This window comes from Bidens hawaiensis, unplaced genomic scaffold (genome assembly GCF_021521415.1).
Source record: "Bidens hawaiensis isolate Kalapana, Puna unplaced genomic scaffold, B.hawaiensis_p1.1 tig00002935_1, whole genome shotgun sequence".
Classification (NCBI taxonomy): Eukaryota; Viridiplantae; Streptophyta; class Magnoliopsida; order Asterales; family Asteraceae; genus Bidens; species Bidens hawaiensis.
Genome location: NW_027491158.1, coordinates 1,073,592 through 1,145,680, shown reverse-complemented (window position 1 = coordinate 1,145,680; position 72,089 = coordinate 1,073,592). Strand labels below are relative to the sequence as shown.

The following is a 72,089-nucleotide window of genomic DNA, read 5'->3' as shown; positions in this document are numbered from 1 at the left end:
CAACTAGGGCTTAGATGTCGTTGATGTCGATTGGCGAGTATCAGTCGGGATTGATCGTGCACATGAAATATAGTTAGTGTAAGGGGTTTTAGACCCTTGACTCATCTATGATTTCGGCTAATAGGGTCCATAACCATAAACAATCGATTATGAAGTTTTTGGTTAATTGGTTTTGAAGACCATAATGTGTCGGTTAACACAATGAATTAGGGGTGTTCTTCGGGTTTCGGGTTTTTCGGGTAGGGTTATTCGGGTTTCAAAGTTTTAAATCTTGACCCGAAACCAGACCCAAATCTCTCACAGGTTTTTCGGGTTCGGGTTTTTTCGGGTTGGGTTAATCGGGTTTCGTGTATCCTAGAAAAAAACACAAAACTAAAATAATTTTAAAAACTATAATGCTAAAATTAAAACAAAATATTCTTCTTTACTTATAACATATATAATCAAATAATAAATTAAATTAACTTGATAAACCAATTCAAAAAGAAGAGTAAAACTAACTCGAACCATAATCTTATTAAATCGGGCGTGATTTGGTTGTTCGATTATGGTTGCTATTAGTAATAAGCGGAATTCATAAATTAATAATAAGCAATCGATCCATAATAGTTAGAATGAAAACAATCGATTAGAGCCATATTCTGATAATTTTAGTGACTAAGACTTAGCCTATTATATATAAAAATATATTTAATTTCAAAACTAATAGTTTATTCGGGTTTTTCGGGTTGACCCAAATCTTATAAATCAAACCCGAGAACCAACCTGAATTACTTCGGTTCGGGTTCGGGTTATTCTTTTCTCAGGTTCGGGTTCTTCGAGTCGGGTTAGTTCGGGTTCGGGTACAGGTTTTTTCGAGTCGGGTTTCGGGTAAAAGTGACAGCCCTACAATGAATTTAGGTCTAGCTAAAAATAATTTAAAACAAATGAACATGCAAAGAAGGTATTCTAACCTCAATTTTGAAAAGGTTTCATATAACTATTTGGCCCTTTTAACTTACTACATCAAACCTTCGAATTTGCCTTGGACCAAAAGCTTAACATACTAATCCGATACAAATGTACTAATTTCATAAAATAATAACATTTTTTTATTATATTCAGCCTAATTATTATAGCTAGATTTTATAAAGTTAGTTATAAAATTTATTCAAAGTAGTAGAAGAAGTTTTTTTTTTATTTTTTATGATGTTAAACTATAACTCAATTTTTGAATTTAGCATATCAATCATTATCTAGTTAATAAAAACGACAATTGTTTAAACATATTATACAAGGAGTTGAGTAATAATAAGAAAATTAGTTTTGAAAGGAAGGATAAAAAATAATCTTGTCTATTCATTTTAAACTTAAATGGTTGAAATTTGATAAAATAGAAAATCAAGGGTGAACACAATGGTAATGACATAATAGGGATAACTTATTTGTTGACTTTCTCTCTCCATATGCAAGACATATGTCAAATTCCTCAATCATTTTAAAACGTCCACAACTTTTTTATATGACATTATTTTTTAAAAACAATTTCACCATAATAACGAGTGTTTTTTTATCTTTTATATGAGTACCATATTACTATATAAAATTAAAAAAAAATTCGTGGGTTTTTTACATATTGCGTTTTACGAAAATTGTGTTTTACAAAATTGTGTTATACAATCGTGTTTTATTTTTTTTTATAGTGTTTTTTGCATTGTGTTTTTTAGTTTGTGTTATTTAGTTGTGTTTTTCATTGTGTTTTTGTCATTGTGTTTTTTATTTTCATATTGTTTTTTCCATTGTCTTTTAATCGTGTTTTCCATTGTTTTTTACCAGTGACTTTCCGGCGAAATTTCCAAAGACTTTTCCGGCAAGGTAGTGGCGGTGGGCGGTGGTGGTTGTAAGAAATGAGTGAAAACTTAAATGGGTTTTTAAGATTAATTAAGTGAGTTTTTTAAATTAAATTAAGTGAATTTTTAATATTAAGATAGTAGACTAAAATATCCTCATCCCTAGTCTTTTTAGAAAAATCAAAACTTTTTATTTAAACATTTCTCATAATATAAGTTTCATGAATATTTTATATCATCAAAATATATCAATCATTTTATGGGTAATATAAAATGGTCGTAAACACATCGTGATTAGTATATAAAATTATGAAATGAGTTTTATAGCTTAGTTTTTTAATAAAGGCTTTCCTTCAAATTCAAATTTGCGGCCATTGTACATTTGTATCTAAGGACCACCAACCAATTTCACCAACGATGGTCAACGTTGGTGAAATTGATTTGTGTCAATGCTTCGTCCCACGTCGGTGTTGATTGATTAATGATGGCACCAACAACGTTGTATTCCCGTGGTAACCGCGAACAAGCTGAAGAACTAGTCGCTCTTCACTTACCGGATGGTCAACGTCACCAAGTTGATTCGCGAAGTCTTTGAGTTGTTGGCAATAGTCTTCTATGGACTTGCAAGCGGTTAATAGGAGATTAGAAAATTTATGTTCTAATGCGGCCGCTCGGGCTCGTTCGTTATTCAAGTAAATTCCTTCAAGCTTTAGCCATGTCGCCCACGCCGTTGTGTTACTGTCGATAATGCGTTCTAAGATGGTATTAGAGACCGTGCTGTATATCCACTGTAAAACGAGCGAATCGAGTTGTGACCACTCCTTGAACTCATCTGAGGTTGGTTCCGGGGTTGCGTCTTCTTCAATATGGTTCAAGACTTTGTAGGCTTTAACGTTTAGTTTATATAACTTTGTCCATGATGAGTAGGTAGTGGTGGTGCCGTCGAGTGTTCTAATCTTTGTTTGGATAATCGTTACGGAATACGCCGGGTGTAGCGATTTGTTCTTGGTAGAATCGGATGATTCAGCATCGTTGGTGTTTGATTTGTCCCCCATCCTGCTCGATCGAAACCGAGAAAAAAAAAGAAAGAAGAAGATGATAACGTAGGAGGACATGAGGTAGGATCGTAAGGTTTTATTAGTATGGCTGTGATACCATATTATTTTGTGAAGAATCAATTGATTTCATTAATAATAGAACCTCCTTAATATATAGGGTGAAGAGTTACAATTCTATACAAATACATATGGCAACTTTTTTTTTTGAACGGTGACTTTCATAGTGGTTGAATAATCAGTCACAGCTCTCGGAGAGAGCCCCAACCGTCCCACTCGGGCCTAGACTATGTTGTCTTAACCGGGCCCACGCTTGGCATCCGAGTTTGGCTAGTCGTTCCACGAGTTAATTTCGAGCCCCCTACCACTTGACAGGAGTTGTCCTGTCACACCCCGGCTTAGGGCCTAGGCGTATGACCATAAGTTGGTACATATTTTGTAAATGTATAAGAGTTTATGGGTTAATTTTAGCGGGAGACTTTAGGTTGAATACAATATTAGTTTACATTGAAAATTTACTTGGGAATTGAATACCCAAGTATCGGTTTACAAAATATAAGTTTCATATGTTTACAAGGATTTTAATTTCTAAAAAACGGAGCTATCTTGTAACGCGCTTCTATCTTCATATAGACTCCAATCCTTGCTATCGCTACTTATGCTTAATTACCTGCAATGGGTTGGAAAAAATACGTCAGCTATATGCTGGTGAACACGTGTGACTCAATAAAACATTTTCAATGACAATTACAATACAATTATAGTTTTCTGTACACTCAGCAGAGGTATTTCTACTTCTGGGCTTTGTACCACTACCCTACACACACACAAATGTTCTCCCGAGCTCTGATGCCCCTGCAAGGAGAGCTAGTCATGACCGTTAGCCCACGGCCACCTGGCCTTTGACAGATTAGTCTGAACAGTTATGTTTGGATCCAGACACATGTGTATTCGGTCTGAGTTGCTTTTATTTTCTATCTTGTATTATAATGTTTTAGAGATTAAATGATCTCATGTAGACATTGATTGACTCGTTAAGATAAACACCCGTTCGTCTCATTGAGTATAAACATATTTTGATCGATTGAAAAGGTTAACGTATTCACCTATATTGTCGGTGTTGAAAACATTGACTGATTGATTGTGAATGATACTTAACCTATACATAAATAGGTTCGTATGAATATTTTGAATGATGTTAAGCTATGATTGTAAACTTAACCTTGAAATCGTTTATCTTTGATTGTGAATGAAAACACTTGATTTTATGTGACGTTTGATATAGCATGCTTTGTCCTAATAGGTTCTAACACGTTGGTAAGTTTCTCCAGGTAAGTAAACGGGTCCCTCGGATGATTGAGATTTATACGAATTACTTTTCCTTAGGCAAGAAACTTACTACTAGTGATATCCCCCTTCCAGTTACTACATGCCTGTCAAAATATATCTTTTGTTTAACATTACTTCATCATGAAGTAACGTTTATGAAAACTTGATTGTGAATGAATGTTTGTAAAATACGATCAAGGTTAAAGGCCATAGCCTCGATTGATAGTCTAAGCAATAATTCAAATAACTTAAATGCAACACCTACCTTAACGCGGATACTTAGATTAATAAGAAAAAGGCAGGATCTTGATCTACTCGCTTATATGATTGCTACTTGGTTATAACTTCGTTCCTTGCACGAAACACGAGAAAATGGCACGTCGGCTTGTTACGGCAACGGGGCACGCCTTTCGAGGTTAAGTGTGTGTAAATGAAGGTGTGTTTGGGATGAATGGAGTTCAACCCCGTCACCCCCCCCCCCCCCCCCTTTATAGGCAATTTTGGACCCCGTCGCGGTACGCGAGGGGGTTCTTATGACCCGTCGCGTACCGCGGCGCCGCAAATTTTACGCCGCCTTATGCGGTGGTGACACGTGGCCTGTAATAACGTGCCACATGTTGACACGTGGTTGGACATGTGTCCGGTGACTCACCAAGTCCATCGCACTACGCTATGGGTTGAGAGTTACAGAAGAGATTTTCAGAATTTGCAAATTTTGGTCCCTATACTTTCTAAGTTAGTGTATTGAGCCTAAATTGAAGAGAGTAAAAGACGCGGTGTTACATCCTCCCCACCTTTTGAATAATCTCGTCCTCGAGATTTAATGGAATAGATAGGGATATTTCTTTTTCATTTCTGAATCGAGCTCCAACGTATACTCAGGTCCTCATCTTGAATCCCACTTGACCTTTACTAGCTTGAGTCGTTTGTGTTTGAGAAACTTGATCATACTATCTTCTATTTGAATCGGTTGTTCCACAAACTTAAGCTTCTCATTGATCTTAACATCTTTTAATGGCATAGCAGGTGTTTCATCAGCTAAACACTTGCGAAGATTGGATACGTGAAACACGTCGTGAATACCATTCATTTCATCAGGTAACTCTAATCGGTAAGCAACTGGTCCGATTTTATCAAGTATTTGAATGGTCCAACAAAACGTGGACTTAACTTCTCTTTCTTTCCAAACCTTACTACACCTTTCCAAGGCGACACTTTCAATAATACTTTATCGCCTTCTTTGAACTCTAAGGGTTTGCGACGAACATCCGCATAGCTTTTCTGTCTGTCTCTTGCTGTTTTCAAGCGTTCTCGGATTTGTAATACTTAATCAGTAGTTCTTTGAACAATTTCGGGTCCTGACAACTGACCATCACCTGTTTCAGACCAACATACAGGTGTTCTACATTTACGCCCATACAAAGCTTCAAATGGTGGCATTTGGATACTCGTGTGATAACTATTATTGTACGAGAATTCCATTAGATCAAGATGGGTATCCCAACTTCCTCCTATATCAATAACACATGCACGAAGCATATCTTCTAAGGTTTGAATCGTACGTTCACTTTGGCCATCAGTTTGGGGATGATAGGCAGTACTTAGGTTTAGTCGAGTCCCCATGGCTTTTTGAAAGCTTGACCAAAAATTTGAAGTAAGACGGCTATCTCTGTCGGATATGATAGATAATGGCACACCGTGTAAAGATACTATGTTTTCGACATATAAGTGTGCTTACTTATCCATGCTGAATGTTTCTTGAATTGGAATGAAATGAGCAGACTTAGTAAGTCTATCTACAATAACCCAGATTGCATCATTTTGGCGAGAAGTTTTAGGTAACTTCATGATGAAATCCATAGTTATCATATCCCATTTCCAGATTGGTATTTCAGGTTGTTGAAGTTGTCCTAACGGCTTTTGGTGTTCGGCTTTTACTTTAGAACAAGTTAGGCATTTGGCAACATATAAGGCAATATCCTTCTTCATACCTATCCACCAATAATCATTCTTTAGATTGTGATACATCTTGTCACTTCCCCGATGCATCATGTATTTTGACTTGTGTGCTTCTTCAAGAATTCTATCTCTTAGATTTCCAATCGTCGGTACCCAAATCCTCGTACCGAGTGTAAGTATTTCATCACTTCCTTTAACCAATTGGTCAATAGTACCTCTCGGCTTTTATGTTTCCTTCCTCTAGTGCTAACTTTTGAGCTTCTTTGATCTGACTTGATAAATCAATATTAAGTTCCAATCTTAGAGCTCAAACTCTCTTTGGCTTCTCATGTTCTTTTCTACTTAAGGCGTCAGCCACAACGTTGGCTTTCCCTTCATGATATACAATCTCACAATCGTAATCGTTAAGCGTTTCCATCCATCGCCTTTGTCTCATATTTAACTCTTTTTGATCAAATATATGCTTTAAACTTTTATGATCAATGTATACTGTGAATTTTACACCATACAAATAGTGCCGCCATAATTTCAATGCGAAAATTATAGCGCCTAATTCAAGGTCGTGCGTGGTGTAATTCTTTTCATGAACTTTCAATTGTCTTGAAGCATATGCAATAACTTTCTTTCCTTGCATCAAAACACATCCCATTCCTGTGTGCGAAGCATCACAGTAAATGGTAAAGTTTTCTAGTCCATCTGGCAAGGCCAAGATTGGTGCATGTGTTAACTTTTGTTTAATTGTTTCGAATGCTTCCTCTTGCTTTGGTCCCCATTCAAAATTAATTGCTTTTCTGGTGAGTGAAGTTAACGGAACAACTATTCGGGAGAAGTCTTGAATGAATCTTCGGTAATATCCGGCTAAGCCTAGAAAACTTCGAACTTGAGTCGGTGTTTTAGGTTTCTCCCACTTGGTAATGGCCTCAATCTTTGCTGGATCTACTTGAATACCCTTTTCATTTATAACATGACCAAGAAATTGAACTTTGGACAACCAAAATTCACACTTAGAAAATTTGGCGTATAATTTCTCGTTTCTTAGGGTTTCTAGTATGGTTTTGAGGTGAACTTTATGATCATTTTTGGATTTCGAGTAAACAAGAATGTCATCTATAAAGACGATAACAAATTTGTCAAGATAAGGCTTGCAAATCCGATTCATCATGTCCATGAAAGCTGCCGGAGCATTAGCGAGTCCGAAAGGCATCACAGTGAACTCATAATGTCCGTTTCGGGTTCTAAAGGTTGTTTTAGGTATGTCTTCTTCTTGTACTTTCAACTGATGGTAACCCGATCTAAGATCAATTTTAGAAAAACAACTTGCTCCTTGGAGCTGATCAAACAAATCACCGATTCTTGGAAGTGGATACTTGTTCTTGATTGTGACTTTATTTAGTTCTCTATAATCTATACACATCCTCATTGATCCATCCTTCTTCTTTACAAAAAAAATTGGAGCTCCCCACGGTGACGAACTTGGTCGTATGAATCCTTTCTCTAATAACTCATCCAACTTCTTCTTTAATTCTTTCATTTCCGTAGGTGCTAGACGATAAGAAGATTTAGCTATTGGTGAAGTTCTTGGTATAAGGTCGATTCTAACCTCTACTTCTCTATTTGGCGGGGCTCCTGGTAACTCTTCGGGGAATACATCTTGAAATTCAGTCACGACTGGCACTTCTTCCATCTTCTTTGGTTCGGATTCTTTAGTTACATAGGCCATGAATGCAAGACATCCCTTACCTAAGCAACTACTTGCTTTAATCTTAGAAATAATTCCTACTTCCCCCCTTCTTTATGTCCGGTTATTCGAATGGTTTTATTGTTAGACGTTCGGATATCAATGTCTCTATCGTTACATAAGATATGGGCTTGGTTAGATGATAACCAATCCATACCTAAAACTATATCAAAACCTGCTAATGTCATGGGTAACAATTGTACAAGTATGACGTGATTGGCTAAAGAAATTATGGCATTATTTAGAGCTTTGGTTATCTACTTATACTTCCATCAGCAGTTTCTACTTCATAATGTTTATCTAGTTTAACTAAGGGCTCATTTAATAGATTACAAAATTTATAATCTATAAAGCTTCGGTTTTCACCCGAGTCAAATAATACCCTAGCATAAACATTATTTATAGGAAACGTACCGGTGATCACGTCCGGTATGTTAGTTGTCTTTTGGGTGTCTAGCATAAAGACACGAGCATTTCCTTTCTTGGCATCGGTCTTCGCACCGCTGCCACTTGCGCCAACTGCCGCTGCCATTGGCTTCTTCTTTGGACATTCTGTACTAAAATGCCCCTTTTCACCACATTCAAAACACACTACTGCTTTCTTTTTACAGTCTGCTTCAACATGACCCGGTCTCTTGCAAAAATTACATATAATGGTACTTAAGGGTTGTTGGCATTTCCCAAAATGTCTTCTGCCACATGTCTTACAAACAGAGCGAGTATACACAAACGCCCCTTCTCTTTTTTTCTCAACTTTCCTAATTTTTCCTCCTGCTGACGTCTTGCCCTCATCTCTTTTCTTCTCATCCCGATTCCTTATCATTCCATCCATCAAATACCCGGCCAACTCCATAGCAGATTCCGTCGAAGACGGCATATGTGAACAAACTAGATCACGGATTTCGATTGGTAACCTGTAAATATATCGTGTCACTTTGTTAATTTCAGGAGTGACCAAGTGAGGTACAATTCTACAATACTCAAGAAACTTGGTGTTATATTCCTTGAGATTCATTCCTACCACCTTATGGTTCCACAACTTAGTTTGTATTTGATCTATTTCGTTTATTGGGAAAAACTTTTTCAATATCATAGCTTTGAACGTTTCCCAATCTAAGTTGTATAAATTATCTCTACCCTTGATTCCATTCAAGGTATTCCACCATTCCAACGCCTCCCCCTTGAACATCTGGGAGGTATATTGAACTTTCTCTTTCTCGGTACACTTGCTTATCAGTACAATGGATTCCATCTCCTCCAACCATCGGAGGGTAACTATTGCTCCTTTATATCCATGGAATTCTTTGGGATTATAAACCTTGAATACTTTGAAATCACAACCTTCGTGTATTTTAAGCTTCTTTGTTTTATCAGATCGCGAATACGAGCACATAATCCTTCGGTATTGCTTGTATGTTTTCTATTACAGTTTTTTCTTGGTTGTTGATTATGTTTTCTTCCATGTTCTTTTATTTATTTAATTGAGCTTTCTGATTACTGTTAGCTTTAGACATGCTGTTACATGAATAAAACAAGATTTAAGGAAAAGATACACTTATATTACGTTATTTATGTTACATGAAGAAACATAACAACAAACAACAACACATAACATGATATCTAATCCTTAATCCACTTTGTAACAAGATTTTTCATCTTGTCACATTTCTTGACAATCTTTCTCCCTATTTTCTTTTTGTTCACTTTCTCGTTCCTTAGCTCGTCCACCACTACATTAGGCGGGTTAGGATATCCCGTTGGTGCGGATGCGGCTGGGAAGAGACCAGCGTTTTCCTTAGGATAGAGATGCGGATTGGCAACATAAGCATGCATTTCTTCATCGGGGATATTGTTAGTATAATACTCCTTGATAAGATTTGCCTCCTCGCGAATCTCCTTAGCTTGTTGTGAGATTGAAGGTCTTGGTCCTAAGTATGGAGGGAAGTAAGGACTTTCATTCTCCTCTTCTTCCTTGGGATCTTCCTCTTCTTCCGATTCATAAGGGTTCTTGATTGGCGATGAGTTAAATCTCTTTTTATAAGGCATAATAACCCTCATTTTTGGTTTATGACTGGGTTCTGCAATTTCTGGTGGGATCTGGTATTGATAGTTCAATGGTGGTGATCCAAATTGCCATCTCCTTTGATCAGAGTGACAATTCATCCAGCTGATGATTCCGATTCAGTTTCCTGTTTGATCTTACTCTGCACCTCTTGTTCCTCGGAAGGATGGTAAGTCGGATCTTCGGATGGATAATACTGGGGAGTGTTGTCGTTGGTATCGTCAGAGATCTCTATTGGCATTTGTTGACTCCCTGGGAGATACACGGGTTGGCTCCCATAAGGTAAGTTCGTAACAATTGGTTGATTGCGATTGAAAAAAGCTAGTGTAATAACTATTGCTACTTTCCATATCGGATGGTTCGTGATTGATTGTCGGTATTGATCGAATGGCTACTCGATGTTTATGGCCAAAGTAGTTAGTATAAGACATCTGCATTTAGTTAGATTAGGGATAGGAGGTTTACCAATCCTATCTTATCCCTACGAATAATAATGATAATAACTTTAAGGTTAAAGCTTAGGTACTAATTTTTAAATACCTAATTCGCTGAAACCTATGGCTCTGATACCAACCTGTCACACCCCGGTTTAGGGCCTAGGCGTATGACCATAAGTTGGTACCTGTTTTGTAAATGTATCAGAGTTTATGGGTTAATTTTAGCGGAAGACTTTAGGTTGAATATAATATTAATTTACATAGAAAATTTACTTGGGAATTGAATACCCAAGTATCGGTTTACAAAATATAAGTTTCATATGTTTACAAGGATTTTAATTTCTAAAAAACGGAGCCATCTTGTAACGCGCTTCTATCTTCATATAGACTCCAATCCTTTCTATCGCTACTTATGCTTAATTACCTGCAATGGGTTGGAAAAATACGTCAGCTATATGCTGGTGAACACGTGTGACTCAATAAAACATTTTCAATGACAATTACAATACAATTATAGTTTTCTGTACACTCAGCAGAGATATTTCTACTTCTGGGCTTTGTACCACTACCCTACACACACACAAATGTTCTCCCGAGCTCTGACGCCCCTACAAGGAGAACTAGTCATGACCGTTAACCCACGGCCACCTGGCCTTTGACTGATTAGTCTGAACAGTTATGTTTGGATCCAGACACATGTGTATTCGGTCTGAGTTGCTTTTATTTTCTATCTTGTATTATAATGTTTTTGAGATTAAATGATCTCATGTAGACATTGATTGACTTGTTAAGACAAACACTCGTTCGTCTCATTGAGTATAAACATATTTTGACTGATTGAAAAGGTTAACGTATTCACCTGTATCGTCGGTGTTGAAAACCTTGACTGATTGATTGATTGTGAATGATACTTAACCTATACATAAATATGTTCGTATGAATATTTTGAATGATGTTAAACTATGATTGTAAGCTTAACCTTGAAATCGTTTATCTTTGATTGTGAATGAAAACACTTGATTTTATGTGACATTTGATATAGCATGCTTTGGCCTAATATGTTCTAACACGTTGGTAAGTTTCTCCAGGTAAGTAAACGGGTCCCTCGGTTGATTGGGATTTATACGAATTACTTTTCCTTAGGCAAGAAACTTACTACTAGTGATATCCCCCTTCCAGTTACTACATGCCCGTCAAAATATATCTTTTGTTTAACATTACTTCATCATGAAGTAACGTTTATGAAAACTTGATTGTGAATGAATGTTTGTAAAATAAGATCAAGGTTAAAGGCCATAGCCTCGATTGATTGTCTAATCTATAATTCAAATAACTAAAACGTAACCCCTACCTTAACGCGGATACTTAGATTAATAAGAAAAAGGCAGGATCTTGATCTACTCGCTTATATGATTGCTACTTGGTTATTACTTGGTTTCTTGCACGAAACACGAGAAAATGGCACGTCGGCTTGTTATGACAACAGGGCACGCCTTTCGAGGTTAAGTGTGTGTAAATGGAGGTGTGTTTGGGATGAATGGAGTTCAACCCCGTCACCCCCCTTTTATAGGCAATTTTGGACCCCGTAGTGGTACGCGAAGGGGTTCTTGTGACCCGTTGCGTACCGCGGCGCCGCAAATTTTATGCCGCCTTATGCGGTGGTGACACGCGGCCTGTCATAACGTGCCACGTGTTAACACGTGGTTGGACACGTGTCCGGTGACTCACCAAGTCCATCGCGCTACGCGATGGGTTGAGAGTTACCCCGTCGCGTACCGCGATGGGAAGAGATTTTCTGTAGGTTCCCTGGACGGATCGCACGAGATATCGCGGTCTACTCAGGTGCGGAATCCCTGCGTAGATCGTTACGAGCGTAGAAAGCAAATCAAACAAACACGATACGATAAACGAACACGTTATATTGATAACCGAACACGTGATACGATATCACTATTACAGACTCACGTTACCGAACAAACTCGTTAACCAAAACTGCTAACAACTATCAACTCGATTCACTATTTCACCAACTCCTAAACCAAGCCGTAAGCTTGTATTTATATACACGACAACTTCGCCTGATATGTTCAGGCGAAGTTGTCCATAACTTCGCTTGTTCAACAAGTTCGCCTAGGCGAACTTGTTAACAACTTCGCTTAAACAAAAACATAAATAACATTACAGACTCGATTACAGACACTAGACTATGAACTACTGACATTTATGCACCAACAGACTCCCCCTTGGCAGTAGCTTCATATCTTGATCTTTAAGCTCTTGTCTTGTAATCCTGTATCTTCACGCATGCACTCCTTCTCTAACACAAACTGACACGACTCTTTGATACTTCCTCGCTTCATCCTTCCAAGCAGGAATATAAAAGATTTTCTTCTCATTAAGCACCTTCAGATCAGCTTGCGATAAGTTTACCAAATGCATCGGATCGTAAACTCTAAGGAGCTCTTGTTCATCCTCGTCTTCCATCACCGCCTCTGCTGTCTCACAATCCACGTACCACCACTTTAGGTCTTTAAGCACATCCTTGGGCATTAGCTTCATCGGTACTTCTTTCAGGCACCGGATCGGTTTATACTTCATTACCATCCAAGGTTTTCCATCAGTTCTTAGACCTCTATCCTTGTCCTCAACAAGTTTTCCCTTTTGAGGCTTCAACAGCTCAAACTTCTTCTCTTTTATACTCTCTCTCCAAACAATTTTCTCAATGACTCTAGCCATATTATCGTCACTTCGATTGATTAACCCCAATCTGGTTAAGTCTTTCACTTCACATTCCGGCAGTGTATTCAACGACCTTAACATTCTTTTAAAATACTGAACGCCGTCATACCGTTTGAACACAAAGAGCTTCAACTGCTCATCATAGATCCAGCAAATAATCCCTTTCTTCGCTTCAGCATAGCCTTTGATATTATAATTCTTCTTGAACATGGTTGGAACAGCAGGCTTTTTAGTCTTAATAAACCAATGAGCATATCCTTCTTTCCACCTAGGCTGCTCCTCCCACTCTGTCTCATCATTCTCCATCTCAGTACCAATATCGGCTTTCTCAACATCTGGGATCTCGTGTTCAACATTTTCTTCTACTATCTCACCCTCTTCAATCTCATCTTCAATCACAATTTGTGCGCCAATCTTCTCAATCTCCTCAATCGGTAGCACATCATCATCAAACATCACATCATCCTCTAGCATATCATCATCCAATTCTTTCAACGCATCGATCACATCGTCATCATCATCAACCATCACCACCTCATCACCACCAACTGCACCCGCAGACTCCCCCTGAGCTGTGGAAGTCCCAAGAGCTTGAGTAGTTCTTGGCAACTCACCACCTGCACCTTTCGATGCATTGGGATCATCGTCTCTGTCATTTCTCTTCTTCGTCCTTAACTCGTCGCCTCTACAGCCTGTCTCCCCCTGAGATGCCAAGAACTCCTTCATAGCATCTATAATTCGCCCATGTTCAACCAGGAGGGACGACTGTAATTGATTCTCTGCTACAAGGCGCTGAATAGCCTGGGTCTGGATAAAGTTTATCCTCGATTGCTCTGCCACGACCCGCTCAAGTGCAGCTATTCTCTCCGAGTCTGAGAGGGTTGCATCGAAATCAAACCTCATGTTAGATGTGTCTTGAGTATACTGAGGAGGGATCTCGAATGTAACCGGGACTTCAGAAGCAGTTGTGGACGTAACCGCAGGTGGTATCGTGACCGACAACCCTGCAGTTGCGACGACGGTAGACTCTACAAATTGTGCCACCACCTCTGAAGGAGTAAGCGTTGGAGGTGGTAACGACACAATCTCCGGAGTCGTCGTCTGTAGTGTGATGGATGGGATGCCGACAGCTGATGTAGCCACCACAGGAACATCTGCGGCGCTTGTAACCTGTACAGAAGTAGGAACAATCGACATACCTGACAGTGCGGATGGAGCAAAACGTATAACTCTTGAAGTCTCTCCAGCTCCCATACCTGCACCTGTCCTTTCACGTCTTGATCGTCTAATCAGCTTGTGGATATCTTCTTCTTCTTCTTCTGACTCACTATCATCCACCATCCTCTTTCTCTTCCCTAACGTTCTCTCTCGTCTCACCATCATCCTTCTCGCCTCATCCATAACCTCGTCAAGATCTGAGTCAGCCACCGTCGTAGCTGCTCTAGTAACAATCACTTCCCGAACCTGTGCAGCAGAAACCTGCACCTCTTCTTGTGGATCAAAACGATCCATGTCGAAGAATCCTTGGCCACCAAATGCAGCATCAAGGTCTACATCCTCCTCAGCCGACACCACAGGCACAGTAGGTACATCTCGAGTTGCTCCTGCCTGTTGTGGTTGAGGGTCTCTGAACTCATCCCCCCGAGCTGGCACATACCCCGGGTTTATTAAGAACCCAAAGAGTGGAGTATGCCGTGGACGACGTTCAGGCTTGCTCCTCGCACTCGAAGTACGGCATTGAGCAAAGATACGTTTGCTCACACTCTCCACGTATCTTATCGGGCGTCGTTGTGGCAAATTTGGAGCCACATGGTTCAAGATCATCTGGATGAATCTTGGATACATTATGAACCGCTCTCGAGCCATCGCCCTCCTCTGTCTATCGATCTCATAAAAGACCATCTGACTAAAGCTATAACGTTTGTTATAAGTCAGAGCAGTCATTGCTGACTGCATGGTCGCACCCATTCCGTCAGTACCCGCCTTCCTCCCAGACATACACACAATCATGACGTGCATGAGGAAGCGCCACTGGTCGAGAAGGAAACCCTTCCTCCTCTGGGTATCACCTAATGGACCAGAGTAGCCCATTCGGAGAAACGCTCCATCACGGAACGGAGCAACAAACTCCGTAGGGTCATCCCTAGTCTCCTCACCGAAACGTAACGCCACCCGTATTTGTTCAGACGAGAACTGAACTTCTTGGTTGTTGATGGTTGCTCGCATAACTGGGGGCTCAACACGACAATCGTACTCCACCGTCTGCTAGAAGTCCTCTATATTGGGTAAGGATATCGGCAGTGTCGTCGTGATTGCGTGGAATATCCTCGAGCGTAGGAGGAATGTGATTATCTCGCGATAATCCTCCACACCACTCGCTTCCGGGTCTAAGGTGATGAACATGTTGTGACCCGGGAAGAATTGCCTCTGATTATCTCCTCCGTCATCTCCTCCAGCACCTTCAGCACCGGCAACAGCAGCCATCTCTGCAACAAACGAACCAAGTTAGATAAATATTAAGACATAACACAAGTTCGCTTGTTACCATGAGCGAAGTTGTGATAAAAACTGTATAGGCGAAGTTAAAGTTGGGGCGAAGTTGGGAACAACTTCGCTTCATCTTTAAGTCCGTCTAATAATTGTTAAGTTAAAAGGATCCAGGCGAAGTTAATGATAACTTCGCCTCACCACAACATCGCCTCAGGCGAATTTAAGCTTCAGGCGAAGTTGAGCATCAGGCGAAGTTACGGATAACTTCGCCTAAACCTTAAGTTCGCCTGAATATGAATCGGCGACAGTGAGTTTGATTCAAACTCGAAAATCTGGTGTTTCGGCCAATTTTGACGATTTAGGAGACTAAAACACATGGTATTAAGGCAGTCCGGACGATCAGTTTGTTCATGAACACGTAAAACAAGTTTGAAATCGGGTATAGGTTTCGAACGTCCGAGGTCGTTAACCGGGTGTCGAAACAACCTAGGATTAACAACATCGAACATCGAGTATAAGATATAGAATCCAAACACACCTTGAACACTAACTGAAATCGAAAAAAGATAAGTGGATGTAATCGGATAAGTTCGCTGAGATTATCGAGAATAAGTTCGCTGAGAATTCAAATAATGAACTGATGACCTTTGAAAATCCTCATATAGGGGCGAAGTTATACAGGCGAAGTTACGGTTAACTTTGCCTAGGCGAAGTTATTTACAAGTTCGCCTGTTTAACAACATCGCCTATATTTACAAAATCAACCCTTATAATTTGAACATTTTGTAATTAACGTTTAAAACTTCCCTTTAAGAATTAACTAACATGATCAAGTCCAAGTAACCTTTTATAAAAACATACAACTACATAAAAAGAAAACTTTTAACAATTAAAGTATAAGGGATCAAATTTCAGTCTCGATAGGGACTGCTACGTTTTAGAAAAGATCCGAACAGGAATCATACTAACAACGTGACTGTCACATAGATCCGTGTTTAGCTGTATTATGACATATAGAGACAGGTTGTAAGCAGGTAAATAACTTAAGATGGTTTTCATCGTTTCTGTGATACGAGTTAGATTCAATTATGCCTCAAAATTTAAGTGGGCAACAACTCAGAGATTATGATGCCTCCTATCTATTCTCAAAGCGTATTTGGCTTTCCCCAAGTCACCCCGAATTGACTTCGACCCTTAGTGTCTGATTAAGTTTGTAATTACTCTTCATCTCCTTCCCGTTCTCTTTCTTACTCTATGATTAAGAAGTCTTGATATGTTGAACTCTAGAATGTTTCAATAACTCATAAGTTTTTTTTTTTTTTTTTTTTTTTTTTTTTTTTATGATAAACATTTACATAGACTTCAGAGTAGTAACCAACTGCAAGTCCCGAATCTGGATCACTGCAGTTTCTTGAAACGCTATCTTCACGGGAATCAGAACACTTACGGGCTCGTGTATGACTCGGTAATCGCTTTTCTGCCTATCATTCGGAAAGATATATATGAAGACATGCAAAACTTGTAAGGAGTTTCCACGTAAAATCAAGTAGATTTAGTTTGTATCACATCTACTTTTACGCACCATAAAAAGTTACCATGACATACAATGACTGTCCTAAAGCCTTTTAAGCCTAATAACTTCACTAGTTAAGCACAGAGAATCAGTATATATATCATTTTCCAAGGTTGGATCAATTTTCTGTTAAACATAGCTAACGAACTTCTTACGAAGTAGTAGACTTGAAAAATAATTTCATTTCCCTCAAAAAAAATTTTAACATTAATCGCCCCGACCAAAACAAAGTCTTCAGGTAAACGGCTATCCCGATGATCCAATGGATCAGCTGGACCGACCACATACTAGTATGTGTCCTTCTAACTAATTAATATGATCGACTAATTTTAAGCGAAAAAATGAAAACTCATCATAAACCGCCCCGGTCACTTTCAGTCATCTGGTTAATGGCTATCCTCAAAATCTACAAGTAGAAAATGAGGACCAAACATATCCTAAGACATGTCCTTCAAACTGTGGTAACCGACATACTTTTAAGCGATAGTGATTTTTTTTTTTTTTTAATATAACTTGAAAAGCATGGTTACTCGGGATTGATCATCCCATTCAACTCAATAAGGTTTTGAAATCTCGTTTTGTCAAACGCTTTAGTATATAAATCAGCGAAATTATCAAGCGTATCCACCTTTTCAAGCACAATCAGTTTCTTCTCAGCACAATCCCGTATAAAATGATGACGTATGTCAGTATGTTTAGTTTTACTGTGCTTCACGGGATTGTTAGTTACTGAGATAGCAGCTGTGTTATCAATGCAAATAGATGTAAGTAAGAAATTCAGACCATAGTCGCGCAACTATTGTTGAATCCAAAGAACCTGGGAGCAGCAGTTGGATGCTGCCATGTATTCTGCTTCACAGGTTGAAATTGCGACTGAAGTCTGCTTCTTGCATTGCCATGACACCAATCTGCCACCAAGAAACTGACATCCTCCAGTTGTTGACTTCCGACTCTGATTGCACCCTCCATAATCAGAATCTGTGTAAGCGACTAGCTCCAAGTCTCCTCCTCTCGGGTACCACAACCCCAGCTTCGGTTTGCCCTTGAGATACCGCAAGATCCTCTTCACACCCTTCATGTGAGATTCCTTTGGGTTTGCCTGAAAACGAGCACAAAGACAAACAGCAAACATTATATCAGGCCTAGAAGCAGTTAAGTACATTAAAGAACCTATAATAGCCCGATACTGAGTTGGGTCCACATCTGCATCACCGTCTGACTCAGCACCCAATTTGTGATTGACGCAGATTGGAGTGTCAAATGGAGTGCTGTCCTCCATCTTGAAGCGTTTGAGCACATCATGGACATACTTGGTCTGATGAATGAACATCCCATCCTTCTTCTGATCAACCTGCAATCCTAAAAAGAAAGTTAGTTCACCCATAGCACTCATTTCAAACCTTTTCTTCATGACGTCCTCAAACTCCTGACACATGGAGACTTTAGATGCAGCAAAGATAATGTCATCCACGTAGACTTGCACCAGCAGGAAGTCGCTTCCATCTCTCTTAACGAACAACGTGCTATCTATTTTCCCTATTTCAAAACCATTTTCAAGCAAGTAATCTGATAAAGTTGAATACCAAGCACGAGGTGCCTGATGTAGTCCATACAATGCCTTGCTTAACTTGTACACGTGATCAGGAAAGTCTGGGTCAGGAAAACCCGGAGGTTGCTCAACATACACTACCTCATCAACTTTCCCATTCAGAAACGCACTCTTCACATCCAACTGAAATACCTTCATCTTCTTATAAGCAACGAACGCCAAAAACAATCTAATGGCTTCCAACCTTGCGACAGGAGTGAACACTTCATTATAATCAATACCCTCTTGTTGATTAAATCCTTTCACAACTAGCCTCGCCTTGTTTCTTATGATAATCCATTTCTCATCTCTCTTGCACTTAAACACCCATTTTGTGCCTATCGCATGCACATTCTTCGGTTTTTCAACCAAAGTCCAAACTTCCATTTTCTTGAATTGAGCCAACTTTTCTTGCATAGCTTCGACCCACGAGCTGTCCTTTAAAGCCATTTGATAATTCTTCGGCTCAATCTGGCTGATAAAGCAGGTGTACAAGCATTCGTTGATTATCCCTGTCTTCTTGATGCTTGTGTAAACACAGGTGTGCTCATTCAAGCTACGTCTTGTTTGTACACCGGAGGACACATCACCAATCACATTCTCCAAAGGATGATCTTTATGAATTCTCGTGGTCGGAACAGAACCGACATGCAAATTGTCTTCCAAGTTAGAAGAGAGCTCGTCAATGGTTGTTTCATGCTGAGAGTGAAATGGATTGAAAAATTCTTCTTCAGTCGAGGCAGTAGGGGTATCGACAGCATTTGATGAGGAAGGTTGACATTTATCGATCAGCTGTCTTTGTAATAGATTTTCTTCCTCATCAAGGATCATCTTCGTAGCAACTCTCTCTTCTTCTTCAGCAATATCCAAATACGGTATGTTAAAAGACTTAAAAAGTTTAACATAGTCGAAAAACTCAGCAGGTCCGTTGCTTGGTTTTGGCGGTTGGTAACTTGTGATATCGGTGTTACACACCACCTCAACCTTGCTGGTCGATGTATTGAAGACACGTCTGTTGGGAGTCCCAACAACATAACCGACTAAGATTCCTTCATCGGCTACTTCACCAAATTTAGAATTTGTCTTCAAAATCGAACAAGGGGACCCGAATGGTTCAAGACCACTCAAGTTGGGATTTCTCCCATGCATAAGCTCATAACACGTTTTACCAAGTCTTTTAACAGTTAAGACTCTATTCAGAACATAACAGGCTGTAGCAACAGCTTCAGCCCAAAACACCACAGGAAGCTTCGAATCAGCCAGCATAGTTATGGCTCCTTCAATTAAGGTTCTATTCTTCCTTTCAGCCACTCCATTCTGTTGCGGTGTATACGGAGCGCTGTATTGGTGTTCAATCCCTCTCTGAAGGCAGAAGATCTCCATTTCAAAATTCTTGAACTCCGTTCCATTGTCACTCCTGATGAACTTAACCCTTTTATCCATATTGTTCTCAACTTTGGTAATCAAATTCTTCACCATCTGAGCCGTTTCGTCTTTTGATTTCAGGAAATACACCCACGAATATCGTGAGTAGTCATCAGTGATCACCAAGCAATAAGAAGTACCTCCTAGACTTTTTGCATTCACGGGACCGAAAAGATCCATGTGAAGCAATTCTAGAGTAATGGAAATTGAATTGACTTCCTTGGTGAGATGGGATTTCTTGTGCTGCTTTCCCTTCTTGCACGCTATACATTTATCTTCAAAATTGAAATTCTTCAAAGGAACGCCCAGCACAAGTCCATTCCTGACAATGTGGTTCATCTTCCGAAGATGAATGTGCCCCATTCTCCTATGCCACAATTCGGACTCTGTTTCACTCGCTTTTGTCATAAGGCATGATTCTGCCGTGGCCATTTCAGTTGATCTCATATCCATAATATATGTATTTCTTTCACGTGGAGCCTTCATCAAAATCCACTCCTCTGGTATCTGAAAACCAGGTTTCAACACGATCGCCTCATTCTTTGTAAAGTGAACGGTGTACTCTTTATCACAGATCTGTGACACGCTCAGCAGATTGTGCTTCAATTCTTCTACAAAGTTAACCTTCTCCAAAGTCATCTTTCCGTTTGACACCATTCTCATTCCAGTAATCTTGCCACCACTTTCACCGGCAAAGCTCACTCTCCCTCCTTGAACAGGTTTCAAATCGTGTAACAAGTATTTGTTACCCGTCATGTGCCGGGAACAGCCGCTATCTACAACCCAAAGATTGTTGGCAGCCCTGTTCAGCTGTTCCTGCACAATAAAGCAAAAGATTAGAATTTAGGGACCCAAGACCAATTGGTCTTGGATCTATACATCCCAAACTTTGGCTTTCCAAAGTTAGTATGTCGATAATTCCTGTAAGTTCCATTAGGATATCTCATTGAAGATTGATTGTGAGGCCTTCCAAACCGTTGTGAATTGAAAGTATTATAGCTTGTGGTTTGGTTATTAGCAGTGTAAAACTGAGATCTGTTTCTATGAAAACCTGAATTATTCACATTTTTGAATTTTAAGTGGTTTTCATTTTTAGTAGCATGATAATAACTATTAGGCTTATTCTCAGTTTTAGTAGGCCTCACACCTCTGAATCGCTGCTTCAGAGGGCAATTTGCAACAAGATGTCCTAATTTATTACATCTAAAACAACACCTATGTTCAACCTTTTTATCAACAGGTGTTTTAGATGTCGAGGCTATATTACCGCCCGTTCGTCTCACATATGGTGGGACGTACGAGTTTAGTGGAGTACTCCTTTTGTTTGTTTTATCTTTTTCTCCACTCTTGGGTAACACAACCTCCTCTTTGGCCTTACCGGACTCGGATGACTTATCCGAATCTGACGAGACTGGACTTTGATCAGAAATTTCAACACTTGAAACAGGCGAACTTGTTTCGCCTCTACTAACATTCGGTTCTTTAACAGTTACTTTAATTGGCACTGTCTGAGCAACCTCAAAATCAACAGATTTCTGAACACTAGGGTTAAATGTGTAATTGTGATTGTACGGTGGTGGAACCTCATGATAACCGATTCCTCCTCTCTTAACAGAGGAACCTTGATCACTAACAAGGTGATCAAGAATAGCAGAAGAATTTCTGAACTGCTCCAGTTTTCGATTCAGTTCCACCACTTTCACCTGGTGGTCAGCAATCTGTTTTTCTCTCTCAGCAATTAGTTTGGTCTTTTCTTCCAAAACTTCATAACTTAAATCAATCACTTCAATTTTTTCAGCAAGTTTTGTTTTTAGACTTTTAACATCTTTTTCACAAGCTTTTATTTTAATTTTATAATTATTTTCTCTTGATTTAATAAAGTGATGATCTTCTTTTAAGGTTTTAAATTCAGCATCCAACCTAACATACTGATCGGTTATGGTTGCTAGTTGCTCAGACAAGTTCTCACATTTTGAACAAGTTGATTTAGAACATACCTCGGAGAGCTGGTCATTAACGTCTGCCATTAGAGCTTTTTCCTCTCCGGTAACCTTCTCACTTTCTTCAGTTTCTACCTTTGCCAAATTTGTCTGCTCAAAAGTATCTTTAGAAAGCAGGTTCCAGTTGTATTCTCCATCTGCTCTAGACATCATGGCACTATAATCTGTTCTACCCTCACTTTGCTGTGGAGACCTACCCTGACTTCGTTCCACACGCTCATTCCTGCATTCTTTTGCAAAGTGACCGTTTTGTTGACAATTGTAGCATCTCACCTTTGCCTTGTCAAACCCCGGCTTTCCACCGACAAACTTCCTTCCCGTCTTTCTCATAAACCTCTTTACTCTTCTCACGATCATGGCCATTTGCCATTGTAAATCCATTTCTTCCATATCGTCAGCATCAATCTGATCGTAATCTTCATCCAACATAGCTGGATCAACAATCTTCCCTTGAATGTAGTTCTCATAGGAAGCAATGAAAGAAGCATAGAGACCAAACTGCTCTTCAGCAGACTTGACACTCATAGGCATCTTGGAGTAGTTGTTGCTGGGAGAACTTGGAGAGAAACTACTCTTGCTTACCTGGGGTTGAGAACCACTCGATCCAGCTGCTACATAGCAAACATCCCCATTTGTGTTAACTGACACATGCCCCTCATGTGACGAGTTGGGGCCCGACTCTCCCTTTGTGTAGTAGGCAGCCGATTCAGTCTTCGATCCTGAGCTAGTGTTGACTTTAGCTCCATACATACCTGGATCTTGAACCTGATCCATAGGTGTCTCTTTTCTGACCATGTTAAGCTCAAAGGTTCTGAGCTTGTTGACTGCCGTTTCTAGATCATATGTGGGAAAGTCTTTGTCTTCCCTCATCAGCACAGTGTACATCTCCCATTTTGGTGGGAGAGCATCTAGAAGCTTCTCAACTATTTCTTCTTCTCGGTAGGAAATGGAATAGTTGCTCAATTCAGTCATCACATGGTAGTATCGAGTGATAATATCATCTAAAGATTCATTCTTCATATACTTGAAGACTGAAAACTGGGTTTTGAGCAATTTTATTTTTGAAGCCCGGATTCCTACATTCCCTTCAAATCTGCTCTCAAGAGCTTCCCAAAGCTCTCTTGCTGATGTGTGCTTTCTAAACGTATGAAGGATCTCTTGTGGAAGAGCCATAGTAATAGCAGCATGAGCCTTGCTCTCAGCCTCATACATCTTTTTCTCTTCTTCTTCCATTTTACTATACTTCTTGATTTGGTCACGACCTTCATACTCCATAATTGGTGGAATATAACCATCCTGGATGCATACCCACATCTTCGCATCCTGGTATTTGACGTACTGTATGAACCGATCCTTCCATGCAACGAAATTGGTTCCCTTCAGCAATCTTGGGGCCTTGGTAGCTGACCTTGCTTCAACTTCCATCTTCACTAACTCAGAGATGTTGATTGACGACATCTTTCCCGAAAAGTAAGAAACCTGAAAAGTTAATTTTTTTTTTTTTTTTTTTAAGTACTGTAGGCGAAGTTACGGATAACTTCGCTTGCAGGCGAAGTTGTAGAGAACTTCGTTGAAGAACTTCGCTGATAACACTGCTGATTAACTTCGCTGATTCTTAACTTCGCTTGAGGTAAGCGAACTTAAGAGGTAGGCGAAGTTGTAGAGAACTTCGCTTGAGAAGGTAGGCGAAGTTGTGGATAACTTCGCTTAACCTTATATCTTCGCCGAAACCCTACGCACAGTGACGGCAACTTCGCCTGATGAACACGAAGTTTCTGCAGATCTATAAATCGGATTTTAACGAGGTTTTTGACGGTGTAAAGGCTTGAACACGATGGTAGGAGGTAAGAATGATCAAAAACACAGAAAACACGTCCCGCGAATAGTCGAAACGGGACGATTTCTACACCCGCGTGAATATCCCGAACCACACAATCGAGCAAATGCTCTGATACCAATTGTAGGTTCCCTGGACGGATCACACGAGATATCGCGGTCTACTCAGGTGCGGAATCCCTGCGTAGATCGTTACGAGCGTAGAAAGCAAATCAAACAAACACGATACGATAAACGAACACGTTATATTGATAACCGAACACGTGATACGATATCACTATTACAGACTCACGTTACCGAACAAACTCGTTAACCAAAACTGCTAACAACTATCAACTCGATTCACTATTTCACCAACTCCTAAACCAAGCCGTAAGCTTGTATTTATATACACGACAACTTCGCCTGATATGTTCAGGCGAAGTTGTCCATAACTTCGCTTGTTCAACAAGTTCGCCTAGGCGAACTTGTTAACAACTTCGCTTAAACAAAAACATAAATAACATTACAGACTCGATTACAGACACTAGACTATGAACTACTGACATTTATGCACCAACATTTTCAGAATTTGTAATTTTGGTTTGTATACTTTCTAAGTTAGCGTGTTGAGCCTAAATTGAAGAGAGTAAAAGACGCGGTGTTAAATGTTCGCTCACAAGAGCAAGCTCTCTGGGAAGGGACACTCTAATAGAAAACTCGTGTCGCCATCAAGATTCGAACTCAAGTTCTTACCCATCATTTGGCTGGCCACTTGAACTAGCCCAAGTGGTTAATACATATGGCAACTAGATAAATACTAATCAAATACAACTCATATTTAATATATATCCTCTAATACCATCCATGTACGTTTTTACGATTTTATCTTTTGGGCCAAGATTATTAGGTGGACCGTGGAGGCGTGGACTATGTTTTTCCCCCCAATATGTTGTTCTAGAGTCTAGAGGAGCAAAACTGTAAGGCCCCGTCGCCAGTGCCTCACATTTGGACGTTGGATTTACTCATCAACTTAGTTCTAATCATCAGAGTTCATAAAAACATACGCGGAATATAAAAACCTTCAATAAAACATGTAGATTTATCCATAACAGGTCTAAACAAACATATTGTCTTAAAAACATAACTAAATAAACGTATTGGGTCTTCCGATGCCAGCCTTTTATTCAATGCCACGCGTCCCCTCAAGCGAGCTGCCTCATCCTACTCACCTGCGTGCATACTAAAAGTCAGCTACGCTGAGTGAGTTCTAGTTAATCTAACATAATTCAATACATACACTTACCTTCAATCATGCATCCGAAGATACGTAATAATTACTTTACTAACTTACTTTCATTACATAATTTCATACGTATGTTCATACTTTATTACTTTCATACTATATAGTTACTGTCCATTCTATCTCAGATATTATTAGGGTCTGGTCCCTCTTTTCTTTGTCTATCTCAGATATTTTTGGGTCTGGTCCCTTCCTTGTCTATCTAAGATATTATTAGGGTCTGGTCCCTTTTTACTTCTTTATCTCAGATATTATAAAGGGTCTGGTCCCTCCTTCTCTATCTCAGATATTATTAGGGTCTGGTCCCTCTTTCTTCATCTTCGTACATACTGTCTTTACATACCCATAACATACATACTTTCTTTAATCATTCATACATATTCATATATTGTACGTATATCTATCATACACATTCATCTATCATAAACATACCTCCCTTGTTGGCACGTGTAATATCCGAAGATCGTTCACGTACCGACAAGCTTTCATTCACATTTAAGATATACATACATAACATATAAACCATATAAGGCATACACTTACCAGTTAAGGTAAGTGTATTAACTATCAAATCGAGTATGCACACAGCCCCGAAAACATAACAAGGAAATGGGGCTAGAAACTCACCTGAATCCTGTTACGCTCTCCGTTAATCGTTATTCCCTTCTTGAGTTGTGCACGGCTAACTGTATAATATTTACATGCATCAATTAACTACTACTACTCATATCGTATTTCTATCTCTATATATCCCACATCGAACGGGGGTCCGGGGGCAGCGCCCCTGGCAGCGGGTTCTAGGGGCGGCAGCCCCTAGCAGGGTCCAAGAGGCAGAGCCCCTGGCTGGGGTTAAGCTGCCAGGTCAGCTTGGAAAAAATTTTATTTTCATTAACTGCTTTAACACATTTTTCATTAACATTTTAAATCATTTTCTAAGTTGGGCTTAGCATCTTTTGGGCTTAATTAAGTCCGTCCAACTGTTCATCTGGGCCAACAGGGTCCAGGCCCAAACCAACTAGAACCTGGGTGGCCAAGAACCTTGTTCTTGACCGAGAACTAATGTTTCTGGCCGAGAACATACTGGCCGAGAACCCTATGGCCGAGAACCTTTGGTGACCGAAAACCTTGGTTGACTGAAAACCCAAGTTTGACCGAAATCCCATATTTGGCTGAAATCTATCCTTGGCCAAAAACACAGGTTGGCCGAGAACCCCTAGTTCTAGCCGAGAACCCTTAGTTCTGCTCATTATTCCATTTTCATGGTTTAAGGTGTAAAATGGATAAGATGGATGGAAATGGAAAGGATTAGGGTTTAAGGGTATTTATACTCCCTTAAGCCCATGAACCTAAGGCCCGTATTTCCTTTTTAGTCCATGATTAATTTATCCAATTAGTTTACTTATCTTACCCTCTTTATTATTATTTTATTATTTGCTAACTCGGGTGAATTCTCTTCCGTTAAAACAAATAATATATTAAAATATTATTATTGAAATTTTGGGATGTTACAAAAACTTGGGTATTTTGAGGAATTGGAACCGGGTAGAAACCGTTATCAGATATGGTCAACAAAAGTTAAGAAGCGGGCTTGGTAGGAACCTGTTCCAGGTATGGTCGAGTTTTTGACCAGGTTTTCCAGGTTTAACAAGTTTTGGTCGGGTCAGGTCCAGGTGTTTCTGAGAAACCAAAGCCAGCCTGATTCGTACCCATGGGTCTAGTAGGACTGGGTCCGATACACTATGTCAGGTCTGGAAGCGGGCTTTTTTTTTACCCACATCTAGGTTGCTCTTTTTAAATTGCAAGTTCAAAATGGTAGTATACTATAGAAATAAATCTTTGTAGAACCAAATATGATATATTTAATAGGTAAACGTTAAAATACAAAGTGAGAAGTGTGAGAAGGATTTGTGATAAAAATAACCTTCAAAAAGAAAAAAATCAAAAATGTAATAATAAAAAAATCATAATTCAAAATATATATAAAAAACGTAAAACAAAAACAAAAATGCTTCCCCCATTATTCCCCTTCCAATAAAAACATTGAAAAGACACAATGCTGAGAGAAAAGCACAATGGCGGAAATAAACAAATTGCACAATGATAAATAAAAAAAGAAATAATAGATCGTAAGATATAACACAATGCCGAACAAAATATAACGCAATATTGAGTAATATAACACAATATCAAGAAAAAAAAACAAAATGTTAAGAAAAATAAAACACAATCAATGACGAAAATAAACACAGGACCCAATGCTAAATAAAAAGACTCATTGATCTATTTTCTCAACAATGTTTTTTTAGAACGAGCAAGACGGTGGAAACATTTTTTTGTTTTTGTTTTTATTTTTTGTTAAATTTTGAGTTATGATTTTTTATGAGGTTCTTTTTGTTGCTAAAATTTCCTTTGCATTCTTGTTCCCATTTATAGAATAACCTTATCCATATTTAATAATAAAATAATTATAATTAAACAATAATATAATTTTTTAGAGGTGCAAGTAGGCAACATTATAGTGTCCTTTTTAATGAAACTTTAATATCATTTACTTATTTACTTATTTATAAATTTCAGAACCATCAACACTAACCTAATCCATTTACTTATTTACTTATTTATAAATCATATACTGTAGTAGTATACGAACATGACTCTTTAAAACCACCTATTCAAAGTTCAAACAATTCAAAGGTTGATGGACGGGTTGTATATGATTTATGTTGTCAACGGGTAAAACTAGAGGTAATTTTAGTCAAAGTCAATCAAACTTGAAATGTTAGACTATTGAAAGTCAAACTAATTATAATGTATAAAACTGGTAAGTTTTTCAAGCTAGGTAAACAACTTGGGGAGTTGCTAGATGAAGATCCATCCTTGATGCCAAAGAGACAAGAAATAGTCAAAAGACTTGAACTATAATACTAGGCATGTAAACGAATCGAACGTTCAGTGAGCTGTTCGGCCGGAAGTTTGTTTATGTTCGTTTATTTAATAAATGAATAAACATGAACAAGATATTTGTGTTCGTTTAATTAAACAAACGAATATGAACGTTCAGTTATGTCTGTTTATTTATGTTCGTTTATGTATTACTAAAAAATAATTAAATATTATCTGGATAGGTCATTTGCTTAAAAGTTTTATATTTGTTAATTTGTGTTCATTTAAGTTCATTTATGTTTATCTGGGTTCATACATTTGTTCATATATGTTCATTTTTGTTCGTTTATTTTTGTTCAGTTATGTTCGTTTAGATTTTATACAAATGAACATACACAAATGTCCCTTTTAAAATAAACGAACATGAACATAAATATTTGTTCGAGTAAGTGTCCGTGTTCTTTTAAAGTTAAATGAACGAACACGAACATGCCCTTATACGTGTTCATTCAATTCGTTTACATGCTTTTATTATTCACATTGATGAATACGTCGGTCTCAATCTCTAGGCTCTGACGATTTTATTTGTGCTCATTTGTTTTCGTGAACTGTTCGTGAACAGTGAACACATTAATTTCCTAATGAATGAACACAAACATAAAATCTCGTTCGGTAAGTGTTCGTGAACCTTTCGTGGACACATTATTTTCTTATCGAATGAACATGAACAAGGCCTTGTTCGTGTTTGTTCGGTTCGTTTACAACCCTATATACGAGGCAGTATGGGATGAGATCAATGCAGTAGCATGAGTTTGATATTGTGTCGAGTATCAAGTTTTCTGGTAATATGCTTTCATGTTTAGTTTATGTTTTGGTTTCAAAACATTCTGGTTTTAAATATTATCTATATCTATATCTATATCTATATCTAAGGGTGAGCAAGATAAGGGTCGGACCCTTGAAACCCGGTTACCCGACTCTTAAAACCCTTAATTAGACCCGAATAAATAATATGGGTAGGGTAAAGGGTATTTAAATTTCACCTTAAAGTGTAAAAGGGTTTCAAATGTCTGATCCTTTTTCAAACCCTTGACCCTTTTACTAGATAGATATACATCAGATTCACGATTAATATAAAATTTATGAGAGGTTTGTATTTCTTCATCAGAAATTTCCAACTACTAAGAAAAATAAAAATAAAGGGTCATACTACTGAATGGAAGCATATAATGGATTCACTGAATTGTTCTCTACGAGTAATTTGTGAATGTGAATATTGCTTGAATCAGTCCAAATGATTGATAAACTTTCGAAGTTAAACTTTACTATGTTATTAAATGAAAGCATAATTGTTTTATGATTCATATATTAAAGTCATTTATGAGATATGCAACTTGTAAATGCAGAAAAAGGAGATGTGATTACTGTCTTAAAGGGTTGGACCCTCGACCCTTTTATTGGTTAGAGAGTAGGGTCTCGGGTCCAAGTTTCTTCCTAAAAGGGTAAAAGGATCCAGGTAGGGTATTAGGTAAAAGGGTCGGGTGTTACCCTTTGAACAATCCTATCTATATCTATATCTATATTACATATAAAACATTTAAAATGGACAAAATGGTAATTACACTGTTTTAAGACACCACTAACAATGAATTAAATTTAGGTCACCGGCAAGACATCCTCATGCTACGTTGCAATTGAATCCGGCGATGCCTTCAATTTCAATCAACACGAAATCCCATCCATTAGAATCCAGACTGTTCCATTCATTCAAATTTCGTTATTTTGATTGTTCTTATCGCTCTTCAATTCACCCACAAACTGTTGGCGTGTTAATCAGTGCATTAGAGGTCCGTTTAAACCTTTGTGAAGCGACGGTGGTGTGGGCCGATCGTACTCAATCGCTCTCAAATAAGGTACCATTGATGCTATATTTCCTTTTTTTCTTCTGTATGTCATGTTGATATGCTTTATTAAATTCTGATTTTGGATGATAATTTTTGGGTTTCGGTTATGGGCATATGCTGATTTGAGAATAACTAAACAAAAAATTGATATAGTTGTCAATACTGAAGCAGGTGAAGGTGAAGATGGGTGTATAAAATCTGCAATTGGCATTCGGATACTTCTTCAGGTCATAATATTGTTCATGCTACTTTTTATTATTTTATAAATTCATAATGTTTGTTCATATAATAATAATAATAATAATATGCTTAAAGTTGTATGGTATACAAGATGGTCTTGATAACACTATTAGGGTTTCACTTACTGAACCACCCGAAGAAGAAATTGACCCATGTAGGAAATTGGCTAATCTTGGTATGAAAGCATCCCAAATCCAACAACGGGTGGTACGTTTTCTACTTTTTGCATAAATTTACCAACTTAATATGTATTCGAAGTCGTCCTGTATACGAATCGAGTTCGTTTAACTTTAAATGAACAAATGATTGAACAAACACAGTTTTCTTGTTTGTGTTCATTCATTAATAGTATAAATGAGTTATCCACGAACATTAATGAAACATTGATGTATGAATATAAATTTACATAACTGGCAGGCACCAATTGAAAGTAAACATGATCATCAATCCTTTAGACCTAAAAAAGTAATAAAACTAACCTAAATTGTAACGGGTCATATTTTAATTTTTTAAAACAAGACTAAATTGTAGCGGGCCTAACACTTTTAAGGGGAACTTAAACGAACAAACTCAACCAGAAGTAAACTAACGAACACTTATGAACAGAATGAGACATTTGTTCATGTTCGTTAATTTGCTAAATAAACTAACTTCTCCCTAAGCGTTCAGTTTGTTTACAAGCCTAATTCTAATTCTTATATTATTATTATTATTCTATTTACCCCATCATCATTGGTGTTTTTAGGTCTTAATTTTTCTTTGTCTAATTAAACACAAAACTCTATGGTCTTGGTTAATCTGACTGAGTTATCAGCTGGAGTTTATAAGCTTTTACTAGAAGGTAAAATCACTTGTTACCACTCAATTCGAATGTAACATATTAAATTATATTACTTCCAAGAAAAAGTTGTGTCGTGTCTGTACGTGGAGATGAGATGAGCCTTATGAGGAGCTGGAAATTTTAAAAAATGTTGATGCTACAATGATTCTTCATGACATGCCATATTCAGATGAGAAAACTGGCAGAGTATGCCAGGAGGTATTAAGTTTCACTATTAAGAACAATAATAATCCATTTATGGGTCCAGAAAAATTGTGATGTCTTCGTCTTCATTTGACAGGCTATTTGAGTCTCTCTCAGAAAACTCATTAAATTTCCCGGATCTTCACCACCTACACTTTACAAAGGGAATTCCTAGGTAAAACTTTACACACATACACACATCGTTTTTTATTTTAATAATTGTTTGTTAATTTCAAACTATTTTATATGATGGCAGGGATGATTTGGTAATTAGCGCGTGTGCAAATGCGGGTTCACTTTTAGTTGATGGACTTGGAGATGGTATTTTATTAGAAGCACTGGATTAAGATTTTGAATTTCTCAGGAAAACATATTTTTATTTTGCTACAAGGATGCAGGATGCGAAACAATGCAGGATGCGAAACACTAAGACGATATGGAATTTAAATCTTTTGTTTTATATATATATTTGTTGCTTATTATTTAATTTAAATACAGGAATATGTCTCATCATGTGGTAGAACACTCTTTGATCTTCAAGTGATAAGTGCATAAATTAGAGAAAAACCTTCACATTTGCCTGGTGTTTTGGTAATCATCAAACTAATGTTGATTAAATAAAATTGAGTGCTTAGATTCATATATTCGAACAAATAAATGTCACTTATTTTTTGTCACAGATTGCAATTATGGGCTGCATAGTTAACGGGCCCGAGGAGATGGTCGATGCAGATTTTGGATATGTTAGTGATGCTTCTGGAAAGATTGATCTTTGTGTTGGAAAGTTACGCAATTATTGTATTGTATTCTAACAAATGTAATTGTTTTATGATGATGAAACTAAAAAGATGAAACTGAAACCGAAACCAACCCGACAACAAAAACATCGAACTGAAAGTAAACCAAAAACCAAAACAACCAAAATCAAAATTGAAACCGATAGAAACAACAAACCGGAAAAATCAAAACTTGAATTGGAACAAAACCGAATAAGTTGAAACCAAACTTAAATGAAACTAAAAGACTGAAAGCAAACCCAACCAAAAACCGAATAAACTGAAACTGGATAAAACGAAACAAAAAACATGAATCCAAAAACCAAAAACACTGAAACAAAATATGGTATGTTGATATTATATTACTAGCGGGATTCGGTTGTATGGAAGGAAAGTGGTTAGTTGTAATTCATATTGGTTTTATATTAATATTAGTACTAAAAAAAATTCTAAATGAATATTTTAATTAACACAAAAGAACTGTATATAAACGAGTATTGATGGAACTAACAATATCTTGTGGGAAAATTAAATTGACCTCAAAAGTGAAAGTGATAATATTTTGTGGGAAAGAGGTTGCTTTAGTACTGTAACCTAATTCTTTTTGCCATCACTATTCAATCTTATATGTGGTGTAATCTTAAACATGTTAGTTTCTTTTAATATGCAAATTATGTTAAATTTCAAAAGTGAAAATAATAGCCAACAAACCCGTTTTTTTTCTTTCTTAGTAGGCGTGAAACAAATGCTTTCAAACTTCTATCAAAGCTTACAAAATGGAGGCTTAGATTACCGCATTTGGTGACGATGCCGAGAAAATAATAGGTTGATTATGCCGGTGAATCTAAGTTTTTGCTGGACAAAATTTCTATAATGACATCTTGAATAATCATCCATGTATCATGGTTTTAAATACACTACTCTTAATTCTCAAGTACAATTCATTTACTTTGAACATGCATGACATTTAGTTGCCTTGTTTGTGTCAACCTTTGTGCATTTGCATTTTATATATATGACACATCCTTTGTAGAAGCTTAATTGTTTTTGTTTGTATTGGATCTTGCGTTAGGTTACAAAGTTGCAAAGACCTTTTTTTTGTCACAATTTATGCAACCTTTTATTTTTTTGGATAACTTGATTTCATGGCATATTCGTTAACTACAGTTGCAGCACCACACAATTTTATGTGCCACCTTTGTATTTCTGTTATTTATTATTATTTTTTTTTTGGGGGGGGGGGGGGGGGGATGAGACACTTTTCGATAAATGATTAACCAACATAAAGTTTTGGGAAAAGTTCGTTATTTTCGGACAAGTATATGGTTAAATTATCATGTGGCATTGCATATTAAAGGGTGCACAAACCGGTTTAAAACTTAAACCCGGTTCGGGTTGAAACATGTACGGGTTGGTCAATAAAAGTCAAAAACGGTTTATGACTGGTTTCGGTTCGGGTTAAAACCAGTTTCATGAACAGTGACGATCGGCTACGGTTCGGTTTTTAATCAGTTTCGGATAGGATTTTGGCCGGTTTTGACCGGTTTCGGTTCGGTTAACCGGTTTGGAACCGGTTTTCGTGTAGAAAATCACAAACCGAATCCAAACCTTCAAGTTATTACATTTTTTTAGTTCAACTATAGCCGCCAACATGTTCGTCAACAAGTGTTTAATTAAAAATACAACATTTGACTTATTGAAACACAATCAAAAAATTAATAATGACAATACGTGTATTATGCTTTTTATATTTTTTTTTATCTTTCGCTAATATTGTTGTCTAAAATTCTTGGTATCATAAACTATACGAAAACCAAATTTTACTATCGTAAACTATACGGAAACCAAATTTTACTATCGAAGACGTCGGTAACACAAGGAGCCGGTACTAACTGAATCAAAAATGTGTCCCCGCCGCAACGCGCGAGCACTCTTACTAGTTTCTCATAATATGTATTCTATCTAAGTTGTGTTTTTTTGTATGTGCATGTATAACTGTATATGTATACGCATATATAATGAAGGTTGTTTATTCATCCAAAACATACATCAATTTACAAGAAGATTCAATGATACTAATGTTCAACCAAAAAATTATACAACAGATTAGTTTTGAAAGCCGCGGACCTATTGTCTCTTAGCATACGAGCAAGTACCTTCTTTATTTCCGTGGATCGTCCACTGTTTCTTGGCACTGGTGTATATAATAGATCCTAGAACTGAAAAGAAAACCATCGACGGTTAAAATCAGTGATTATAGCAAAGAAATTCGAGGGTTAAGATTATCTTGTCAAGTCATTTAAGTTATTCATACAGTTTTTCTTTTAGTTTAGTTAGAATAAGAGAAACAAATATCTTCCAGGAATGTTTAAACATGCACAAGCTAGAAATAAGTATAATATAATGTTTGTAAGTAGATTAAATTCAAAGAAAATCACAGCAGTTTGACTTTCCATAATGGTCAAACTGTGCTCACAAGTTTATGTAGAACAGAAATTTTATGCATAAAAGGAGGTGATTGATATGAAAGTTTTAGAGTATACGGACAACAAACAAGCTTTGAAAACACGCAGGGATGGATTAATTTTAAGATTTACATGTTCATGAATTAACTGTTGACTTTTGAATTCTTGAACACAGAAGCAGGTGGTGATTTGTGATTAATATACCCAAACTAGATCAGAGTACATATATGTGAGCTAATTAGAAACATTATGAGATGAGCAACACCAGAAGCACAAGTTACATGTTACACATTCAGATCGATTGCATAAATATTTACAAGCCTACCCCTTACACCAGTTAAAATATGAAAATAACCGAAAACACTAAACCGAAATAACTGAACCGAAGCAAAACCAAAAAAATCGATCAAAAAGCGAAATAACCGAAAAGACCAAACCGAAGCAAACCAAAAAAAAATTGTTCAAAAAGCGAAATAACCGGAAAGACCAAACCCAAATAACCAAACCGAAGCAAAAACCGACAGTTTGGTCTCAATTATGTTTCGGTTTGCGTGCAACTAAAACCAAAAAATCGAAACTAACCAATGAATTTTTAACTTTTATTTTAAAATTTAGGTAATTTAAAATAGTTTAATATTTAGCTAAGCCATATATTAAGCCCAAATGTATAATAATCAATTTATTATTAACTAACAATAGAACTTAGGCCCAAATTCATTATTTTTTGCTAACAAAAAAAAACTAAAACCAAACCGAACCCCAACAAATAACTGAAAAACCGAAACTGACCTGCTCTCAAAAACCGACATTTCGATTTTTGGTTGGGTTTTAGTTAAAATTCAAACCGAATCGACCTATGCACACCCTAGTATCCAATGTGCTAACTAATAATTAGTATACAAGATAGCTGTCAAAGTCAAATTTCCTGTTAAATAATGTTTACACTAGCCTTATTTGTATCTATCCAAATATATTTACATAAAAGTTATCCATAATCATATCAATTTCAAACACCAAACACAAAGTTAGGCAACTAAAAGTTAGTTAAGGGAGAGAGAGAGTGAGAGTACCTTCTAATGGCTCTTTTGCTACAAGTATATATCCCAAATAGTTAACTCTTGCAAAGCATTCTCATTTCATACTTGATAGATCTATTCAGATTTGTTGATTTTCAGACCTTTCATCAAAGAAATGCCATGTGGAAGATGAGTTATGCCGGCATCCTCAATATATAATAACTGTAAACATCCTAAATTACCCAGTTGCTCAGGAAATTTCTCTCAATATTCTTACATGATCGAAGCTTCAACTCTTTAAGATGTTTCAACTTACCGATGTTGCTTGGAATTTCTCTTAAATTATTGCAACCTCTTAGATTTAATTCCTCCAAAGATTCTAATTCACCAACATCCTCTGGTAATTTCTCAAGAAGCATACACCGATAAAGAATTAGGGTTTTTAGACGTTTCGACATACAAATGCTATTAGGGAGATGTTTAACTTTTGTTATGGTTAAATCCAGGTATTCTAAACATTCCACCCAGGCAATTCCTCTATGCCACTGTAAGAAAGTTTAAGAGTTGTCAAATGTTGTAGACTCCAAATGCTTCCTGGAACACTCTTAAGACCAAAGCAATGAGAGAGAGCTAGAGAGACAAGGTTATGAAGATTATCAATTGATGAGGGTATTTTTGATATATCGTCATTTAATGAAAGATGAAGCTCTAGCAAACTATTGTTGGAGGGCCTTGTGATTATATAATCATGCAATTCCCTCAACTTTAACTTACTTATATAAAGAACCTCAAGTGATTCCAACTGCTCCATAAAAGATATAGATTTCAAACTGTTGCACCATTCTAAGTTTAAGTAGACAAGGCTTTTAAGGCATCCACCGCGCACATCAACTTATACCAAATCAGGAACAACATCAAAGATTTAACCTCTCGAGTTTGGGAGTCAGCCCAAGGTCAAGGCTCCTCAACTTTGATTCACTCAAGTCAAGGAATTTGAGCTTCTTCATAACCTATCGCAAGATGAAAAGAGAACAAAAAAGGTAAATGTTAGTTGTTGTGATACCCAGCTAATAGATATACATATATCAGTATAACGTTAAAGAACAACCAACCATATTACCTTCCCCCCTTCCCAAAGCTTTTCGATTTTGCTGAGAGGCATATTAAGTGCAACAAGATTATTGGCTTCAAACCTTTTGGGTAAACACCAATGGGGGTAGTTGTACCAATACATATATCATAACGAATTTGGAAACTGTAGGCGAGCTTCATCAATCTTCTCACGGTAATCATAATAATTCCCGAATCATTTGTCGGTCACAATAAAGCATCTATGTTTCTTCATGTTTCCAAGACCTTCTAAAAATTACCAGGAGTACTGATTTTTAGAGCTATACATTTTGTTGCTTCATTGACCTGTAATTCAAGAACAATGATCATATAAGTTGTGTTATGACAAATGAAAAAATTATGTGGTTCAACTCTACCTTTTAGATAAAATGGATTCTTAGGGAGTTATCAGCCATGACTTGTTGGATTTCCTCATGAACCCATAAGCGGCTATGTTTGTTGGGCTCTTCCGTATGCTCACGACGCACAATATTCTTGGCCATTTCTTGCTAGATGATCATGCATGCCAATAGTTACAACGTAAGTGCCTTTTGAAGCTATTAGTAGCAATTTTTGCTCAAGAACTATTAAACCATTTCTAGCATGATATCCACAACTTTCAAGCATTCTTATTGCTTTCTCTTTCTCCCAATATCTAAGGAAGCATGCCACATCTAGGAAAATTTTCTTGTAATCATCCTCTAGGCTGTCATAGCTCAGTTCCAACTTTTTGATAGTTTCTTATAAAGGAATTGTTTTGAGTCTTGCTAGTGCATCTATCCATTCAAGCTTGCCTTTTCCACAAAGAAATGAACCCAAAAATTTGATTGTTAAGGGGAGACCAGCAGCATAACGTACAACTTGATCAAGTGATTGCATTTCATACTCTTGAGGTGGAATATTGTCTCCAAATGCATGCTTACAGAATAGACGAATCACTTCCTTATCTGATAACAAATCAACTTCTTGGATCATTTTTATCTTCTGTGCTTTAAGAACCTGCTCATCTCTTGTTGTGATAATAATTCTACCTCCCAGCTTAAACCAATTAGGTTCACCCGCTAACGCCTCAAGTTGGTTTTCATGATCAACGTCACCAAGAACGACAAGAACTTTTTTTCCCACATAACATTGTTTTGATTAAGTTTGTCCCCTTCATGAACACTACTTACACTAATGCCTTTATCTTTTAATACATCTTCAAGGACTTGTTCTTGCAGTTTTTTCAAACCATACATACGGGCTTTTGAGTTTTCCCTCACATCCTCAACAAAGCTTTTACCTTCAAAATTAATGGATATTTGATCAAAAGTAGGCTGAGCCAATGTTGTCTTTCCAGCACCTCCCATGCCCCAGATTCCTATCATGTCCACATCATCCATTCCAATCTCTAAATAAGAATCAAGAGCTTACATCCTTTGTTCAGTTGTTCCATGCCTATCAAATTCTCATCAGCACCCATATTAATGGATCGTAACTCAAGTGAAACCAGCTCAACAATTAATTTGATAACTTTTGCTTCATGTCTGCATATTAAAGAAGAATACTTTGTTAGCTTGCTGATCAAGAACCTTATATGTAACTAATTTCCAGGTCCACAACACACACTCACACAAAGGGTTTGAATTAGCTTGCTAAAAAACCAATACAAACAGTTACTTTCCACATGTTAGAATTAACAGGAAAATAACAAAAGAATATGAGAGAGAGATGATACCCATTAACAGAGTTCTTCAACTCCCACCCAGACAAATTGGCTGCATCTTTCAAAGCCTTTCTCCATTTCCCTAACTTTTTCTTGGTATGTCTAGCATGGGCATTTTTAATGACGGTTCTAGTAAGGGTTTTCCCGACGACCACCTTTTTGGTATGTAATTTGTCAAGGCTTCTCCAACTGAGCCACTTTGTTTGCGGACTTCTGTGGGTTCTACATCATAGAACACCGGGAACGCAGTTTGATCGCTCGTCTAGTGGCACTCCATAATCTTAACAAGCTCATCCAAACACCAAGAAGAAGATGCATACTTCTTAGAGAAAACAATAATACTGAACCTGGAGTCATCAATGGACTTTAAGAGCTCCTCTTTGATCTCTTTCCCTTTTTGGAGTCTCTCGTCGTATTTGAAAGTGCGAATATCGTGACCTTGAAGAGCTTCGTTTAGATGATCCACAAAGCTCCTGCGGGTGTCTTCACCACTAAAGTTAAATAATACATCGTACTGATACCTCTTGTTAATGTGACCGCATGAAGTTGAAGAAGAAGAATCAACCATTATTGAAGGGATGCTTGACAGATCTGATGAAATATATATATATATATATATATATATATATATATATATATATTGAAGAGTGTTTGATCAAATGGTTGCAAAAAGAGTTGTGGAAATGAAATGAATGTCTAGACAGAAGAATGAAAAGATGCGAACCACACACCAAGGATAAGGAGACCTGTTAAAAGTAAGCTCGTTTAACAAACGATCCGAGCCCAAGCTTTACTTGTCGAGCTCGAGCCATTTCGCAAGCTTTAACAAGCTTATCATTTCTATATAAATAATTATAAAAATATAAGTTTTTCTAATAAATAGTAACTGAGCCGAGACCGAGTCAAGATCGAGCTTGAAAAACTACTCACGAGCTGAGCTTGAGCTTTAGAAATAAAGATCGAAACGAGCCGAGCTCAAGCTCGAGCTTTGTGTAAGTTAAACGAGCCGGAATCGCGCTCGGGCTAGGGTCATCTCATTTGCACCCCTAACTAGGATTGTGCAAATGGACTCTAGTCCTGGACCGGAACTGCTTTGCAAGATATATCAAACCCGAAACTAGATGTTTTACAAATGGGTCGGTTCGGTCTTTAAACCAGTTATGCGGGAACGATCCCAAGTCTTTGTGGCAAAAACTGTTTGCATTTTTTCAGCACTACTACCTGCTTGTTGCACAGTACTACTAGGATCACAATAAGCTCTTATTAATTTTCATATACTTGTTTATTTATCCATGAGATCAGCAGACAATATCAAAATACACATTATTATCTAAATTTTAAAATAACATGTTATATTGGTAATATTACTCTGACACAAAAACTTAAAATTTGCATATCTTCACAAACATTTTTAAAGTCGTACTAAGAATAACTTAAATCAATTAGGTATGTTCAGGCTCAAGACTGCACATTCCAACAACCATAACCTGTTGCTGAACATTCCAAAACCATAATATGCTAAATCTTAACTTAAAATAAATCATAACCTTTGCTGCACACTATAGTTCATGTAGTTTGAAAAATGATCAGTGGACGATCAATCTTCACAAGTTCACGGTTCCAACAATGTTCGGGCAGATACATATGTGGACCAGACCGTTTCCCTTTTAATGATTAAAAGCATTAATTACTAAAACTGTATTTCAATACCACATAATATAAATATGATCAAACATTTTTCAATACCAAATAAATTGCGAATAACATTAATCCTTGTAACCAACAACTATTTTCATAATACATAACCAAAAACTACCAACAAAAAAAGATAATACCATCTTTGTCCGAATTACCATAACATTCTATTTTGACATATCTATTTCATTGTTCGGATACATCAAAAAGTTAGTCCACATTACATTTGCAGTTGAATTCCTTAGTTGGTCTACTCGGATACTACCCTCATGCGTGTCTCTTGTATTATGATGCACCTCTTCTTTTGGCCCATTTAACACCTCTTGTATAACCTCCTCTTCAAGATCTTTATTACGATCTTCCTCTAGTAAAAAGTTGTGTAAAATACAACATACCAAAAAGATTGCAGATTGTCTTTCACAAGAGTAAAATGGTTATGTTTTACTCCTAATAATAGGAAACTTCTTTTTAGGACACCAAATGCTCGTTCAATGGCGTTACGTAATGATGCATGACGAAGATTAAACAATTCCTTTGAATTCTTGGGGGGCATGAGTGGAGTACTCAAATGATGCAAACCTGCATCTACTAAACAATATCTACCTGCAAATAAGTTGTTATTAGTATTATTATGAAATACTACACAATTAAGTAAGTTTGGTTTAAGATTACCTGTTGGAATTACCAGCAGCTTATCTTCTCTTGTTAGTGCATTATTTATTATTCTTGAGTCTAATGCAGTACCCTCCCAACTAGTTAAAACACATGTAAACTTTAAATCAAACGTACAAGCAGCCAAGACATTTATTTTCGGGTATCCCTTACGACCACGATATCGAGAAGCATTTTTATTAGGTACCCTGACACGAACATGTGTTCCATCAATTGCCCCTATACAATCCTTAAAAAAAGATAAAACCTCTTCTTTTCTTGAATTCTTTTGGGGCAATATCTCCTTTAGGTAGTTGAAGATACCGACTTTCTAACAATAAAATCGCTCGCAAAACTTTATGGAGGCATCGACTGGTTGTTGATCCAGAACCACGATATATCCAAGAGGCAAACCGATTTCTCAAATCATTACCTACAACATGTAAAAAGCTTGCAACTTGTTCTTCAACAGAATTGCGTTGAGTAGCTCGAAGACCGCTGTCACGCTTTAAGATATTTCACAATGCCATAAAAGCTTTCTCACTCATACGGATAAGTTCCCGACATTTACCACTTTTAAAAGGTCATTTAATATCTCTTCTCATACATATCTTCTCTGTAAAATTTCATCTCTAGTCGGTAAATTAGCTTGTATCATGGAAGGCCTATGTCGTGTGATGAAAGCCACCACTAAGCAAATCAAGTTAATTTTGCAGTTGTCTTGCTTGCACAACATGAACTATCTTAAGTAATTGATTATCCGTTGTAACTTTATGAACTGTTGAATTGATTAGGATAGGATACATATAAGAATGTTTATGTAACTTCATAACTTTGCAATTATGATTTAAATCACCATTAAAGAATTATAAAACAAAATTTGAGAGAATATTTGTATCTTATGAACTAAGAAGTTGTACATAAACCTTTGAACATTAACAAATAACAAACTATTTAACAATTAACAGAGAACATTCATAGCGATTACCTCTAACTTTCTTTTACTACATAATTAATTCAAGTGCTATAAAAGAATTCCTTGGATGGTTATTAAACCCCAAATATGCAAAATGAAAACATGCAAAATGAAAACAAAGTGTTAGAATAAATTATGAATACCTGATAAAGATGGTTTGAAACGAGTGTTTAGAAGCAGGTGTGGACTGTGCTTGGGGCATTGAAGTACTGTGTTGTTCAATGGCATGTTAGGTTTGATTAGTGGAAAATGGAAAGAAGCTTATGACATGAGATACAGATAAGATAAGGTGGGAGCTTTTTAGTAATAATTATGTTAAGTTTGATCAATTTTCCTTTCTCATATTCATTTTGATTAGAAAGGAATCAAATTACCATAAAATTTCACTCTTTTTCTTTTCCTTTCTCTGTTTTCCTCCCACAAAAACTTTGAAACACTTTTCCCACTTTCTTTTTTCTTCAAAATAGACTCTAGAACACAGTGGATCCATTTTGTCTATAGAAATTTCATAACATGTACTTCTAAAATTCAACAACTACCAAAGTGCATATTGGTTTTCAAAAAGTCAACGCCTCACCTCTAAACAATCCATTCATGTAACATTGTTTTTATAAAACCACACATATTATACACAAATCAATCTTTCTATACCTTAAATTGTAAAGCAAATCAAAGTATCAAACTGAATACACTTCAAGGGGATCTATTATTTTTAAAAAAGTGTTTTGAAATTTCATATTTTGATAACATAAAGCCAATAACTCCATGTGATAACAAACATGTACTTTTTCAAGATTGGCTACCAAAGAGCATATTAGTTTTTAAAAAGTCAATGCCCTCACCTTGACTACCAAAGTGCATCAGTGTTCAAAAAGTCATGCCTTACCGGTTACCACTACTACAACAAATAGCATAAACAGCCTACATGTTTAATAACAAGACATCAAAGAGGATAATAAGCTTCAACTTTTTCAAACGCAGCCTTATGAGCTTTGTAGCATCCTTCCAGATCAGTCTTGAACGAAGGAGATAACGTCTCATTATCATACTCGAGTAGCGAGCTAACATTCTTGTCAAAACAGCCAACCTTCACACCCATGACATAAGCATTAACAGCAGATAGGAAATCATTTCCAACAGTGTGAAAATGACCTATCACAAACTCTTCAAAGCCCTGTACAACATCATTTTCAGTTTATAAAGCTACAACACTAAAAACAAAAAATAATAACCTCAAGAATCATACCTTAGGTGGCTTGTTCATCAAAGCAAACAATGTTTTGGCAGACTTCACAAATACAATCTCGTTATAGAATGGAACATGATGTCCCCCAAATATAATAAAATCTAATGGTTTGAGATTGTTGTTAAACGGTGCTGCATTAAAAAACTTCTTTAACAATGCCAACAAATGAACAACATTTGAAGACTTGGGCACCCAAACGTCATCGTCTATCAAGAACTGAACTTCACCGGTTATCTTCAAACATGGATTTATAGAAAGCCCATGAGAGTTATAGTGCACCAACTTTAAAAAAAAACAAAAGTTATTAGACAGTTGCTATTTTAAAAATAATGAGTAGTAAATTACACAATTCTAAGAGAGATCATAATAACAGCGATCACTAAAAAGCCAAACTGCAGCAAACTATTATAAATACGTAAGACCAAGTAATGCAACCAACTGTAACATTGTAAGTTATAGCAAACCGTAAAGAGAAAAACAGTTTCTGTTATGCAGCAAATTATTAAAAAACCGTTATGCAGCCAATTATTAAAAGCTTTCTATGCAGCCAATTATTAAAAACTGTTAGGCAGCCAAGTAATCAAGTATTCAAAGCTGTTAAGCAGCCAACTATTAAATAAATTAAGATTTTCATTCAACATCTTGATAAATGTTATATACCACGAACCAAACTTTAAATAGACTATGAACCAAACTCAAACGAAACAAACTGTGATGTAAACACCAAATAAAAAACAGAAAGAACTCGATAGTGATTTTAAACTCTTACCTACCGTTAAATCGTTTTAAAACTACCAAGGGAAAATTCTTGGAGAAACCAGTTTTAAAAATTAACTCGAAACAATTAACCAGATAAAAGTAAGAAAGAGTTATGGCATACAGGCACGACGTCAGGGTAGTTGCTCGGGAACTGCACGTAAAAAAAAAGAGACCATCATGGTAAGGAGTTGCAGCCGGTCCAATTATCACAGCTCTCAAAAGATCTGTCCTACCCTCGTAAACCCTCACGTATACGTTCTCTGTAGCAACATTAAATATAAATATTAGTATAAATAGAGCATGGAAAACAAAAGAGAGAAGAAAAGGAAAATATAATCATTCCATACCAGGCATCCGTTCGTCAAGATCCTTCAAATCTTTCTCAATCCTTGCCTCCCATACTTGAGATGGCTGAAACAATCAACTATTACGAGGTCATAAATGTTTATGATAGTAGATTATTATTTGGTAAATACGATGTCTCACCTGCTCATTCAATGACACATTCGAGTAAAAATGGTCTGAAAAGTCGGAAACTTTTTCAAACTTTTTGAACTTTTCGAAACGTTTCATTATACTTTGTGAATCAGGGAGTTCTGCCACAGGTCTCGAGTAAGCATCAAACACGGTGACATCAGCCATCGAAAAAGGAGTTTTTAGAGAATTCTTGCACTTTTCAAGCATTTGTATATAGTAAGGTTTCATCTAAAGTGGGTAAAACAACACAAAGTTAAAAGGGAGAATTCTCACTAAATACACAAGATTCAACGTAAAAGGTTAGATACATTACCCGCTTCTCCTTATCAACAACTCGATCAAGCTTCGATGGAATCCAGTCGGGGTCATAGGGCTACAAAACACATATAAACCCTTTATATAAATTTAAAAACTAAATAAACATGTTAGAAAGATGAAAGATTACATTTATAACCGTCTTGTCCTCAACAGGATCCATGTCAATGTCGGTGTTATGGGGCTGCATAACAGATAAAACTTTTTTTACTATATCTTTAAAAAAGTAAATAAATAAACATGTTAGAAAGATAAAAGGTTAGATTTATAACCGCTTCTTCCTTTGGAGATTGACTACCAATGTCAGCACCATCAAACTGCAAAACAGATTGTATATCTTTTAATAATAATAATAATAATAATAATAATAATAATAATAATAATAATAATAATAATACCTCCGTCTTGTTGTCATCCTTCGTCTGAAAATCCACAATCTGAAAATGAAAATGATAAAGAACAAACATGCTTAGATATAATACAAAACTGAATATATATCTTTTAAAGCTAAAAAAAAGGTAATAATAATATATACCTTCCTCTTTTTGGTTTTGGCATCCATAATCTGAAAATGAAAATGAATAAGAACAAACATGCTTAGATATAATACAAAACTGATTATATATCTTTTAAAACTGAAAAAAAATAAAAAATAAAAAAAAAGGTAACAATAATACCTTCGACTCGTTGGTTTTGGCATCCATAATCTGGAAATGAAAATGAATAAGATATAATACCAAAATCAAAACTATATGAACAAAAGCCCTAACTGAATGTTTAGAAATAATATGAATGAACAAATAAAACATGAAATTTACACCAAAACCATACAAATGTTTAGATATAATGCAAAATCAAAGACATGTGAAGCCATCAAAGCGCCACATTGCGCCCATCGCACTTCGCCCGTGCGTGTGCGCGTTCGGGTGCTTACGCACCCTCCGCTATGACCGCTTGAGAGTGACCTATGATATAAGAATATTATTATGGAAACTCATTTCCTTATAAAGAGCTTTCATTTCTTTTCAAGTTTCCATGTGGGATCAAATTCCCTTCCATATTTATACCCATGTGGGGAATTCCATATTTCTCCATCTTTCCATGTGGGATGAACCCATCTATTTATTCAAAGTGGGGTATTCAAAGTGGTGAACCAATTTGGCTTCATAACGGGGCGTTCCACCACAGAGGCAATACACCTTTTAAGAAGATCAATGGAAAAGTTTAGGGAGAAGAAGCGTGACCTGCATATGGTGTTTATTGACCTAGAAAAGGCCTATGACAGTGTGCCACGACAGGTGCTTTGGGAGTGCTTGGAGGGTAGAGGAGTACCAAGGAAATACATAGAGATAATTATGGATATGTATACAAGGAGTGCAACAAGTGTCCGTGCGCCAGTAGGGGATACTGATTTCTTCCCAGTAGAGGTAGGTCTTCACCAGGGGTCAGCGCTGAGTCCGTTTCTTTTTACAGTAGTCTTGGATGAGTTGTCAAAGTCGATTCAGGGGACGCTTCCGTGGTGCATGATGTTCGCATACGATATTGTGTTACTTGCTGAGAGAAAACAAGATCTAAACATGAGGCTTGAGGAGTAGCGAACAACCTTAGAGACAAAAGGTTTAAGGATTAGTCGCTCTAAGACGGAGTACCTCCACTGTGATTTCAGCGGGGGAATGACAACGAGGATGTACAGATCACCATTGAAGGGCAGGTGGTTCCGCAGGTAACGAAGTTCAAGTATCTAGGATCATTTATTCAGAGCGATGGGGAATTAGACAGTGATGTGACCCATCGAGTTCGGGTAGGATGGTGTAAATGGAAAGCAGCCACAGGTATACTGTGCGACAATAGTTTCCCATCTAAACTAAAGGGAAATTTTATAGGGTTGCGGTTAGACCTGCAATGTTATATGGATCGGATTGCTGGGCTATCAAGAAGGCACAAGTGCGGAAGATGGAGGTAGCAGAAATGAGAATGCTACGTTGGATGTGTGGGCACACAAGGTTAGACCGAATAAGAAACGTTGTGTTTCGAGAGAGATTAGGGGTGGCGAACATAGCAGAAAATATAAGAGAGGGGAGATTGAGATGGTTTGGACATGTGAAGAGAAGACAGCCGACGAATCCTGTTAGAACCGTAGAAAACTTTACTATAAAAGGGAAGAGGGGTAGAGGACGACCTAAACTTACGTGGGATGAGAGGATTAAGCATGATTTGATAGACTTAAACCTTTCTGAGGACATGGTTGAGGATAGGAATTCATGGAAAAGTAGAATTAAAGTTAAGGATTTTTAGTGAGAAAGGAATTCCTTAAGGCTTCTATTTACCTTATTTTGGTCACATTTATAGTATTAGTATTAGTATTACTATTAGTATTATTCTTCCCATATACATAGTATTATTATATTCTTTTCATATATATTATTATTGGTATTATGATTATTATTATTATTATTATTATTATTATTACAACTACTATTATTATTATTATTATTATTATCATTAATATTATTATTATTACTGTTAAACTTTGATTTCCTTTGTATTGCTTCATACATATGGACTTTAGAGCTGAGGGTCTCTCTGGAAGCCACCTCTTTATCCTTTTGGATAGAGGTATGGTGTGCCTACATCCCACCCTCCCCAGACCCTACCTATAGCTTTGCTGTTGGTGGGACTTCACTGGGTATGATTGATTGATTGATTGATTGATATTTTTCATCATATGTTTTGGAAAATTTGGAAATGTTACAGTAGAGGATTTGGTTTTTTTATTTATTTATCGCGCTATATGTAAAACACTAGGGGAAAAAAATAGGCCAAAACAGGGGGGTTATCCACCATAAAGCCGTTCATAAAGCCCGACTATGAACGGTCTAACCTTCATTAAAAAAAGTCCATAACGTTTACCCGAAGTTTCTAACGGTCTTTTTAGGCCATGAGGTATACTCTAACTCATCTTAATTCCACATAAGCTCCACATCACTCATTTTTTTCTTTTTCACTCCATGTCATCCAAAAGAAATGGTTTAACTCATTTAACTTCATCTCTCTCCTATTAATATTTAATTTAAAATCAAACATTTAGTTTAATTACCAAAATAAATAATAATAAATCAATTAGTAATTAATACATATTTAATGCATATTGTCCTTTTAACCCGTTAGAAGCATAATCCATGGGTCATTTTAACACACTTAACAAAAGTAGGGAGTGTTTAATCCATCTTTAAAGTGTCATGTCATGTTAACCCATGTAGGGGTTAGAGTATACCCCATGCCTTACTTTCTATTATGTGAAAGGTGCAATCTAGTAAATTCTAGTAGTGACGTAGTGTTCCCCTCATTGTAGTTTTGGATCTAGCTATGGCTCTTTTCCCTCATATATGATATTTTTAGGGATGTGTTATTCATACACCTTTTATAGGGTGTATATATAGATTAAATGTGTGTTAAGAGAGTGTGCGAATAAACAAAAAAATGAATAACCATTGCCTATTTTTAACCGTCTAAATGGTGTTATTTATTTATTAACTAATTTCTGTTTTTGGGGATACTTAAACTCAAAAACTCCTCAATCACATGGTGTTATGGTATATATTTAATTGTCTAAATGCAGTTATTTCTTAAATGACTAATTTTATGTTTTCTGAAAGATTTAAACTCAAAAGCTCCCCAAATAATTTGGGTTTACAAGTTTTGCATTTATCAATAAATGGTGTTATGGTTAGACCACACGCTATGAGTGTCATTGGAGGCTCCTATGAAACTTCAATGCCCCTGCACATGAGAGTAGTCTAGTCATAATTCAGTCAACCAATTAACATAACTTGTTTTGCCAAATGAAAAGTCATTTACATCAAAGTGCAAAACTAATACTCTATGTACATTGCGTATTTTTAGAGCTGTAAGCAAACCGGACGTCCGCTCCGGACGTCCGGTCGTCCGCTCCGGACGTCCGGTCGTCCGTTTGGTAGGAAGTTCCTTTATGTTCGTCCGTTTAATAAACGAACCGAACATGGACAAAATATTTCTTTTGGTAAGCTTAACAGACGAACACGGATAAGGGCCAAGTCCGTTCGATAGTGTTCGTGAACGTCCGGTAACGTTCGTCCGATTACTTATGGTAATGTCCGTCCAGTATTGTTAGTGTTTAGATATATCCAGTATTATAATTTAATTGTGGAATTTCTAGTGTTATTAATAACACTTTTGCATTACTACACATATATGATGTATCTTATATTGTAGTGATGCACTTTATGTTAATATATTAAGTGTTAAGTATTTTTGGATGTTATATAGTGTAATTCCAAATTGTTATGTGAAGTTGTTTAGATTTATTTTTGGTATTAATATGTAACCGTTTATATTTTGTCAATTAGTGTTCGTTGTCCATTAATTCACATGTTCGTTTGTCCATTAATGTCCATTAGTGTCCGTTTGTTCATTATTGTTCGTTAACGTCCGTTTAAAAAATTAATGGACGGACATGGACAAACTCAATTTCTTAATGGACGGACACGAACATGAATTTTCGTTCGGTAGAGTGTTCGTGAACCGTCCGTTTGTCCGTCAAAAGCTTAACGGACGGACACGGAATACTCTTGTCCGGTTCGGTCCGGTCCGTGTACACCCCTACGTATTTTCATATCTACCTATTCTAATAAAGTAAAATAATTATAGACATATGTCAGTTTTTGGTTAATCCTCACAATTTTTTCCCCTCAAAAACTAATATATATCATAGATAAATAATTATTCACTTTCCCTTTACACTCCATTTATATTATATTTACAACATGATTAAATTATTCACTTTTCTTTTAACTCTATTTATATTATATTTATACACTTTTATAAAAATTAATATTTACATATTATACTACTAAACATTGTTAAAATATATTTCGCAACATACTTGATGAAATCAAAAAATCAACAACAAACCATTTTTGTTAAATATTGAAATGGATATAATTTTAAACGTTAGTATTAACATATTATACTATGTATATTGTTGAATATTGCAAATAAAAAAAAAACTCTAATACTTTCAGTTTACGAAGTAATTTTTAATCATTAAACTATATGTTTAAAAGTTGATCCATTTTTTAAAGATAAATTCATTTATCTATTGGTTTTGTTGTACATTGTCATATAAATTTATAAATTATCCATATATGATTTAAGTCTATCTATTTATTTTTTCGGTTAATTTAGTAAACTATACACATATGTGTTAAATTCGAAGGATATTAATCACTTTCAATATAATAAAGTTTATTTTATTTAGTTTATTTGGTTTTTTTTATCAATGTTTTTCTTCGGATTTTTTATGGAACTTAAATTTGATTGTTATGTGTTAAAAGCTGGTTAATATATCGTTTGGTACAAATTAACTACATTTTGCTCAAATTTGTTACGGGTGAAAAATGGGTAATCTGAATATTTTTAAAATTTTGAGAATGCAAATAGATTTATCGTAAAACTTATTACGGGTATAAAGTTTTGACTTGAAAATGTAAAACAAATGTTAGTTAAAATTTTAAAGGTGATCAGGTTTAGAATATTTTAAAGGACTTTTTGAAAATAGTCAAAATATTCGGGATTTTTGCACATTGAGTATTTTTCACATGACTATTAAAATTTAAAAAAAATGACAACACTTCCGGCATGCCATCTCCAGGCCTATCAATGCTTCTAACTTTTATCAAATTAGAAACATTTGTGTAAACATTAACCTTTCCTTGAATAGTGATCAGAATGTTGTATGTGAAGTATGTCGTACAAAATGATGCTCAAGTGAAGCAAAACATTCACAAAACTGAATAGGTTATTTTTTTTGTCAATTAGTAAAGTCGAGAAGCCCCTCAAACTTATCAAAAAAATTTTTATGGTGTAGCTCAAAACTAATATTATATGAGAAGTATTCTTCGAAATTGATTTTATAACTAAATTTCTTTCAATCATGCATTTATGATCTATTAATAAATTTTCAATAGATAAAATGTTCTTCAGTATGTTATTTTTGAACGTGCATAATTATTTTTATTAAGCTTACTTTTTTGGAAAAATCATTTTGTGATAAATCAATTTATGTATAATGATACAAACATAGATGCACTACATTTTTCTATATACATTATGTATTGCCTTATTTGTAACATAATTATTTAGATCATCCAGTGTTATACGGGCTCTAAAGCTAGTATTATTATAAAAGTAAAGAAGTATAACTTATGTATTTAAGTAAATAAATAATCATCAAAAAATGACTATTAATAAAATAAACTAAAATATAAAATTTGCGGATAATTTATTTATTTAATATGAAAATAAAACAGGCCACTTTTTATATTTTAGGAGAATCCAAGTACCTGATTTTCTTTATTGGTGTAAGTGACATAAATTGACATTAATATATTAACATTTTTAGTCGAAAGTAGAAACATGTTAGCTAATAATTTTAGAGTAATTAAATTGCATGAATGGTACCCATATTACAAGTTTGGTAATTTCTTTTCAGAAATTACATATGCGGTGCCTATTGTTCACAACGTGTAGCATGTTTAGTCATTTTCATCGACGTACTAAAGTTAAAGCTCATTTAAAAGGATCGTTTTACCTTTATTTTTAGTAAATTGAAAGATCTTGAACAAGTCTACTTGTTCAATGTATGATATGTATTAATTATGATGGATCAAACTATTTAGGGTGTTTGGGATTATTTAATTTCATTAACTTATAATTTATAAATTTTTTGAAAAGTTAATAAGGTGTTTGATAAACTATAAGGTCTTATGGATTTTAATTTATGGAGAAGGCAAAATAAAAGAGTTTTGGAAAAGTTATGAATATGTAACTTATTAACTTAATAAGTTTGATTTACCTATTACACTGATCTAAACCTCAAAACATATTTCGTCCATTATAAAAAAGAGTGTCATTTTTAGTCATTTTGGTTTTTAATTCCCAACACGTAAGTTATTTCAAACATTTTTTTTAAAACTTCTTTTAAAAAATTCATGGTTAATAAGGTCTTTTTTTTAGCAACAAGTCATTTTTTTTTAACTAAATAAGCAATCTCAAACACACCCTTAATATCTTAAAAATATTATCATCATGTTTTATTTAAGTTAACCAACATAAGTAACATATTAATTTAGAACAAGGAAATGAAAAATAAACTATAAATATCTTCATAGAGTTTTTTCTTAAATAGTGTTGGTGGAAAACTATTTATCAAAATGTGTTTATATATTGAGAAATATTTATTAAAATGGTGTTGTTGACTACCTTTTTGTTTCTCGCTCATACTCTTATTGGATAGTTAAGATGGACTCATATCATGCCTTTAGTTTCTTTTTATTTAAAAAATAAAGTGTTAATATCAATCTGTAATCAATAACATTTTTACAAATTAAAAGTATGTCGCTTCTTCTTTTTTCTTTTTTTTTTATATTCATAGTGCATCTTTATATGTAAAATAAAACCTAATACATTGCACATACAAAGGGTTTTTTTATACGTTCATTCTATAAAACTTCACTCTTTTCTAAAATGTTATAGTTTTTTTTGAATTATGAAACATCATTTTTAAATATACGTATAACTTTTTTTAAAATCAAAAGTACATGTTTAGGTAATAAATTTTTTTAACTAAATTATCTATTTTATTGGACACCGATAACCTAAGAAGAGCTTATACAAATATAAAATATTTTACAATAAAAAGTCATAATTTAGACAATGTACATACAAAGGGGTTTTTATACGTTCATTCTATAAAACTTCACTCTTTTCTAAATGTTATAGTTTTTTGTTGAATTCTGAAACATCATTTTTAAATGTACGTATAACTTTTTTTTTTAATCCAAAGTACATATTTAGGTAATAAACTTTTTTAACTAAATTGGGCACCGATAACCTAAACAAAGCTTATACAAATATAGAATATTTTACAATAAAAAGTCAAAATTTAATTTGTGAATCTTTTAATACATGTTTGTTTCATAAAGGAATAGACGTTTACTAGCTTGTAAAATATTCTTAATTTTAGATTTATGTTAAATGTGTTTTATAAATAAAAAGAAAATAAAGACATGTTATGGATCCATCTTAACTATCCAATAAGAGTATATGGGTGAGAAACAAAAAGCTAATCAATAACACCATTTTAGTAAATATTTTTTAAGAGTAAAGTGTCATTTTAGTTCTTGTGGTTTGGTAAATAATGCGAATTTAGTCTAAAAAATTTATTTTTTGCATATGGACCCTCCACGTTTCCCAGTTGTTGTCAATTACATCCAAATCACTAACCCCGTTAAATTTTATCTTTAAATCAGGGGTAGACATGTCTTTTCACTCTTTCTTTATTATAATACTTATTTTAGTAAACTGCGGTTTTCGTCCCTCTGGTTTGTCAAAATCTGCAGGTTTTAGTTCAGTAGTTTCAAATTTGCAATTTTCTTCCTTATGGTTTCATTTCACTTGCAATTAAAACCGAATTTATTAACCTTGTTTAGTCTTGTCGTTAATCCATTTGCGTGTCCCTCATGTGACGATCAATTTTGTCTTTTTTTCCTCTCCAAATAAACCTCAGCCATAATTCGCAACCCCCTCAAGTGAGGGGCTGGGGTGTATTTGGGGAAAAAGGGAAAAAAGAAGGAACAAAATTGCCACTCACGTTAAGGGCACACTGATAGGTTTAACAACCAAACCTAACGAGATTAGGGAATTCGAGTTTAATTGCAGGTGAAATGAAACCATATGGAAGAAAATTGCAGACTAACTATTGGACTAAAACCGCAGATTTAGACAAACCACAAGAACGAAAATCGCAGTTCACCGAAATAAGTATTATAACAAAGAAATAGTGAAAATACATGTCTACCCCTGACTTAACGATAAAATTTAACGGGGTTAGTGATTTGGATGTAATTGGCAAGAACTGGGAAACATGGAGGGTCCATATGCAAAAAATAAACTTTTTGGACTAAATTCGCATTATTTGTCATACCGCAAGGACTAAAATGGCACTTTACTCATTTTTTATTGAACGCCATTTTAATAAATAGTTTTTCCACCGATACTTTAAAAAAAAAAAAACTCTATTTTCATATACATATCATCAAAAGCTAATGCAAATTTTTTATATGGATTATAGATATCCAGGGTTTGGTGAACCCACATATCAACATTTCACCAACTAACAAGTTTTCTGGGCCTTGGAGGTTGAGTTATCACCATCCAAATCAAAACAACTCAACCACCCCAAACTTCCAAGCCGTGTGGTCAACAAGCTATCATTTTCACTTCATAAAAAGATAAAGTAAAGCCCAAAAATTAAAGAGAGAGATGAAGTTGATAGACCAACAAAAGATAAAGTATACACAAGAATATTAAGACACACATCACCCCTACCCCACCACCCCAACCTTCCCTTTACTCTTCTATGTCTTTTCCCTTTTTTGGAACTAGATAGGTTGTTGATTGTTGTTTTGTACTTGTTTCATAGATTGGTGGTCATGGGTTCTATGGGTAACCCTAGCAACACCAACTTCCCACCATACAATGGTTATAGAGATTGTTCACAAGGTATTTGTAGCATATATTGCCCACAATGGTGCTACATAATATTCTCACCACTGCCCCCGTTCCAATCGGGGGATGACGGTTCGAACATGAATTTTTTCCCTCTCATTATTGTAGTGATCGGGATCATAGCGAGCGCTTTCTTTTTGGTAAGCTACCACACCATCATCTCCAAATATTGTAAAAGGAGAGAAAACCAGCTGACTCCGTCTGTAGAATCTGAAAACCGAAATCAATCAACAACTCATGACCAGTGGCAACATGCGACCACTGGACTCGATGAGTCATTGATCAAGTCCATTGCGGTATGCAGATACATGAAAGGTGATGAGGTGGTGGAAGGATCTGATTGCGCGGTTTGTCTTAGCGAGTTTCAAGATGGTGAAAGTGTAAGATTGTTGCCAAAATGTGGCCATGCATTTCATCTTCCATGCATTGACACTTGGCTAAGATCACATTCCAATTGTCCATTATGCCGGTCCCATGTCATGTCCGGTATCCCAATACCATTCCAACGACCTTTGGAATCACAAATCCGATCCAATTCCAATCTTAACGCGTCTTCTCTTGTATTCCAAAGGAGAAATGATCTTGTTCTTGTTGTTCAAGAACCCGAACCACATGATCATAGAGATGAAGTTGTCGTTAACATCTTCATAAATGAGAATATACAAGAATACCCTTTTCATGAACAAGAATACAATGTCAATGGAATTAGAAGATCCACTTCATTGGGATCAATGTCTTGTCAAAATCAAAACCTTTTGATTTCTGATATACTAAGGATTGAAGATGATCATGAAGATCAACAAGTGGGCACATCTAAAGGAGATAATTAATAGTAATTCAGGAAAGCGAATCAATACAATGAAGCGATCGGGTTCCACAGGGAGATCATTCGTGTTCATGAGGAATGAGAAAGAAAGAAGTTACATTATATCCGACTGATCGAGGACAGAATTGTAATATTATGTGTACAAAGAGAAGATATGATTATGTAGACTTTCATTTGTTTTTACACGTGGGAAGATCTAAATGCTTGAATACTGTACATTTTCCATAGTTAAGTTATAGCTACGAGATATATAAAACAATATAATTTTTTTTAATGACGTTTGAACTATATTCTTTTTGTTTGTTGATGAGTTCTTCTGAGACGGGGTGTGAATTATCTATATTAGTTTTATCGCTACAAGTCTGATTCATTCAAAAACATTATTAAAAAGGAAATTCATCACTATGAGAAAATCTTTTAAGTCGGGTTTTAAACCTGAGACCTTGAAATAAATCTTAACCATCACCTCATCTTATTAAACCAGAATACCAATTGCATTAAACAATTATACTAATTTGTACTTTTAGGATTCCTAAGGCACAAGTGGAAATATCTGTTAATGTCGTTTGACTATATTGTTTCCCATGCCATTTTGTGTGTGATCTTTGCATTATCATTTTGTTCGAAGTAGAAGTTTTAACTACTATGCGATAAATTCAACTTGACTTGTGTAACAGAATTTTAGTTGGATATGTGGCTATGTGTTGTGGTTGAAGTCACTATCAAAATTCATCCTATCGTATAGCGTTGATTGGACCTGAGCCTTCCCTCATACCCACTCACGCCCCCCTCACTTGAGACTGATGTGCTGAGGTAGCCGTTAGCGCCCCCCTATCCATTCCCTACACTCCTTAGTGACCACAAGCTGGCTCACGCTTGACCGTTAGCCACTTACACCCCCCCCCCAAATTCGCTAGAGCCCACTATGGTGTTCATGAGTGACGTGAGTGATCATCTCCTTAGCGCCCCATAATGGGTAGTCATATGGATTTTTTTAGCAACGGGGTACGTAACACACAGATTCCAAAACCAAAACCCATAACTATCCTTACCAATGTGGCCAATATAAATCACCTTTTATATATATATATATATATATATATATATATATATATATATATATTTATCTTCCCTAGTTATGACTATCAGTACTAGGTCTAGGCACACACCAATATAAAAGAAAAGAAGTGGTATCCTCACAACATCATTGTGGTGCATTCCATGCTCACACACTCTTCTCTCGTATAAAAGAGGGATCTCCTCTAATGGAAGAAAGGGTGCATTCGTCGAGTATCACCAAGTTTTATTACAATTAATTATTTCTCGTGTATAATTCCGTGTGTATTGTAATTATATGCTTTGTCGTTATTCGTTCAAATGCTTCCTAGTTGTAAACTTGTGCTTTCATAAATGTGTTCCATCAACCTCATTATGAAAGTTAGAAGAAGTAACTAAGATAATCAAATATACAAAAATCAAATGCCATGAACATAGTCACGTGGTACGCGATACGTTCCAATATAAATGTCATCGTATAAAATACTAAAGCTCTCTAATGCATGAACTAATTGTGAGTATTCACCATTTCAAACAAAAACATTTCGTATATATTTATCCAACTTTCTCATAAGTTTCATCAGTTACAAGAACATACAACCATTCATAGACATTAATAACTTTATTGCCGTCACATGAAGTGATCTCACTCTCATAGCACCAAAAGATTAGTTAAAAAAAATAATTAGAAAAGACACATCTATTTGAGAAGATAAAGAAATGTCAAAATGCTTCTTTCAATTTGTTGGCTTTGGTTCCACACCCTAATTTCCTTCTTATCGTAGTTTGCTTCCCAATTTTTATAGTAACCGTGCTTGATGCATCAAACTGATTTAGGTAAGCCAAATTGTAAAAGTCACACTAATTTTAGAAATTCAAATCGTAAAAGTCAAACTGAAATATTATTCACTACTAAACACTCATGGGCTTCTATTTGCAAAGTATTGGTCACAATTAAAAGTTTAAAACTCATGAGTGAGAAAAAAACAGTAAACAGTTGACTATGATCTCTATTGCTAAGATCTCAAATCATAATCGGCTTAAATCTGGTTGGGCACTCGGTAATAAGTAATAACAATAGTTGCCCCGTGTTTTTGAGTTTATAAAAAGTAAAATTGTTCCAAATGGTTCAGAATCCGCCCATACGGGTAAAATCGGATTTCTGAACTCCGTTTCATGTAACTAAAAGTAAATTTGATAGAGATTAAAGAAGATATGGTAATAAATGGTTTATGTTTCAAAAAACTTTAACGTAGAGCACTTCATACAAATGTTTGATTTATTAGAAAAGATATAAAAATAGTGTACAATAAAATAGTAAATATATCAGATTTTAGATAACAATAAAAAAGAAAATTGTTTTGTCTAGTAGAACGGTTTGTGTAACCCGAGCGTGTATGTTCAACCATATTCAAAAACAAACAGTAACGACCTGAACATATAAAAACCCATTATTCATCCTGCCCGTGCATGTTCAACGAGGTTCAAAATTACCATATTTTAAAGAGGCAATTTCATAGAATAGTAACCAAGTTTTAAAAGTGTTTCAATTAGGTCACTCAACTTTAAAAAGTGTTTCAATTAGGTCACTCAACTTTCATATTTTATTAAATTAAATGTTTTAACATGTTTTTTTAGCGTTTTTCTTTTTAGTTTCACATAGAAAATGTTTTTATCTTTTTTTTAATGTTGACGTTGAGTGGCGACGTGAATTTATTTTTTATTTTTGAATTTTAATATAATTAACGTTTTTTAATTTTTTAAAAATATAACTACATATATTGCAAATTCCGACCCCCACATCTTATCCTCCATTTATTTATTAACGCACAAAAAAATCGGTGAGACTCGATTTGAAGATTTAGTGACCCGATTTGAGAAAAATATGCATGAGTGACCTAATTGGAACACTTTTGAAAGTTGGTTACTATTCTATGAGATATTCCCTATTTTAAAATGACATGCCCTGAAGCTAACGTACCTATATTCTCGGTTATATTTTTGATAATCTTAGTCATTTTCTTTTTAAATAGGCCCGTTTTAGCCCAAATCTGTTTTGGTCGTAATCTCCCGAACCAAATTGGACTTATTTTAACTCCAAGGCCGGCCTTAGAGGTGTGCAAGCCGCACCCTCGACAAGGGCACCTTATTTTTTAGGGACACAAATTTATATATATTATAAGAAATTATCTAATATAATTGATTTTGATCATTTGAAAGTTATCGGGCCCAAATTTATTTTCTAATTCCCATTTGGTAAATTTTATATTAATGGGCTCAAACCACTAAGCCAAAATCAATAAACCCTTAAAAAAAGGAATTTTTTTATGGAGTTAAGCTCATTAGAAGCATTATATATCATGGGATTTAGAAGCCTTGTTGAAGTTTTGAAGCATTTGAACGAGACTCAAGAAAATTTCCCAAATGCAAGGATTGTGTATCGAATATTGTTTAGTATTCTAGTCACTGTGGCATCTATAGATATAGGTTTTTCAAAGTTGAAGTTATTAAATCTTACTTACGATCCACAATGTCCCAAAAAAGACTTAAGGGATGTTTGGGATTCCTTATTTTCATTAACTTATAACTTATAAACTTTTTGAAAAGTTAATAAGGTGTATAAGGTGTTTAACAACCCATAAGACCTTATGAGTTTTAACTTACGGAGAAGGCAAAAACTGATTAACTTAATGGGTTGATATCATTAAAACCCTTACATCCTCACTTCACAACTAAGCAATCCCAAACATTTAAATAAAACAATTTATTGATTTATAAAAGAATGGTTTTTTTGGTCATTTTACATGAATACACTAAATTAAACACTTCTTAAAAACAACTTATTGACATAAGCTGATCCAAACACTTTTTTACAAATTCCTTTTTAAAATTCATAAGTTAATAATTCATTTACACAAAAAGTCCTTTTAGACTTAAATAAGGAATCTCAAACACACCCTTAATGGTTTGGCGATAATAGCTATCGAGAGTGAAATCTTAAATAATATAAACTGCGAAGAGGGGATCAAACAATTTGTTGTAATAATGCTAGGAGAGCTTCACGAATTATCGGTTAGGAGTTAGATATTATCATATTATTGTATTTGGTTTTATGTTTTGATACTTTTACTGTTATAACTTACCATCGTTTAAAAAAATTAGCTTACATGTTATATATTTCATTACTCGTTAGGACCTACGAGTCTTTTTATTTCGGCTCAGCCAGAATATACAAATTCTCATAGACGGCTTTGTTGAACTGGTAGGGGTACATGAGTTGGACTAGTTTCACAAATAAGATTACTAGCCCCAAGTGATGAACCCATTACCTGTATACGGGCCCACTGATAAGTTAGATTCTAAAAAACTAATTAGTAACTTTCAAATAGCTAGTGGAAAATCGATGTTGTCAATTTTTCACATACGCATAAGCTACGTCGATGTGGGCACCAAAGTGAATCACCGGTCACAAACCATTTACTAAAATTTGTAATCTTAATCTAATGTTTTAAAAACCGATATTTTATTCATACCAGATTTGACCAAAAAATGGTACAACCGGTTGAACCTCCCGGTTCAACCGGTTTGTCTAGTTTACCATATAATTTTATACAAATGCAACTTTAACTAAAAAAAAAACAAAAATAAAAACACATGATTCATATAAAATACCATCCAAAAATTAATCCATACTTAAAAAACAATACAAAAGCATCGACTTTTAAAGTTTTTTTTTTAAGAAGGAGCACAATCCATCAGAGTGTTGTATGCATCGAGTTCACGATCGCTTAGAAGATGAAATTCACTCTCATCGCCATCCTCATCAACAAGAGTATAAGCACTTTCATTTCCTACAATAATAAATAAAAAGTTTTAGTTACCTATAATCTATAATATATATAAACGAAAACATAAAATTCCTACGTGTCGCGATGTGGCCGCTCCCCCTTTTTTGGAGTCATCAGATTGCTTGATTTTTAAATGGAGGCTTTTCATGCATTTGACCCGAATTCACGGGTATGGGTCTTACCAAACCCAGATATTTCTTAAACGGGTTATAACATCTCATTAAATTAAAAATTATTCTCACCAAATTATTGATGTGAAAATCCTATAAAATAGAATATACTAAAAATTATTATATTATTTGTTTTTTTTAAAAAAATATTATTTATAATTAATAAACAATTTTATAGTAAAAAAATAAACGGGTCTTGGGTCTTACCAAACCCAGATAAATTTTAAACCGAGTTATAACATCTTAGTTATTTGTAAAACCTTTTTATTATCAACCTCTAAGTATATTATAAATTTCATTACAATAAATAAAATTAAACCCAAAAAAATATATAAATACTAAAAACGAGTAATGTAAAACAGCCCCCGTAATACGGGGGGTAAAACTAGTCATAATATATAATATAAAATTATTACATGAAAAACGTAACATATATAAAAGTTACCTTGTGTTTGAGAAACCGGTTCATTCTCTTCCTCACAAAACATGGTATCAATATCGTCACTATTAAGTTCTCATTCTGGCTCTTCTTCAACCACCCAAAACTCCGTATGATTAATACTTTCATAATCGACAGGATCATAGGATCTCTTGGCATATTTAAGTCTAGAAAAACATTTACCCACATGTTAAAACTTAAAAACTAAATTACGATTTACTAAAAAGAAATTTAAAAAAAAATTCAAGATATCGTACCTATTTTGTAAACGCAAGTTGTAATGAACATACACAAGGTCATTTAGTCTTTCATGTTCTAGCCTATTTCTTCTTTTCATGTGAATCCTTTCAAAGAAATTTAAAAAAAAATTCAAGATATCGTACCTATTTTGTAAACGCAAGCTGTAATGAACATACACAAGGTCATTTAGTCTTTCATGTTCTAGCCTATTTCTTCTTTTCGTGTGAATCCTTTCAAAGACACTCCGGTTACGTTCACAACCCGAGGAAGATGCGGTTTGACTTAATATTCGAATGGCAAAAGTTTGCATTTTAGGATAATCTCCACAAAATAATCTCCACCATTCGGCTACAAAACAATAAGGTTATCAAAATAATATAAGAACAAACTAATATGGTAAATAATAACATCAGTACACATACACACACACACATAAATATAAATATATATATATATATATATATATATATATATATATATATATATTACCGGGTTAAGTAGCATTACGAGAAGCTACAACACTACTCCTCCCAAAACATTCTTTAGCATCTCGAAACTTGCATAAAGTCATTGTAACATCTAAAACATCATCACCCGAAAAAGTCTTCTCAACCATATCAAGAACACCCCAAAAGACTTCATTACTTTTACAAAAATTTTCTTTATCATACTGAAAAGCTGGATTTAACCAATATGCAGCACAATGAATAACATCTTTTTCCATCGAGCATTGATTATATCCGTATATGGTTTATACAAATGTTCCTTTTCTTGAAATAATGCCTTAATTCCCTTATTTGCCCGATTCATCTCCTTAAAAACATATGGCAAAGAAGGTTTTTCATCAGTATCACACAAACGCAAAACCCTCAACAAGGGAGTCATCACGGTCACAGTTTCAAACAATTTCTCCAAAAATCTTCATTCATCAAAATTTCTCTACATTCAATAGAATTTCCCAATTTCAACATCTTTTTAAATTCATTAGATATAACAATAGCTTGCAAGTCATTTTTATGACAAACATTTTAGTGCAATGAAAGTCGTACCAAAACGAGTAGGACCTGGACGAATGATTTCTGTCCACCCTTCTCTTTTCCTTAACCAATTCAAGGGCATCTTGTGATTATAAATAAAAACAGTTACTTTAGATGCAAGTTTGACCAACTTTGCTACATTCTCTAACTCTGAAACATCCTTTAACGCAAGATTTAGACAATGAGCTGCACAAGGTGTCCAAGTAATTGAACGATATTTCTGACATAAAATTTGACCCGCACACTTATAATTAGCAGCATTGTCGGTAACAATTTGAACTACGTTCTTAACCCCAACCATTTCAGCAACCTCAGCAAACAAGTTACACAAATTCACAGAATTGCTCTCAATATCAGATGCATCTATAGATTTAAGAAATGAAATCCCTTTCTCAAAGTAAACTAGGAAACTAATAAAATGGCGATGCCTAATATCCCTCCAGCCATCTGCCATAATCGTGCAACCACTTTCAACCCAATCACTCCTATAAGAATCTATTAATAACCCAACTGATGTTTTTGCATCTTTCAATTTATAGCATGATAGTTAGGTGCTTTGTAACTATAACCTATAGATGCAATTTTATCTACCACAAGTTGATAATAAGGATAATTACAAGCATTCGTAGGTATACATGCATCATAGAACCACATAGCAAGAGTCAAGTCAACATCGTGTACCTTTTCTTTACTTTGCATAGCCTTTTTAATAGTAGGTTGAGAAGGATCAGTTGTAGCTTTTGTAAAGAAAGGATGAACATTCGGTGTAGCTTTCCTCTTTCGCTTTTGTGTTTGGTGACTTTGTTCATTTACTTCGTCAACTTCTTCATCGCCATCTAAGATGTCAATAGACTTACCTCTCGCTTTAACTTCAGTTTCTTTCAAAAGTCCTTGCATAGTAAAGCGGACACCTACCGATACTTTTTTACAAGGTTCTACATCACCCTTGATGCCCGCAAGGTGTTTCTTCATCCTAGTTATACCGCCACCACGCACAACTTTTAGACAAAAATCACATATATATACTGATTTACTCATCTTTTTGACATGTTACATAATCCCATGCTTTATCTAATTTTTCTCTAAAACTTGATTGAACAGGTGGCTCAGTCTAATCATCAGACATATTCTACAGAACAATAACTTTTTTTAGGAGATATCACCATGTGTAATCAATTAACTACTATATTAAGATAATAAAGCCATATATAATCAACTGAGAATCTCAATAGATGCAAGATGATAACCAGTTTTAAACCATTAATAAATATCATACATGCAACATTATTAAACAAGAAGTAATTTTTACTTTGGAATTTAGATACTATATCACTCAATAATACAATATGCTTTAGAAAACAAGAAACTCACCTTGGTAGCAATATAGCAGATTGGCTGTTTAAACTTCGAAGGGTACGTGAAGGATGAGTGAAAGGGTTGAAGTAGGTTGGTAGGTTAATTTTTAGACGCTAGGTTAGTGTAAACTTAATTGTAAATGTAAAATAAAATGGGCCTCACAAAAAAAATCCGGTTGGCTTAAACCGGTTTTCATAGACAACCGGCCGGTTCGATCTTCAGCAAAACCGTTCAGATAAACCAGGTATAAAATACCGGGGGTCTCTTCGAAATCCGGTTGAACCAGCCGGTTCAAACGGGTTTTTAAAACATTGCTTAATCCATTTACAAAATGGTAACTTTTATCCATTTACTAAAAATGATAAATATGACCCGTTTACTAAAAAAATGACCTAATTATATTACCATTTATTTGATGAAAAAAAAACTTATATAAAACAAACACGATTCCTGACTCCATTTAGTATCACGAACCATAGATTCCTTCATTGCATCTGTATCACTATTTGTAAGAGCCTGCAAGGCTGCACATGATTTACCAACATTCATGTTAGCATTAGCTTGAACAAATTTCTAATGATTTTGTCGAATATTACCTTGAACCTAAAGCTCCCTTCTAGCTTTAAAACAATATAAACGACATGTCATAAAATCGTAACAAACCCTGCAACTCGAATGTAACTTGTTGGACCTGCTGCTGAATGATGACTGTTCAAAAGTCAACCAGTCACAATTTCTAAATTGTCCCTTATATATGTATCAGTGGTGGATCTAGAATAAAATTTCAGGGGTAGCATAAAATTTCTAAATTTTCCCTTATATATTTATCAACCGGTCACAAGTTTGTGTAACATACAGAACTAGTCCCTAAACAATTCTATGCATACTGTTGCTACAACGGATAGAGCACACAAAGATAGTATGGTGGTTCACGTGTATGATCCTATCGAAGCTTCCTAACCTGCTAAGAATCAAAGCAAACACGACCGGTTAATCTCACCGTAGGACGGGGCCTCCAACGATCAACCTCCGGCGTGAGAATCAGTTATATGATATTAAGAGATTGTAGGAGTATGTAGAGAGAGAGTTTTGAGAGAATAGTGTGAATGCGAGTGAGAGACATACCTTTGGTGGAATGTCCTATTTATAGGCAGTTTAGAAGCTTCTCCGGGGAAGCTGAAACTTCTTAAGTAGAAAATGTCAGCTCTCCTTTCAGCTCGTGCAGACTGGACATATGTCATTTCCGTGTAACATGCACTCAGCTTTTTATTTTGTCTTGTAGTTGCTTTTACTTCATGACAGGTGCCAGCTTTTGAACAGTTATGACTTTTTCTGAAGTTACTGTAGCATAAGCTTCTTATCAACTTAGGAGACTTGTTGGGCAAGTGTCAACCTTCCCCATCTGGTAGCTTATGAGTGCTGCTCATTTGTTCATAAGCTTCCTTGCTTGTGAGCTGCTTTCCTATTATTAAGCTTGTAAGTGGGTAAGGGTTCCCACGTTATCAGCCCCCCGAGTCAGAAGTTTTTAGATTGTAATGATGAAAGCTTGTGACTCAATTCTTTTTCGTTATGTTGCGCCCTCTGGGTGTTTAATGCATTTGAGCTCAGCGGCATGCCTTTTCATAGACCAAAGCATTACCATTTTCCTGTGTTGGGCTTCGTTATAGAGGAGCCTAAGAGCTGGAAAATGTTTCCTTGACCTGTGGTCAGGAAGCTAGAAGCTAAACATCCTTATCATTTCTTTCGTGAGGCGTCAAGGTGGAAGCTAGAAGCTAAGCATCTTGAGCATTTCGTTTGGGAAACATTAGGATGGAAGCTGGAAGCTTCGTAGTCACCTGTAGGTTAATATCATTTTTATCAATTTTGACGGCTGCTGCCTGCTGCACCTGACCGATTAGACCTCTGCGTCAGGAAGTCATTATAAGGTTGACGGTTACTGTTGTAGCCTAGTTTAATCCTGACCTTCCATCTGTCCCTACCCTTTGGGATTTGATTTCAAAATTCATCTTTATAAATTATGTAACCGCCGTAACCTATCTTTTTCATTCCTTAATTATAACTTCTTATTTTCCGGCGATTTTGATTCCGATTTCTCATTTAATAATAAACCGTTCATCCTCTTTTCTTTGCCAATTATGGGTTCCAAAGGCGACATGGCTACCCAGTTTTCAATGCTGACTCAAGCAGAACTCAATTGATTCTGCTTAGATTATGGGATTGGGGTTGAGTTGAAGACTGAACTTCCTAATCCTTTGACTCCATTTTCGGTCCATCAAAAAGGTAAGATTGCCCTTTACACTCGATATTTCGATCAGTCGAATCTTCGATATCCTTTTTCGAAGTGTGTAGGAGTATCATAGTGTTTGCCTCGTACAATTAGCTCCCGTTGGTGAAGCAAGGATTATGCATTTTGAGATCGTGTGTCGTTCTTTGGGTTATGAACCTTCCCTGCCCATGCATCGTCGATTTTTTTAGCTTCCAAAAAATGGCAACTGGTTTACTGTAGGAAACTCGGTGTGAGGCTGTGTTATTTTCAAGCACTGTTGGACTTACATCTCTCTAGAAAGATTTCTTTTCGTTTCAGATTCTATTATGCCTTTTTCTCCAGTTTGGAGGAATCATGATATCACTTTGAACACACGTGAGCCAAAGGCCGAGTAGCTTGACACAATCTTCCTCAGAAGCCTTCGATATGTGAATTGTAAGTTTCAAACTTTTCGAGCGGAGTTTTAGTTTATCTAGGATTGAGCAGCAAGTGGCCCATTTCTCACACCGAACCCAAGATTTTTGTTGATGATAAAGGTATGTTCTATGTTTATTTTTGTACTTTTTTTTTTCTTTCAGGTCTGACCTTCACCTTTCCTATTGCATAGATTAGTGCTATGGAGTTTCATTCGCTTGAGGAATTTTCTATTGCTACCTTTGATGATGTTGAGGCTACCCCACGCCATCCCAATGTTATTGAAAATACTAAGGAGTTCCGCAAGTCTTGTGAGTGTAGCTCTACCTCTAACTTCTTATCTTCCTCCCAAAGGTGCTGTCAGGAAGGATGCTTCTACTACTCCTACTCGAAATAGCAAGAGGTTTAGAGAAACATTTGCTCTTAGCTCCAACGTTTCTGATCCTGTTGACCTTGATGATGATGCTGCTCTTCTTGCTTCTATTATGGCTTCCCTCCTGTTGGTGTAGAGAAGCTTTTCAAAAGCCCTTCTCCTTCACCATCAAAGGTGCCTTTCAAGCCTTCTGTTTTTAAAAAGGTTTCTCATGCTGCTTCTAAGAAGCCTATCCCTGCAACTGCTGAAAAGAAGGCGGAGAAGCACAAGGAGCTTGCTGGAAAGACGGTGGAAGGTAGCAAAGAACCTGGTGGTGTTAAACCTTCTACTGCTGAGATTGTTTTTTCCGAGAAAACGAAAGGAAAGGGTGATGCCGGACCTTCAGAAGGTATTCCCAATCCTGAATCAACTGTTATTTTTGTTCCATTTTGGGGGTGTTCGTTATTGTGATACATTGAAGAAGATGCCCATTTGTCGTGGCCTTCTTCTTCATTGTATTCCTCCACCCGGGAAGGTTATTGTTGAGGGTTTAAGCGATAGTGAGCTCATGGGCCGGATTTTTCAGGTGTTGGCTTATTTGTTAGCACTTGTTCCGAGGGTATGGGGAGATGGAGTAATGCGCATATGGAAATCAAGAAGTTAGAGGAAGAGAAAGCGAAGTTAAAGAGTGCCTTGGTTGAGGCAAATGGGAAGATTGTTACCTTAACCATTCACGAGAAAAAGCTTGGTTCATGAGCTTGCCCTTGCCAAAGCTTCTGTTGAGGAAAAGCGGAGGAAGGTAGAAGCTAACGCCAAGGATCTTTACGAACAATGTAATAAGGTTGTTAAGAGAGGAACTCGCGTTTTAAGGAGAAAAAGAAGATAGTTGCTGAGCGCCAGAAGCTGGAGACAGAGAATCAGAAGCTGGCTTCTTCCGTTACTATGGCTGATCTCCAAGTCCAGGTTAATGATCTCTTTTCTAAAAGACGTTTGATGTTTGAGCATGGTATTCCTCATATTGTTTCTGTCACATCCCAACCAAAGGCAGAATTGTCGGGGCATGAGCTAATTGATCGCAGCTCTCAAGGTACTATCATGCAATAATTTGAAAATGACAATATCTATTAATTTCAATTAAATATTCAGACAATACAAACAATTCCACAAGACAAGTACAAATCATCAAAATAAAATAAATAAGCTCAAAATTAAAGTCTTGATAAGGTGTCTTGATAATATTCCTTTAACTTAATGCATCAGTTAAATCTCTTCCAAAGCTTTCAATCAATTAAATCTAAACCTGCATATGCGTATAAAATAAAATAAACTTTGTCAACACTATGTTGAATGAGTAAAACACCAGTTAATTGAGATACAATATAATATTTAAATAAAAACGCAAACTGTTCATGTGAGATAACAATTTAGCCATAGCATGTCCACAATTAAAACAAATAATAAAGAAATGGCAAAACCATTGCCATGCGAATCGGGCATTGGTTACCAAAGTGAGATGTCGGTGAAACCATTGTCATGTGATTGGACACCGGCCACTACCACGGTCGTATGATAATACTAAAATATGTTGGACCTCTCCGAATGCATTCAAATAAAGCAAGTAAACAAATAGCAAGTTAGGCATAAAATGATATACACACAAGGATAATAGTTGCTAATGTGGATAATAATAATAAGAAAGTAATGTAAATACGCATATATCCCCAAAAGATTAAAATGAGTAAAATAGGGAAGTGAATAACTCATCTGATTAGATGAACGAAGTACAAGTGACGATGATGGGTTAGTAAACAGTTAAACCCTTCGGAATGCACCGACAAAGATTTCTAGTTAAATATAATACAATATAAATTAATTATGAAAGACATATCCTGATTTAATGAATTAAGATTTCGATGTCATTTGAGTTATGTTTTGTGATTAGGTTGTTTATTGATTGATCGATGGATTTCTATTATTATTGATATTGCAAAATCATTATTATTAGTTTAAATAAATAAATATGAGTTGAATATAATACAATTATATAATTATTTAAATAATATTTAAATAATTATAAAGCAATTATAACTATGTACATAAATTAGTATAACTTGTAATATATTAATAATTTAATACAAATGTTTAAATATATATTAAAAAATATATTTTGGATTTTTTAACAAATATCTAACGATATAAACATAAATAATACGTTTAACATGCATATATATATATATAATATAAATTTTGTTTAAATAGAGTAATACATATATATATATAATATAAGAAATTTGTAAAAACTTTCAACGAGGAGCAATGTCAATAATGATGTTCGAGTTTTAATAAAATAAAATAAGGTTTATTATTAATATATATACTTATAATACATACATATATACATATATATATACATATATATATACACCCACACACACATACAAAAACTTGTGACGAGATTTAATTGACAAGAAACAAACTCAAAGATGTTGGTTTTATAAAATAACATTTATTTTATATCTAATATTTATTATAAATCATTTAAATCATAAAAAGATAATAAAAAAACAAAATACAAAGTCGCGTCAGGGGGGCGCGGACCCGAGCCCCTGGCCGGCTCAATCATTAAGCACACACACCCCAACCAGCTGAGCTGGGGTGTCAGATGGTAAACAAACGTAAACAATTTATTAAATACAGAATATGAAAAAAACCCAAATTGATATAAACCCTAAATCATAAATCCGTTAAACTGTTTATTGTTTGTTAAATTAAGGTTGGGCTTAATGTTATACGATGAACAACGAATAGAAAGCATGTGTTAATTACCTGATTTGATGAGGAGTCGATGGGTAATGGAGAACTAGGACCCGCGGCCAAAAAGACGACTCAAAATCATATCAGCAGGTTGTTAGGTTGCAATCCAACTTAGGGTTTATGTTCGCCGTGATGAGAATATGGTACATACGAGATTAGTTGGATTTTCGTTATCTCTAAATGGTATTTTACGATATTAACAATGACGTTTTAATTATATTGTAAACGAAATCGGTTTATGGATCATATACTTTAATTAATACGTCGGTGAGAGTCGTTTAGTCATTATAGTTCATTCACAATGATCAAGTCCATATATAGAGCGAAGATTAAGGTCCAAGAAATCTGATTGGATCATGGTTTATGGGTTACGGGTTTGGTATACGGGTATATGGGTTTGGTAAATGGGTTAGGATATAATATTATACCAGATTTGCAATTTGTCCCTTGAACTATGGATGAGGGTATAAAGTTAAAGTAATGTCTAGGGTTAGAATTGTATATATCTCAAAGTTATTATGATAATTAAAAAAATATATTAAACCTTAAAATAATAAAAATAATTCGATAAATGCGGTATTTTACTGATAAATTTAGTCGAAAACAAAAACGGACCGGGTATTGGAAATTAATAATTTAATCGAAAAACCCGAGTTGTTAGAGTTTCCTACCTCCTGCATAATGGGGAGTTTAACTCGACCCTTGGTGAAGTTTATAAAAGGGCCATTTCTCATGGCCGTCATCATGGCTTGTCGATTGGTTTTGAGGCAGGCCGAGTTAGTCTTTCCCTTGAGGGACATTCAAGATATCGGCCCCGTGCCGCTACTGATTTTGTAGCATCTGTGAGAGCCATGGAAATGAAGACCTTACCATACCTTGAAGCCGTTGCTCGCTACCATAACCTTCTCTTCTCAGCTTTTCAAGTTATTGAGCTGGAAGGTCTCAAGAAGGAGCTAGCACATCAAGTGATTCAAGCCATGGTAAGATTACACGGAAATATAGTTCTGACGAGGGCCATGAGGGTGATCAAGCTAATGTTGAGTTTGAAGATCCAGCTGACCAGGCAGCTGATAAAGATGAGCGGACCACTTTCCATTGTGAGAAGTTGAGCATACTCCTTCTCTTGCCACCAATGAAGCTTCCCATGATGATATTGATAAAGATGCTAACATGATTTATGGTAACCTCTTTGGTGATGCACCGAAGACTTCCGGTGGTGATGGTGAAGATGCTACTACTGATGTGTAGCTTTGTTTTTATTAAGCTTCGTTCGTGAAGCTTCTTTGTATGTTGGTTCTGTAAGCCTCTGTTGGCATAAACAATTTACTATCTTTAAGTTTCGTGTGTGAAGCTTCTTTTGATTTGGTTATGTAAGCCTTAGTTGGCATAGACAATTATTACCTTATGCTTGTAATGTATGTTGAACCTTAGAATGGTGCCTTTAATGTTTTATATGCTATTTTCGTAGTTTATTATATCAACTTGATTTTTATGCTTGTTTGTTATTTTTGCAATGTCTTTGAAACTTCGTTAAGGAGAGATGCTGCAAACACCCTTCCTTATCTTGGTAACTAAGAACCGATGCAAAGTTTATCCTATCCGTTGTCAGTCAACAAGATTTTATTTAAATCGTTTTGTGGTATATTGTTACACAAATCCTAAGCTTCTTGAGCTTATCAGTTTGATAAGCTTCTAACATTTTAGTACTTGTGGAGCTAATCGGTGAGAGATGATCAATCTCGTTTCATGGATATAATATATTTCTAAGTGTTCCATGAAGTCGTATTGTTTCAGGGACTCACCCTGTATACAACAAGATATAGCGTCTTGTTACCTTTGAGCCGTATGGCCTAGGAGCTCAACCCTTTACATGAGTAGGAACTACGACAGACCTCATGGAGCCTAGTTTGGAGGGGCTTACCCTTAGATAGGATAATAAACAAGTTTGTTATTTATAATGCAACATCATTCATTAATCTTTTCAATATCATTAAACCAAAACAACTATTAAAAGGACCTTGAATCGTTGTCCTAAACTAAAAATTTCTTGAGGTGCATGTCGCTCTAGTGACGTGGCACCTTCTTTCCTTCCATATCATGGAGCTTGTAGGATCCACTCATATGAGCTTCTTTGATGACATATGGACCTTCTCACTTTGCTCCCAACTTTCCCGTGTCAGATTGTCTGCTGGCCTCGTTGTTTCTGAGGACCAGGTCTCCAGGTTAAAATATTTTTTTTCTTATCCTGGTATTGTAGAAGGCTTCTAGCTTCTTTTTATACCTAGCTTCCTCACAGGCTGCTTGCTCGTGAAGGTTAGGCAGAACCTCAGAGTCATTGGCCTCTTCATGTATGTTTCTCACCATTCTTGATTTTAGCCCAATTTCCATTGGGATGGCAGCTTCTGAGCCGAATACCATGTTGTAGGATGTCTTGCCATGACACATTTTTTCCATGGTTCGGATAGCTAAAGGATGCTTGGAAGCTCTTCTACCCAATTCTTCTCATACCTTCCAAATATTGCATTGATACCTTCAACGATGCTACAGTTCATTCGTTCAACCTGGTCGTTGGATTGGGGGTATGCAACTGAGCTGAACACTTGCTTGATTTGCAGCTCGTTGCACGAAAGGCTGAATGACTTCTAAGCAAATTTCTTCCCATTATCATGACTATTTCTCCCATCATCCCATATCTACAAATTATATTTCCCATACGAAGTTTATTACCTGTTTCCCTTTAATGGAAGCTAGGGGCTTAACTTATGGCCACTTGGTAAAATAGTCAACAGCTACCAGTACGTACTTTACCTTCCCAACTGCTTCGGGTAAGGGACCAACAATGTCCATTCCCCACTTGTGAAATGTCCAAGAAGCAATGATGGGTACTAGGTTGTGCTTCGTGTTTGTTTTGACGGGAGGATGGAGCTGACAAGCTTCACATTTGTGGATGACTTCCGTGGAGTCCATGTGTATTGTTGGCCAATAGTATCCAAGGTTCATTAACCTAGTTACCACCGACTGTAGACCAGAATATGTCCCACAAATGCCTCCGTGCACTTCTCTTATAAGATAGTTGCTTTG

The 72,089-nt window shown here is 35.8% G+C and overlaps 2 protein-coding genes, 1 long non-coding RNA gene and 2 pseudogenes across 6 annotated transcripts; 1 reads left to right on the top strand and 4 right to left on the bottom strand.

Annotated features, from left to right (window-relative positions):
- Positions 1-35,806: 35,806 nt before the first annotated feature.
- LOC143621672 (disease resistance protein Roq1-like) lies at positions 35,807-37,062 on the bottom strand (annotated as a pseudogene). The gene is made up of 3 exons (XR_013151576.1): positions 37,048-37,062; positions 36,771-36,926; positions 35,807-36,660 (listed from the first exon to the last, which is right to left on the bottom strand). The product of XR_013151576.1 is annotated as a disease resistance protein Roq1-like (transcript).
- Positions 36,659-39,033, bottom strand: LOC143621770 (TMV resistance protein N-like; annotated as a pseudogene). Its single transcript, XR_013151595.1, has 2 exons — positions 38,478-39,033; positions 36,659-38,286 (listed from the first exon to the last, which is right to left on the bottom strand). The product of XR_013151595.1 is annotated as a TMV resistance protein N-like (transcript).
- A 3,330-nt stretch (positions 39,034-42,363) lies between these two features.
- Positions 42,364-44,914, bottom strand: LOC143621729 (putative ubiquitin-conjugating enzyme E2 25). 2 transcript variants are annotated; one of them, XM_077093061.1, is made up of 5 exons: positions 44,583-44,914; positions 44,279-44,497; positions 44,140-44,203; positions 43,914-44,052; positions 42,364-43,315 (listed from the first exon to the last, which is right to left on the bottom strand). In XM_077093061.1, exons 2-5 carry the CDS (start codon positions 44,495-44,497, stop codon positions 43,282-43,284), a joined length of 456 nt encoding a protein of 151 aa, XP_076949176.1. In that variant the 5' UTR covers positions 44,583-44,914; the 3' UTR covers positions 42,364-43,281. The 2 variants fall into 2 exon arrangements, 1 of the variants encoding a protein (XP_076949176.1); XR_013151588.1 differs by having other exon boundaries at positions 42,364-42,961; positions 43,034-44,497.
- A 68-nt stretch (positions 44,915-44,982) lies between these two features.
- LOC143621728 (uncharacterized) lies at positions 44,983-45,447 on the bottom strand. The gene is made up of 3 exons (XR_013151587.1): positions 45,262-45,447; positions 45,120-45,149; positions 44,983-45,021 (listed from the first exon to the last, which is right to left on the bottom strand). It is a non-coding gene; the product is annotated as an uncharacterized LOC143621728 (long non-coding RNA).
- An 8,630-nt stretch (positions 45,448-54,077) lies between these two features.
- LOC143621727 (RING-H2 finger protein ATL51-like) lies at positions 54,078-55,220 on the top strand. The gene has a single exon (XM_077093060.1). The coding sequence runs from the start codon at positions 54,115-54,117 to the stop codon at positions 55,018-55,020; it is 906 nt and encodes a 301-aa protein (XP_076949175.1). The 5' UTR covers positions 54,078-54,114; the 3' UTR covers positions 55,021-55,220.
- Positions 55,221-72,089: the final 16,869 nt, after the last annotated feature.

Excerpts from the sequence above, each read along its gene's own strand:
- LOC143621729 (XM_077093061.1), bottom strand. The coding sequence starts at position 44,497 with ATGAAACCTTACTATATACAAATGCTTGAAAAGTGCAAGAATTCTCTA. Across the intron at positions 44,053-44,139 it reads TCTTGACGAACGGATGCCTG|AGAACGTATACGTGAGGGTT; the intron begins GTATGGAATGAT and ends ATGTTGCTACAG. Across the intron at positions 43,316-43,913 it reads ACTACCCTGACGTCGTGCCT|TTGGTGCACTATAACTCTCA; the intron begins GTATGCCATAAC and ends TTTTTTTTAAAG.
- LOC143621727 (XM_077093060.1), top strand. The coding sequence starts at position 54,115 with ATGGGTTCTATGGGTAACCCTAGCAACACCAACTTCCCACCATACAAT.